At 42.4% G+C, this 72,089-nt stretch overlaps 1 protein-coding gene across 1 annotated transcript; it reads right to left on the minus strand.

Moving 5' to 3' along the window:
* Positions 1-5,584: 5,584 nt before the first annotated feature.
* On the minus strand, positions 5,585-37,877 carry LOC126260693 (structural maintenance of chromosomes protein 1A-like). Its single transcript, XM_049958029.1, has 2 exons — positions 37,145-37,877; positions 5,585-5,811 (listed from the first exon to the last, which is right to left on the minus strand). The coding sequence occupies exons 1-2, from the start codon at positions 37,875-37,877 to the stop codon at positions 5,585-5,587; spliced, it is 960 nt and encodes a 319-aa protein (XP_049813986.1).
* Positions 37,878-72,089: the final 34,212 nt, after the last annotated feature.

Below are 72,089 nucleotides of genomic sequence, written 5' to 3' on the forward strand. Positions count from 1 at the left end.
AAAGGTGCTGTGTATGATGTGCGTAAAAGACTTAAGTTGCGCGCCTACAAATTGCAACTGTTACATGAAATAAAACCTACTGATAAAATCGAAATGTATGAGTTTGCTTTTCAGTTTCTACACAGCATTGATGATGGCCTCAATTTCTTTTAAAAAGATTTTCTTATGAGGCTACATTACATGTCTGTGGAACAGTTCATCGTCATAACTGCAGATTGTGTGGCGCGGGGGAGGGGGAGGGGGAAGGAGGGGGGGCGCAGAGCATCCACATGGAGTTACTCAGCATCAACGTGCCTCTCTCAAAGTTAATGCCTGGTGCTGTTTGATGGAAGATCGTGTGATTGGTCCTTTAATTTTTGTAGAAAAAAAACAATAAATGGGGACGTTTACTGTGACATGTTGACAGAGTACGTCTTTCCCCAAATGGACGACATTGAGGTGAAAAAGGGGCTTGTGTTTTTCCAACAAGATGGCGCCCCAACTCTTTAAAGTAACCATGTGCTTCCGGCTTTTGGCACTCACTTTTCAGGAAGGTGGATAGGCAGGGCTGGCTCAATACCTTGGCCACCACCAAGCCCAGACTTAACACCATTGATTTTTTTCTTTTGGGACCACTTAAAAAATTTTGTGTGCAGTGAAAAGATCAGAGAATTCAATCATTTACGGGAAAGAATCGTCGTGGTGGTTGGGACAGTTATACCTGAAATGTTCGTGAATACATGGCGAGAAGTGGAATATCGTCTCGACGTGTGCAGGGCAACAAAAATTAAAGGAATTCTCTTTTATGATATGTACTCATTGATGTAATTTTTCATTTACTTCCCCATTAAAATTACTTAAAACTAGAGTTCTTCAAACACCCTGTATATCATGTAAGAAAACAGCGAGTTGGGTTTCACTCGAGCGATGATTTCTAAAACCATGCGGACTTGTTGACATAAACTGCTTAGCCTCGAGAAAGTTTATTGTATTTGAACTGAGAATGTGTTCAAGGATTCTGGAGCTAACAGAAGTTATGGATAATGGTAATTTTGCGGGTCCGTTCTTTTACCTTTCTTATATACCGGGGTCACCTGCGCTTTTTTGCAGTCGCTTGGGACTTTGTGCTGGGCGAGATATACACGATAAATGCAAGCTAAGGAAGGGGCCAATACCGTAGAGTACTCTTTGCAAAATAGAGTATCTTAACATACGTACTACCGTCTTGCCCATTCTTCTAGTCTGCCCACTCTACTCTTGTATACAACGAATGTTGATCTCCTTTATAAGCCAGCGAAGTAGCTGAGCAGTATTGCGAGTACTTGAATTTCGATGAAGCTGGGGTGGAACACCACGCGAGAATCTAGTTTGCTAAGTTTCCACAATAGCTCATTCGTTAAGCCCTTGATCGATCACCTCGGCCATCCATCAGAGTTAAAAACCCGGTAAGCGCCGTGCCTCTAATGACCTCGTTCCGGGTGAAAAATGTTCCTCTGCTGCATCATAGGAAAATAAACAGAGGAAGGGGGCAAAGAGGAACGGGTCAAGGCGAAAGAGGTGAGAAGCATAAGGACAAAAAGATTCATTTCCCTTTCAGTGTGCACATCACCGTGCATTCATCAAGTTTTCCTTAATCTTGCTGGTTCATATACCTTTCTACCTGCTCACTGGCTGGAAAAATAAAACGGATAGAAATCATGTTCCGTCGTCAGGACGTTTGAGAATGTGCGATGTTTCAGACTTTCGTGACGGAACTGATGAATTTCAAGTTTTTTGAATTTTCAGCTTAGTTATCATTTTCTCGCTATACATTAGCTCGCCAACTTCCCTAACGGTGTTCGTCAGATGTTGAGCGCAGGCTTCGTTGCTACCTATTTGAAATCCAAAGGGACATTATAATAAACCACAGTCTTATATAACACTTTCAGATTACGGAAACTTACGATACCATCATATTTTCAGCCATGGATGTACACATTTCCGGGTATGTAGCATCTGTTTCATGTTTCTGCCTATCTACATATAATGTTTTATATCCTGGTGAAGTTCTGTCAAGCATAAAAATATTGATGTAGTCGTATACATCAATATTTTTACACGACGTCGTGTTGTGCTGCGAAAATTAACCTTCCTATAAATATCTCAACAAAATATAAAATACAATCTTGTTTTCAGTTTCATTATGCAACAGAAATAACATTTCTTATGAGATATGTCACTCATATTTGTTTCATTTTTGCTTATTTTATGACATGGCTCAATACCTTTATTTTTGAAAAACAGTTAATTTATTTCGTCACTTTCGTAAATATCTTCCATTTACATAATATTTTCAAAAGTATTTTTATGTGTGGAACAGAACAACTAATTTTGACTGGTGTTAAATTGTAAAACCGGAAATGTTGATAATACTAACTTGAACCATAAAAAGTTGTTCGAGGGCGTTATTTGATTAATATATACTATAAATTGGCGTCAAAGCTACAACCAGGTAGTCACTACTTTGACCATGCTGCAGTACAGTTGACGGAAATCTTTGATATGTACAGTACAAACAGGAGCTAATACACGTCAAGTTTTGTTATGCAAACTAAGACTTTATTTGCTGTGGAAAATCTTTGTGATATGTCTATTGTTTTGGAAAAAGGACAAATAAAAAGTGGATGTGTGAAAATTAGTAACTAATACTTTAGTCATTTCTGTAGCAGGACCCAGGATCTAAATTCCAAATGTTTTAAGAGTAGAACAACGCCTAACTGCTAACGCCAACTGCAAGATAAGTACATTAATTTTGATATAAATTTCTCCTCATAAAGCTTTTCCATACATATTGCATTAAAGTGTTCTCACTAAGTTGCAATAAATTTGGATTCTTAATTTACGTCGGCGTATGGGGGAACCATAAAACATGCAACGAGCCGTCCTAGCAACTGCGTTGCTACACAATAAAATATTCTACAGTAATTCAGAACCAACAGAAAGAACATACCAAAGCGTAATGAAGTTAAATAAAATACATACTGTGAAACATAAGTCCACTTAAATCTTCTTAGCCTCATATTTACGAGTAGAGTGAGAGCACTGATATCTTTCCCAGCGGGGTGTAAATAAACTAGGCGGTGGATCCCATGCTTCACTTAAGATAAAGCATCAGTTCCTGTTAATTAACTTATCCTCAACTCTAATCCAGATTTCTTCCTTTAATATTCAGCGACACAAATTAGTCGTTTCTACCACCTTGTTCATCGTATTTCATTACGTACCTGCAGTGTTCGGCGAGAGCTTATTTAGTTGACTCCTTCGCTCCCAACACATTTGTGTTCCTTGTGTGTTTTGTGAATAAAACTATTTAAGTCGATTAATATGTTGTTGTTACGGTCTTCAGTCCAGAGACTGGTTTGACGCAGCTCTCCATGCTACTGTATCCTCTGCAAGCTTCTACATCTCCCAGTACCTACTGCAACCTACATTCTTCAGTATCTCTTTAGTATATTAATCTCTTGATCTCCCTCTACGATTTTTAGCCTCCACGCTGCCCTCCAATACTAAATTGGTCCCTTGATGCCTCAGAACATCTCCTACCAAGCGACCCCTTCTTCTAGTCAAGTTGTGCCACAAATTTCTCTTCTCCCCAATTCTACTCAGTACCTCCTCATTAGTTATGTGATCTACCCGTCTAATCTTCAACGCTATTTTGAGTAGTCCCCGTCCGGAGAACCCAATGAGGGACTATTTTACCTCCGGAATATTTTACCCAAGAGGACGCCATCATCATTTAAGCAAACAGTAAAGCTGCATGCCCTCGGGAAAAATTACGGCTGTAGTTTCCCCTTGCTTTCAGCCGTTCGCAGTGCCAGCACAGCAAGACCGTTTTGTTTAGTGTTACAAGGCCAGATCAGTCAACCATCCAGACTGTTGCCCCTGCAACTACTGAAAAGGCTGCTGCCCGTCTTCAGGAACCATACGTTTGTCTGGCCTCTCAACAGATATCCCTCTGTTGTGGTTTCACCTACAGTACGGCTATCTGTATCGCTGAGGCACGCAAGCCTCCTCACCAACGGCAAGATCCATGGTTCATGGGGGAGGAGGGGGGGGGGAGAATTAATATAAGTCTTTATTTATAACGTCGTTTTGGCTACTGTCATCACCAGATCAAATTTAGTTGTAAAACAAGGTGCAGCGTAGTAACGATAAAACCCTCTCCGTAATCGAGGCATAGGTGAAATATTAATTTCAAACATAAGTAAAGAAAGATATTAATTTGAAATTGGCGATGACTGATGGGAGAAGGGCAGTAATTAGGGGAAAATCTTAATTGAATTTAGGCCGTTCTTCGACGTCCGACTCGTCAGGCGGAAAGACTCAGCACAACTAGGAGCACCTCCGAAGATGTCCAACGTAGCTTTGGACGAAACGTCAGGGATACAAGAGTTCCGTGGACCACGGCCATACAACCCGGAAGAATTCTCGGCAGCTGAAACATACAGTTTTGTAACCAAACACGTGGGAAACAATACGGTGTACTGTAATCCTGAATATGCTTTCAGAAAAAAAGTGTTGGATTACTTATTGAATGCTACTCGTACAAATCGTTTCTGAAAAGCATTTACCTGGCACAAACACCATACACGTTACTACTACACGCAGCCAGGTTTTGGCACTTACGAGGGTTTACAAGCACACATCGTGGCGAAGTTGCCATTAGTGAGAACCTGATATTAAAGACAGAGCTGCCATTTCTCGCGTTATGGTAGAAGTAACGATGATATGAATAAAACACTTCAAGTACCACGTTTTACATGCAATAACTCTCACATCGAATGGCCCTTACACTGGTTGCTACCGAGGCCTTCAGTTAATTTTTTGTGGTCGTTAAACTTTAGGTGAATGAGGGGTGTTACTCCCAGGTATATGAATCTTTGATAATTAATTGAAACCCACAGCTGCCAACAGGTGTTGTTGATATACCTCGATGGAGACAGCTGAAAATGTGTGCCCCGACCGGGACCCGAACCCGGTATCTCCTGCTTACATGGCAGACACTCTGTCCATCTGAGCCACCGAGGACACAGATGAATAGCGCGATTGCAGGGATTTATCCCTTGCACACTTCCCGTGAGACCCACATTCCCAACTGTCCACAAACTACATACGTAATGTACCTAACAGATATTTGCCCATCCACTCATACTCGCGCACTCCCGGGTTCGGGTCCCGGTCGGGGCACACATTTTCAGCTGTCTCCATCGAGGTATATCAACAACACCTGTCGGTAGCTGAGGGTTTCATTTAATTATCATTTATTCTAGAGAAGCTGCACGATCACTAGTAGTGTCTGTTCTTTCGAGTACAATTACTGTCTAACAAAATCATAATGTTCATACTGTCAACATTGCCAAACATCACAAGTTTATATATAGGCGCTTCCGGATGTTAACAAACGCTTCCATAAGACTGGTTCGTCTGAAATGAAATCACAGCAAGACACTTGACTTGGAAAAGTAACCACAACAGGATATTATGAGGTTTCTTTTATTATTCTGGCTCGCTCGGTGGGCTAATTCAAGAGAATTCAATAAGCAGAGGGAGCGGGGCTGCTTCTCACTCAGCCCACGGAGGCAATAAGGCGACGGGGAGAGAGGTAGCGGCAGAATGACGACGTTTTGGGGCTGCGCCGGCGGCCTGGGAGACCGGAAAGCTGCAAACAATGACGCCCGGCGAGCGCCACCGCCGCCGCCGCCGCCGCCGCCGCCGCTGGCGCCGTATCGACCGCCGGCGCCTTCATAACGGCCCCCAGAGGTGCCGCGCCGGCGCCGGGGGCGGCGGGGGCGGCTAAAAGCCAGCCTCTGCCGCTTTGTAGGCTACAGCGGCCGCGGCGCGCTCACGGTCAGCTCCCGATGGCTTCCGGCGTGCCCCTCTCTTCCGATCTCACACGTGTTTACTGTTGTGCTTTCCGTTTCGAGTAAAAGAGAAGTACCGCTTTTGGAAGTCGTAGCCGCGTTCGCCAACGCAACTCACGTGTCGCCACAGCTCGTAGCATACTGCAGTGGCACCCCCGTTGTATGAGTGAACTTCCAGTTTTTGGTGGGTTCACTGCAGTGATGTTATTTTCTATTATATCACTAAAAGTGACGCAGATGTACTTACAAGGGGACCACATGGTAATTGAATTGTTACATTTTTTACAATATTTATGGTCCGTGAATTTCAGAACTCAAGTATCTATCTTCAAAAGCAGATCGATGCAGCGCTCAAAAATTATCTATAAAATCGACTGAAGCTTGCCGAACTTTTTTAATATGCTAGAGCAAGATCAATTTTTCTGGACAGGTCATGTGGTAGACTACTAGCCAACCATGTGTGTAACACAGGTTCAATCTCTAACTCTGCCAAAATTTTAAACCGAGGTGCGCGTCTCATGAGCATTTCCACGAAGCTTAAAATACCTAAGAATTAAAACGAATTCATTGGACCCTGCCGCTGTTATGGAAGAGACTGCCGTCATAACGTAGTTTATTAAACAAAATTTTTAAAGTAAAAAGCTTGTAATGTCTAGATTGTATTTTTCAAGTACGATAACTAGCTGCGACTACGATCTTCAACCATCTTCAGATTGTCCAAACAAAAATGGCTCTGAGCACTATGGGACTTAACTGCTGAGGTCATCAGTCCCCTAGAACTTAGAACTACTTAAACCTAACTAACCTAAGGACATCATACACATCTATGCCCAAGGGAGGATTCGAACCTGCGACCGGAGCGGTCGCTCGGTTCCAGACTGTGTTGCCTAGAACCGCTCGGCCACTTCAGCCTGCTCAGATTGTTCAAAATGTAAAAAGCGGTGAATATGCATGAGAAAGCATCGTTACCTGTAGTCATCCAATGACATAAATTCGTATATACCAGTACCATGACAGCATGTAGTTTAAAAACATCACCGTGAAGAAGTCAGGTTGTGGATCGCAATCTCTCTGCATGACGGTAATTATATAGGAGAATGGCCAGCTGCTCGAGTGTAAGTTGCATTGAAAGCTCATTAATCGCAGTTACATAGTTGATATTGTAATGAGACCAGTATATGCAATGCTTCCAAAAATTATCAGCTTTTCTGTATCCTGGCTTACAATTTTTGGAAGCTTTGCATATACTGTTCTCACTGTAATACCTGCTAATTTGCAAATAATGAGGTTTTGATGCAATTTTTACTCGTGCAACTGGCCATTTTCCTTCATTATGACAGTCATCCTACGAGATTACAGTCTACAACCTGCTTGCTCCCTGAGATATTTTTAAATTTCGATTTGTCATTATCTTGACATTTACGAATTCATGCCATTGTATGACTATAGTTAACAGATTTCTTGCATTTTGAACGACCTGAATTACGTTGAAGATAACAACCGAAACTAGTTACTGTATTTTAATTGCACTAGAAAATATGCAATCTACGCCCGAAAAATTTTTTACTTCAAAAATTTTGTTTAATGAAACTAATGTCATTTACAATGTTTCTCGTAATTTAAACAATCTTTCATAAAAGATCAGTACTTAACAATCTATATTTGCAGTGAAAACTGGATTTTTATGTGGAATATTTAATTATAAATAAGACGTGCATTTTTGTAAAAACGGCAGTTAGATATCTGTCAATTAGCACATATTTGGTAAATTTTATCTTTAAATGACCTAGGTATTCAAACTGAACAAAAAAAGATCGAAACGAGACTCGAACCTACGTTTACCTGTCTCGAGTGCTACTGACATTTTTTATCATTATGTATTTTAAACTTCACGGAATTGCTAGTAGAACATGCACCTCTGTATAAAAATTTGCAGCAGCTAGGAAACGAACCTAAACCCCTACGTGGCAGGCGAGCATCCTAACAGACAGCCCCACGCCCTGGCAACAGAAAGAAGGTCGATATTTCTTTACCACATTAAAGATGGTCGGAAAACTTCAAAGTCGAATTTATCGAGAATTTTTTGGGAGACTAATATCCGTGTTCACGTGCCATAAATATAAAAAATACCAAAACCTGATTGCTTGTAATACCGCTAGCGTTCCAAAAAAAAAAAGAAAAAAACGGTTCAAATGGCTCTCAGCACTATGGGACTTAAAATCTGAGGTCATCAGTCCCCTAGAACTTAGAACTAATTAAACCTAACTAGCCTAAGGACATCACACACATCCATGCCCAAGGGAGGATTCGAACCTGCGACCGTAGCGGTCGCGCGGTTCCAGACTGAAGCGTCTAGATCCGCTCGGACACACGGGCCGGCACCACTAGCGTTCCCCCAACACTGAAATGCACCATTCGAATGCTCCCAAGCACTTGTACTTAGAAATACTAACATTCTGTCTGAGTCTGTAGAAGTGTGTGTGTGTGTGTGTGTGTGTGTGTGTGTGTGTGTTCGCACTTAAACCGCATGGGCCTAACTAACAATGAAATATGCATTTGCAGAGAAACTGGGACACCGGAACATGTCACACTGCTATGCAACACTGCTACGCAACTCCAGATTATTGGAACACAATAAATATCGTGGCCGATATTGTATCGAACACACTGCGTAAAGAACACAAGCGCCAAAACCCATATGAAAGGAGGCGTAGACAAGCACAAACAACACAGGAAACCACATGTAAGGACAGAAGCAGACCACAGATCCCGAAACCGAGTAAGAAACCAACACTAAGCGAACACGACTCAGATGAAATCAACACGTAAGGGATCCAAACCGATAACACATGATACTGCGTGCCATAACACAGTCACAGACAACACAACAGGCAGTAACAATCATGAAACAAGCAAACACCGACACCACATTCTAAGATTCTAGTAATAAGGTAACGTCGCTTGGCAGGAGGCGGCTCAAAGCACTTTTATTCCGAGGCTCCTACTCCCCTGTGACACACTGCGTATTATTTAAAGTATAATCGGATCTGCAGGTACATATAAGAATATACAGCCTACAGTTGCAGGTTAAATTTATCGTTTACCTAGGTTTCAACGTTAGTAATCACGTCTTTTTCAGAATATAAAATATTATTTAAATGTTTGCCTAAAACGGGTCATGTCCTAAGTCAACTTTATAAAACTTTATGCATAACCATAAGGTTTTGTCACTTTTATTAAACAAGCTGTAGCAAATTGACTTTAAGCCCGTTGCATGGACCTCGTCGTGTGACTTGAGTCTCTAGTCACACGACGAGGCCCATACAACGGGCTGAAGCACATTGCAACAGATATTCTGCTAACTAATCTTCCTGTTCTTCAGTAAAGACCAATCTTACTTTTTTGTAACCAATCGCGGTATTTTCTACCCCTTATCTTAGCTTTTTGACAAATCTGTATAAAGTGATATGACAAATATCCAATTATTTGGCAACAGTTTTTATTTTCCTGCCATCGCTGAGATCTGCATTTGCTGCTTTTCGCATCAACTCCTGTGACACAGAACCTCTTGTTGTTTTTCGGGTATACATCCTCATACTACAAAAGAAAAAAATAACGGTATTTATATTCCATTGGTGGTACAAATGAGTTGGAGCAAGTTGTTCAGAGGTCACAACGTGCCCCCGTAGAACGGAACATATAGCCCCAATCACACATGCTGAAATAAAAGCAAGATAGTGGTTACGTTACGAAACATGGGTAATTTACGCATTGTGTGCCAAAACAGCAGATAAATCCTTACAATAATTCACTGTAACACTAAAGGCTACTCGTTGAAGTTCGTGAGATAGATCAAAAATATCAAATATGAAAATATTTACTTACGTGAACCAGCGACGCACGTGCTGTTGTTCCGATGGTCCGGGGACAACTATCCTGTTTACGATGGCTGCCGTCGGCGCGCTGTGGAGTTTCATATCACGGCGTGTTTATTTCACATTCTTAACTCTTTCCCTCGCGGAGTTATTTCAGTAGGAACAACTAACCTCGGTAACTTCTAGCCCAACTCGCCCCTATAAAATTAAAAATGTAATGTACTGAGTTATTTAAGGAGTACTGCACTGAAGTAACAATCAACTACATTCTGTTTCTACTAACAAATTTACAATCGTAAGTGCATTCTTCATGTAAAACTAAAATTCGTGTGTTCTAATGGTTCAAATGGCTCTGAGCACTAAGGGACTTAACTTCTGAGGTCATCAGTCCCCTAGAACTTAGAACTATTAAAACCTAACTAACCCAAGGACACGACACACATCCATGCCCGAGGCATGATTCGAACCTGCGACCGTAGCGGTCGCGCGGTTCCAGACTGTAGCGTCTAGAGCCGCTCGGCCACCCCGGCCGACCTCGTGTGTTCCATGTATCACATGCTCAATCAGTATTTAGTCTGTATAATACCAGATGTATATATCTAAGGTACCACACAAAATATGCCACAACTACCATCAATAAGATAAAAAGTCAACTACTCAGTATGATGTAGTGTCCTAACATACAATCCTCCAAGTAATACATGAAAACACACAAACACAATAAACATACATAAACACAACCCCCCCCCCCCATGAAACATGGACCTTGCCGTTGGTGGGGAGTCTTGTCTGCCTCAACGATACAGATAGCCGTACCGTAGGTGCAACCACTACGGAGGGCTATCTGTTGAGAGGCCAGACAAACGTGTGGTTCCTGAAGAGGGGCAGCAGCCTTTTCAGTAGTTGCAGGGGCAACAGTCTGGATAATTGACTGACTGGCCTTATAACACTAACCAAAACGGCCTTGCTGTGCTGGATCTGCGAACGGCTGAAAAAAATGGGAAACTACAGCCGTAATTTTTCCCGAGGGCATGCAACTTTACTGTATGATTACATGATGATGGCGTCCTCTTGGGTAAAATATTCCGGAGGTAAAATAGTCCCCCATTCGGATCTCCGGGCGGGGACTAATCAAGAGGACGTCGTTATCAGGAGAAAGAAAACTGGCGTTCTACGGATCGTAACGTGGAATGTCAGATCCCTTAAACGGGCAGGTAGATTAGAAAATTTATAGAATAGGTTAAAGTTAGATATAGTGGGAATTAGTGAAGTTCGGTGGCAGGAGGAACAAGACTTTTGGCCAGGGGAATACAGAGTTATAAATACAAAATAAAATAGGAGTAATGCAGAAGTAGGTTTAATAATGAATAACAAATAGGAGTGCGGGTAAGCTACTACAAACAGCAGAGTGAACGCATTTTTGTGGCCAAGATAGACACGAATCCCACGCCTACTACAGTAGTACAAGTTTATATGCCAACTAGCTCTGCAGATGATGAAGAAATTGATGAAATGTATGATGAGATAAAAGAAATTATTCAGGTAGTGAAGGGAGACGAAACTTTAATAGTCATGGGTGACTGGAATTCGAGAGTAGGAAAAGGGACAGAAGGAAACGTAGTAGGTGAATATGGATTGAGGCTAAGAAATGCAAGAGGAAGCCGACTGGTAGAATTTTGCACAGAGCATAGCTTAATCATAGCTAACATATGGTTCAAGAATCATAAAAGAAGGTTGTATACATGAAAGAACCCTGGAGATACTAGAAGGTTTCAGATAGATTATATAATGGTAAGACACAGATTTAGGAACCAGATTTTAAATTGTAAGACATTTCCAGGGGCAGATGTGGAGTCTGACCACAATCTATTGGTTATGAACTGTAGATTAAAACTGAAGAAATTGCAAAAAGGTGGAAATTTAAGGAGATGGGACCTGGATAAACTGAAAGAATCAGAGGTTGTACAGAGTTTCATGGAGATAATAAGTGAACAATTGACAGGAATGGGGGAAAGAAATACAGTAGAAGAAGAATGGGTAAGTTTGAGGGATGAAATAGTGAAGGCAGCAGAGGATCAAATAGGTAAAAAGAAGAGGGCTAGTAGAAATCCTTGGGTAACAGAAGAGATACTGAATTTAATTGATGAAAGGAGAAAATACAAAAATGCAGTAAGTGAAGCAGGCAAAAATGAATACAAACGTCTCAAAAATGAGATCGACAGGAACTGCAAAATGGCTAAGCAGGGATGGCTAGAAGACAAATGTAAGGATGTAGAGGCTTATCTCATGAGGGCTAAGATAGATACTGTCTACAGGAAAATTAAAGAGTCCTTTGGAGAAAAGAGAACCACTTCCATGAATATCAAGAGCTCAGATGGTAGCCCAATTCTAAGCAAAGAAGGGAAAGCAGAAAGGTGGAAGGAGTATATAGAGGGTCGCGTTCTTGAGGACAATATTATGGAAATGGAAGAGGAGGTAGATGAAAATGAAATGGGAGATTCGATACTGCATGAAGAGTTTGACAGAGCACTGAAAGACCTAAGTCGAAACAAGGCCCCGGGAGTAGACAACATTCCATTAGAACTACTGACGGCCTTGGGAGAGACAGTCCTGACAAAACTCTACCATCTGGTGAGCAAGATGTATGAGACAGGCGTAATACCCTCAGACTTCAAGAAGAATATAATAGTTCCAATCGCAAAGAAAGCAGGTGTTGACAGATGTGAAAATAACCGAACTATCAGTTTAATAAGTCACAGCTGCAAAATACTAACGCAAATTCTGTACAGGCGAATGGAAAAACTGGTAGAAGCCGACCTCGGGGAAGATCAGTTTGGATTCCGTAGAAATGTTGGAACACGTGAGGCAATACTGACCCTACGAATTATCTTAGAAGAAAGATTAAGGAACGGCAAACCTACGTTTCTAGCATTTGTAGACTTAGAGAAAGCTTTTGACAATGTTGACTGGGATACTCTCTTTCAAATTCTGAAGGTGGCAGGGGTAAAATACAGGGAGAGAAAGGCTATTTACAATTTGTACAGAAACCAGATAGCAGTTACAAGAGTCGAGGGGGATGAAAGGGAAGCAGTGGTTGGGAAGGGAGTGAGACAGGGTTGTAGCCTCTCCCCGATGTTATTCAATCTGTATATTGAGCAAGCAGTAAAGGAAACAAAAGAAAAATTTGGAATAGGTATTAAAATCCATGGAGAAGAAATAACAACTTTGAGGTTCCCCGATGTCATTGTAATTCTGTCAGAGACAGCAAAGGACTTCGAAGAGCAGTTGAACGGAATGGGCAGTGTCTTGAAGGATATAAGATGAACATCAACAAAAGCAAAACAAGGATAATGGAATGTAGTCGAATGAAATCGGTTGATGCTGAGGGAATTAGATTAGGAAATGAGACACTTAAAGTAGTAAAGGAGTTTTACTATTTGTGGAGCAAAATAACGGATGATGGTCGAAGTAGAGAGGATATAAAATGTAGACTGGCAATGGCAAGGAAAGCGTTTCTGAAGAAGAGAAATTTGTTAACATCGAGTATAGATTTAAGTGTCAGGAAGTCGTTTCTCAAAGTATTTGTATGGAGTGTAGCCGTGTATGGAAGTGAAACCTGGACGATAAATAGTTTGGACAAGAAGAGAATAGATGCTGAAGATTAGATGGGTAGATCACATAACTAATGAGGAGGTATTGAATAGAATTGGGGAGAAGAGGAGTTTGTGGCACAACTTGACCAAAAGAAGGGATCGGTTGGTAGGACATGTTCTGAGGCATCAAGGGATCACCAATTTAGTACTGGAGGGCCGCATGGAGGGTAAAAATCGTAGAGGGAGACCAGCTGATGAATACACTAGGCATATTCAGAAGGATGTAGGCTGCAGTGGGTACTGGGAGATGAAGAAGCTTGCACAAGATAGAGTAGCATGGAGAGCTGCATCAAACCAGTCTCAGGACAGGACCTCAAGAAAAACGTAACTGCCCGACTTAGGTGTGATAATACAAACGATTTGTCTCATATCTGTTCATCTACATCTACATGCATACTCTGCAAATCACAGTAAGTGCCTGGCAGAAGGTTCATATTGCTCGCTTTGTTGACACTTGTGGTGCAACTCACAGGTTAATGTGCACCTGGCGATGACTGTGATTCGATATCTACACATCCTTCTGGAAGGACATAGTTGGCCCCCAAATTATGTGTCAAAATGTTATTTCTACCTCTAAACAGTCGGCATTATTGCTCTATAACAGTATGAAGCATATGTGGCTCACCTGATTTTGACTTCTGGTGTAACTTACAAGTTGACTTACACCCGCCGCCTGAAACTATGTCCTCAGGTTGGCACAATATTATTTGTACGTCTGACATATATTCACACAGGAGCACACCGTCACTCACAATCTCCAAGAATGGAAAGATCTATAATCTGTGCATAATTTAATCTGAATACTTTCGTAATATGCAACTATGAGAACAGTAGTGCTTCACCTCACCAAGCACAATTTTTGGGGGAGGAAACGTTGACGTTTTGAAGCACGTGATATAGCGCTGTATTATTTTCGATCTTAGGGTAATTTGAAGGTGTGTTCCACTAGTAATTCAATAAACATTCACCTGACGTTTTTAGAACTTTTTAATTAATGCTTCACCTCACCTAGTGTCCGCCCCCGGTAGCTGAGTGGTCAGCGCGACAGACTGTCAATCCTAAGGGCCAGGGTTCGATTCCCGGCTGGGTCGGAGATTTTTCTCCGCTCAGGGACTAGGTGTTGTGTTGTCCTAATCATCATCATTTCATCCGCATCGACGCGCAAGTCGCCAAAGTGGCGTCAGATCGAAAGACTTGCACCAGGCGAGCGGTCTACCCGACGGGAGGCCCTCGTCACACGCCATTACATTTCACCTCACCTAGTACCATTTTAGTGAGGAAGAAGATTATGCATCATGTTCTACAATAGAAAAATATAAATCACGATACCAACTAGGTAATACAGCTTTTTATTATTTTCGATCATAGGCCGATTTGAGGGTATGTTACTGACCTTAAAGGTTTAGGAAAGCTGTGACATTTGTCTACTGGAACCATAAAGCCGGGGCTCTAAGTTCGAACTCATAAACACCATGGGCACTTCCCCAAATTGTAGTGGAATTTGCATGTAGAACCTGAAGTTTCTCACTTAAGCATGTGAATGTTCGTTAACGTTGTTATTCTATCAGTTTTCAATTCTGCAAACGTCTTTTCTATTGCTATATGCACAATGTTGAGTCCACCTCATTTAGATATAATATTACTATCCTTCATAAGGAGATTCAAACATGCCTTAAATACAAATGGTTCAAATGGCTCTGAGCACTATGGGACTTAACTTCTGAGGTCATCAGTCCCCTAGAACTTAGAACTACTTAAACCTAACTAACCTAAGGACATCACACACATCCATGCCCGAGGTAGGATTCGAACCTGCGACCGTAGCAGTCGCGTGGTTCCGGACTGAAGCACCTAGAAACGCTCGGCCGCCGCGGCTGGCCATTAAATACACTTGGAGTAACTTCTGTTACAGGGAATGGTATAAGTCTGTTCGATACATTGTTCCTTTTTCTTAAGACTTGTGTCTAAAACTATTTTTTGAGAACCAGTCCTAATTCGGTAATGTCTACATTTGATGGTTTTGTGGAAAACATTATCCTTGGTTGAGAAAAATATGTTTCTCCAGCTTTAATATAACACGTTGTAGTTGTTGAAACCAGTATTAATAGTTTTCGTACGTCTTACAAGTAAATAATTATAACTATAGGCAACAGAACATAGTTTGTAAACGTCTTTTTGTATTGATTGTTGGGAAGGTTTACTTGTACACGAATCAACTTCTGTGTATTCTCATTACTCCAAGATACACATTGCAGAACACTGCTAAACGCAATAGAGCAACTATTGTATAAGCTATCAGATTGTTTGACTACATAAAAGTGACTGGTAGATTACAGCGGAGCACATCGTAAATATTATTTGTTTGTGTTTAACATACTTAGTCAGGGTCAAACACACCATTCTTTCTGTAGTTCAAATGGTTCAAATGGCTCTGAGCACTATGGGACTCAACTGCTGAGGTCATTAGTCCCCTAGAACTTAGAACTAGTTAAACCTAACTAACCTAAGGACATCACAAACATCCATGCCCGAGGTTGGATTCGAACCTGCGACCGTAGCGGTCTTGCGGCTCCAGACTGCAGCGCCTTTAACCGCACGGCCACTTCGGCCGGCCTTTCTGTAGTGATAAGTCGTAGGAAGATATAAAAGTTTCACATAGACATGTATCAGAGCACTTTATAGAGTCGATAAGATGGTTACTGATATCACTGTTCACTTCTGTGCTTGATATTTGATATATCTTTATTTCGTGATTGGAACTTATCAAAATCTTATTGTTGTTCTCAATAATATTACTGTTACTTGGTAGTCATCTCGCATGCAGAAGTCATGGTTTGATGTTACATAATGATTAATATAGATTTAAGTGTCAGGAAGTCATTTCTGAAAGTATTTGTACGGAGTGTAGCCATGTATGGAAGTGAAACAAGGACGATAAATAGTTTGGAGAAGAAGAGAATAGAAGCTTTTCAAATGTTGTGTTACAGAAGAATGCTGAAGGTTAGATGGGTAGATCACATAACTAATGGGGAGGTATTGAAGAAGATTGGGGAGAAGAGAAGTTTGTGGCACAACGTGACTAGAAGAAGGGATCGGTTGGTAGGACATGTTCTAAGGCATCAAGGAATCACCAATTTAGTATTGGAGGGCAGCGTGGAGGGTAAAAATCGTAGAGGGAGACCAAGAGATGAACACACTAAACAGATTCAAAAGTATGTAGGTAGCAGTAGGTACTGGGAGATGAAGAAGCTTGCACAGGATGGAGTAGCATTGAGAGCTGCATCAAACCAGTCTCGGGACTGAAGACCACAACAACAACAATGACACATCTCCACTTTGTTAAAAATCCCAGCAAAAACTTGCGTTAGATCCAGGCCCATAAGATAATAGTCTGTAGTGCAGAGTTGCTGCAATACTCCTGCCAGCTCTTTCTGGAGAATTTACTGCGTTGTTAATACGTTTCACTCTTTAAGATTACAGACTGTTCATTTCTCTAGTTGTTCTTTACAGTCCACCAGTACACAGGTGCCCCCGCCAGCAGCAATCTGTTACTTCTGCAGCCCCATACTCTGTAATACGCAAAACAAGACACATTCAAGTTTGAAGACATTAACAAATCGTAAGTTATCAAATGAATTCGCAATTGCGAGTAAGAATTACCATCAGCTGGAATAACGACGATGAAAATTTGTGCCGAACCGGGACTCGAACCCAGATTCCCATTTATTATAGCGAGCGGCCGGCTTACCATTTGGCTATCGTGCACGATTCACGGCCAGACGAAAACCTCCGTAAGTCGTCAATCATGTGTCTACTACCTAAAGTCTTACATCCATTATGTATATTGCCGTACAGGTCAGACATTGTACCTGAAAGTCGCTTGCCTGCTATCGGCAGATAATTATGTAATTCCTAAGTATTTAGTTGGATTCACAGCCTTTAGATTTGTGTGTGCTTCATCGTGTAACCGAAATTTAGCGCACGTCTTTTAGTACCCATGTGGATGATTTCACACTTATTATTTAGATGCTGCCACTTTTCACACCATACAGATATCGTGGGAAAATCATCTGATGACGTCACTACATGGCAAATGGCAGCACCATCTGCAAACAATCTAAGAGGCCGGCTCCGATTAAGCCGTCTTTATAGATCAGGAATAGCAAAGGGCCTATAAAATTTCCTTGAGGAACGCCAGATAATATTTCTGTTTTACTGGTTTACTTTCCGTCAGTTACTACATGCTGCGACCTTTCTGACAGGAAATCACGAATCCTGTCGCACAACTGTGACGATACTGTGTGGGCAAGCAATTCGATTAGAAGTCGCACGTGAGGAATGGTATCGATAAGGAACTAGTGTGAGATCACCTGTCGATAGCAATCATTGTTAACGAGAACGATATATTCTGAATTCGTGTCAGATATTTGTCAATAAATCGGTTTCTTCGAGATAATTCATAATGAACAAACACAATATATGTTTCAATATCCTGATGCAAATAGACGTTAGTGATACGAGTCTGTAATTCAGCGGCTTACGCCCAATTTCCTTTCATGAGTATTGGTGTGACCTGTGCAACTTTGCTATCTTTAGGTATGGATCTTTCTAGAAGAGAGGGGTTGTATAGGATTGCTAAGTATGGAGGAACCGTATCAGTACACTCTGAGAGGAACCTGAGTGATATATAATGTGGACCGGAGGCTTTGCCTTCATTCAGTGATTACAGCTACTTCGCTACATCAAGGTTACCTATGTCGAAGTTACTCGTGTTGGCAAGTGTTCTTGACTCGAATGATGGAATATTTACTTTGTCTTCCTTCGTGAACGAATTTCGGAATCCCATGATTAGCAATTGCCTTTGTGGCGCAGTGAAGGTACCGATTTTGTCTTGCCACTTATGTCGCATTTCGTAGTAATAGACGGCAAATCATCGAGTAAAACTGAAGTGATATCAGGTGTTCCCCAGGAAAGCGTCCTGGAACCTCTGCTGTTGCTGATCTATATAAATGACCAGGGTGACAATCTGAGCAGTTCTCTTAGGTTGTTCGCAGATGATGCTGTAATTTACCGTCTATTAAGGTCATCCGAAGATCAGTATCAGTTGCAAAGCAATTAAAAAAAGATTGCTGTATGGTGTGGCAGGTGGCAGTTGACGCTAAATAACGAAAAGTGTGAGGTGATCCACATGAGTTCCAAAAGAAATCCGTTGGAATTCGATTACTCGATAAATAGCACAATTCTCAAGGCTGTCAATTCAACTAAGTACCTGGGTGTTAAAATTACGAACAACTTCAGTTGGAAAGACCACATAGACAATATTGTGGGGAACGCGAGCCAAAGGTTGCGTATCATTGGCAGGACACTTGGAAGATGCAACAAGTCCACTAAAGAGACAGCTTACACTACACTCGTTCGTCCTCTGTTAGAATATTGCTGCGCGGTGTGGGATCCTTACCAGGTGGGATTGACGGATGACATCGACAGGGTGCAAAAAAGGGCAGCTCGTTTTGTATTATCACGTAGTAGGGGAGAGAGTGTGGCAGATATGATACGCGAGTTGGGATGGAAGTCATTAAAGCAAAGACGTTTTTCGTCGCGGCGAGATCAATTTACGAAATTTCAGTCACCAACTTTCTCTTCCGAATGCGAAAATATTTTGTTGAGCCCAGCCTACGTAGGTAGGAATGATCATCAAAATAAAATAAGAGAAATCAGAGCTCGAACATAAAGGTTTAGGTGTTCGTTTTTGCCGCGCGCTGTTCTGGAGTGGAATGGTAGAGAGATAGTAAGATTCTGGTTCGATGAACCCCGTTGCCAAGCACTTAGGTGAATTGTAGATGTAGATGTAGATGTACTTTAAATACGACCAGAATCTCTTTTTGATTTTCGGCCAGATTTCGCGATAGAGTTTCGTTGTGGAGACTAAAAGCATCTCGCACTAAATTTCGATCTTCAGTAAAAATTGGCCAGTCTTAGAGAAGTTGAATTCTTTTAAATTTGGTCTGCTTTTTTCGTTGTGTCTGCAGCAGTCATCCGATTTGCATACCTTATCTGTTTTGTGTACAATGGGCGATCAGTACCGTCTCTTATTTATTTATTTATTTAATGTAAATCTCTCAATTGCTATTGACACTATTTCTATCAGTTTAAATCATATCTGGTCCACACTTACATACTCAAACTGGAAGAAGTGGAGACTGTCTCTTAAAAATGTGTCAAGCGAATTTTTATATGTTTTTAAGAGATATATTTTGCGTTTATTTTTGGTGGATTTGGATGCTACAGTTTCAGTCTTATAACTACGACCTAGTGGTCACCAATCTCTGTATTCGTTGCTAAGAGGTAAAGTATATTTCCTTAACTACTTCGAGTGGGCTTCTGAACTAACTGTACAAAATAATTTTCGGAAATGCTATTGCAATGCATTGCTGTCATGGTATGACTGACTAAGAGACTATTACAAGTACCCTACAATTGAAAGAAGAGAGTTTTACAGGTATACAGTTCGATATCTAGATCCCACAATTCTGTAAGGGATTTTTCCGGTAAACATCAGGAAAACAACGTACTGAAGAAGAGATAGTATTTTCAAGCATTACCTGAAAAGATAATAGAAGCTGTCACAACCAATGTGGTTAAGCGAAGACATATAAGCTGTGTTCTTCAGATGTACGAGGCAGTGTTCAGATGGTTACTTTAAAAAAAATACACGTATTTTGCCAACACTTTTATTAAAATGAGTATTTTCCTTAGCTAAAACAAATTGTGTCATTCGTTTTTGGTAATATTATTCTGAAGTGACGTAGAGGGAAACGAAAATCTGAAAAGGAAACTCCAACAACACTGCATACAATGCTTCAGAAAGAGGTCAAAAACTGGCTGTAGTAACAACGCGTAAGTGAAAATGGTATGCAAGAGAACGAGGCTATAACAAAGGGTACGATAAATATCGTCACCAGAATTAGTTTGCCAGAAAGAAAACAGGAGCATTGAGTGCGTTTGACTGGCGAACGTTATATAGAATGCAGCTTGAAGAGTGGGGGAGAGGATAAGGAATGCCATGGTGACCTTTGCAGTCCATCCCTCTGTCCTCCCTACCCCTACCCTTCTTTCCCCTGCCCCAAACCTCGGGACGAAGCGCAGGAGTCACTCGCGACGGAGCCCCACAAGGAATTCCGGAGATTCCTCCTACTGATTGCTATTACCGCCGAGTCCTGCGCCGCTCCCCTCGCTCTGTCGATGTTTTGCCGTTGGCCGTACGTCTTGATTAACAGAAATGAAAGCAGTAGTTCAACAGGCGTCGCAGCCCGCCCACCAAAGGCGTCTTCCACCTTCAGCGAGATGCGCCGGGCCGTGTCTGCGATCCACACACGACACTCGTTGCGTGGTTCCGGCATGGCTTCACGCCTAGGTAGATTCATCCCCAAACCTGACGTTACAGCTTTTATTGCTGCTGATATCGTGTATACAACAAAAGTAGTCATGGGGGAGTTTCTGCCAATTCAGTGAATCTTCCAGTAAACTCTACCCTGCCAAGTACAGATACTCCAGTACCATACGTTATTGTTGCGGACGAGTTGCATGCTCTTAAAATATACAAGATGGTACATTATCCAGGGTATAATGTCGGTGATCGGATTGGTGGTTTTAATTTTCGATCACTGTTGTTAATGACACAAAGAATTTTACTTTATAGTAGGTGAATTCGGGATTTTCCACAACACTTGAATTACTCTACATTATTTACATTTTGTCTGTGAACGTACATCATAGATACCGGTTTCCGTCCTAGTCGGATAATTCCTTCATGGTGCGTGGTTTTCTTTTTTCTCTCTATCCCTCTCTTTCCTTGGAGTGTGTTAAGCTTCACAAAAAGTAAGTTCACTTACTTTTGTCTACACATAACTTCCGTGATGCACATTAAGTCCGTTAAATATAAGATGCAAATATGTACGTCTACGTTTCTCAGTAAGTGAGGGCCACACATTACAAGGTTTACAGTTGCTTGGAGGGAACTCTACGACATAATTCAGGTACCAGAAATATTTACCGAATACTACAGTTCTGTCGCTGTGTCTCTACCTTTGTAATGAAACGCTTAGACGTAATATTTTTATGTTGTTTATCTGCTAATCCTGAGTTCCTATCAATATTTTATTGATTATTTTTAGGTTAGGACGATATGAATGTAACTGAGTAAAAGTAATATTCCTTCTGCCAGACGTCTTTCACCTCAATTAGTTAAACGATAATCAGTGACCTGGAATACATTTACATTTAGTTTGTATAAGTCACTGTCAACCTACATATTCTGCTAACGGACATGTAAGTTACAAACAGTCCAGATTTGCACCTGCTGCACTGATGGTGAACCTCTTGTCCTGCCTGTATCACTAAAAAGAATTTTGAGATTAGGACATAAATGGCACACACACTTTCTCACCACGCACGATGTAACGGGTATAAGCGAAGATATTTTTATATGTGGTACCTAAATATATACACACATCTGTGTGTTGGGTGTTTTTTATCTTTGTCGAACTACGAGTATAAACACTGAGCCGTGGCGGGACTGGCTCCAGTTATATCTCTGACATGAGTACGATAGATTTCCTAGTGCAGAGGTTTGTCTTTGGACTTGGGCCGGCTCGAGATGTAAAGAGGTGCCGACCGCAAGTAGGGGCGAGGACACAACGCTTGGAAACGTTACGAGGACGTGCGCAAGTTTGTTGGTTGGCTCGCGGACAGAAGCGAAGATGGCGTGCCTGAGGCCGGCCGGTTGTTGACACGTGGTTCGTGGTTGTACTAGAGTCGGCGGGAGTTGGCCGGCGCTGTGTATTCTCTGGCAACCTCATGAGCTGTGGATGTGCCCGCTTCCTTGGAGAAACACGCTGTTATGGACTTGCGAAGTGATGGTTTGACACCTTCGCAAAATCGCCCAGCATCAAGACACCAAGTTAAGTACACTATTTACCTATAGCGCTTAGTTAACTGTCATTGTGATCGCTCTTGGTACATTAAGATGTTGCAAGACGTGTGACATTGTCTGTTCGATATCATTCGAGGCTTCTTCCTAGGCGTGTGCTCTGCTTCCGCATACTATTGATGTATTTGCAGATATGTGTTATTAAGTTTTAGTGAGTGTTGGTTTTCCTGAGTCAGTTCATTTCTCACTCTTAGTGCTGTTATCAAGTACAGTTTCTCTTAAAGGAAGTACCTGAGTGAAATTATTTATTGTTTAGCCTTGACATTATAGGGTAATTTACTGGTCAGTCTTTTATGTTAAGGTTAAGAAAAGTTTTTCCGCTTTCTGTTGTCGGGTGTGCTTTGTGTTTCAGTGAGCTGAGATAGTGGGCAACCGAAGCACAGGGTTTCCCTTTAGATTAAAAGTTTGGCCTAAGGGGCGGTGGACTTTGCCTGAGCTCGTGGTCCTCTTCGATAGCGTCTGCTTGCTTTACATTTTGGTCTACTCGACGTGGGCCGGCCGCGGTGGTCTAGCGGTTCTGGCGCTGCAGTCCGGAACCGCGGGACTGCTACGGTCGCAGGTTCGAATCCTGCCTCGGGCATGGATGTGTGTGATGTCCTTAGGTTAGTTAGGTTTAAGTAGTTCTAAGTTCTAGGGGACTTATGACCACAGCACTTGAGTCCCATAGTGCTCAGAGCCATTTGAACCATTTTTTTTGTTAACCTGGTTAATATCTTATGTAATGAGTTTCTTAAATATTTCGCCTGACTTTCGGTCCTTAATGTTGATGGGAAATGTTTTATTAACTTATGATTTTATGTAATGAATGCCACTTAAAAAATCTTACCCGAGTGGCTCCTGTTAAATCGTTTTGGGGAGTTAATAAACGCAATGGAATCGAAATGTTGGGTCAGCCCTTCCACCCCCTTTGGATTTAAAGGTAAAACGAAACAGCTGTTAAGTAGAAGCGTTCCAAACACGTCAGTGTTTACGAAGTGTTCTTTTCTCCATAGTCGTAACTGCATCGCGAAGTGGACTACTCTTATCAGTATAGATAATACTTTTGCCTTCATGAATTCACATTTCAATATCTGAAATGCTGCCCGAGGGAAAATAGACATTAATGCCTTGCTTGTGTGTATGTGGACGTACTACCCAACCTAAAAACACGTAACTTTTAATAGCTGTAATTATTAACCTGCAAATGAAATAAATACTGATGCAATGTTGTTCGGTACACCGTCCTCAGGCACCAATAGGAACATCTGCACTAGTACCTGTTACACCCAGCATTCAGGGTGATTTTTTCCAGCGTTTACAAATTCTAAGGACAGATTGATGAGAGAATAAGGAACAAAAAAAGGTCTAATGAACTTATGTCCAGAAATGCTTGGTTTCCATGTTAGAGACCATCTATCTAATCATACTTTGTTACAGAGACTGTGGTCTGATACACGCTGTACCATGCAGCCCCAGTACAGTGGGCATTGTTTCCTCGTAAAAGGTGCTGCCGTTCGTCATACGTCATGTCTCAGCGCCCACTCGCATCGTAGTAACTGGTAATGTTGTGTCCGACTCACATCTTTTGCTGACTCACCTTGTATTGGATGTGATGCAGCGTTGTACACAACGGTTTCGTATTCGAATCGACAGCTTGCACACATGGCGTTTACTTACGGAAAGGCAAATGGAAACGGGCGACGGGCAGCAAGGTTGTATCAGGAGACCTATTCCGCCGACAACAACCACAGCATTCAATGTTTGCAACAGCGTTTCGCCGTTTGTCTGAGACAGAGTCGTTTCAGGAAGCAGGAAATCATGAAGGACGTACCCTAAATGTTCGGACACCAGGCTTGGAGGAAAATGTGATTAACACTGTGGAAGGCGTCCACCTTGTCAGTACTAGGCAAATTGGCCCGCCAGTACAGGGTAAGCCAAGCGACCGTGTGGAACATTCTCCATGACCAATGTTACTACCCTTACCACTTGCAGTGTGTGCAGGGAGTATCAGACTTTCCACGTCGAGAGCAGTTTTGTCACTGGTTTCTTCACCAGGTAACTACGATTCCGGGCTTTGTGTCATCCGTCCTACTCTCAGATGAGGCCACTTTTGCGCGAAACGGTATCTTCAACCTTCATAAGTCATCTATGCAGAAGGCCATGGTACAGTGACAGCGAATCGTCAGTATCGGCGCAGCCGGAATGTGTCGGCCGGGATAATTGCCGGCCGTATTTTGGGACCATTCTTTCTTCCACGTCGCCTAACATGCCGGAACTATGGACTTTTCCTGCGGGTGACTTTGGCTCCCCTGTTGGAAAAAGTGCCATTGATATTTCGAAGGATTATGTGGCTGCTACATGATGGTGCCCCATCCCACTCCGCCGTTAACGTCCGGACAATCTCAATCGTACGATATTGCGATATTGCAGTGCTGTTATTCTGATTACGAAGCGAAGTTCTCTCTGACAAGCATGCATGTACAAAGAAACAGACATTGCGGCGACCACAGCCGTTACGAAACACATCAAATGAATTCGCAATTGCAAATGACTACCATCAGTTGTAGAATGGAATGACGACAATGAAAATTTGTGCTGGGCCGGGACTCGAACCCTGATTTGCTGCTAATAGCGAGCGGTCGCCTTACCGTGATTGCCGACATATGGGAGTTTGTATCTGGCCGTGAATCGTGCACGGATAGCGAAATGGTGGTAGTAGTTTTATTCATCCGTAGATCTCTTTTTTACAAGGATATAGGACATGTCAAAGTATTTACAAGTTTAGATCAATTTAAAATAAGCTAATTCGTATACATATATATTTACAGAATTCTAGTTGGACATAATCATTAGATTTACTCCTGGTATACAATACTTCTTTTTTTTTACAAATAAGATATTAAAATAATGTAATGCCATACCGTTCACTCATATCTCAGTCACTGCACACACTACACACACATTGTTTCGTAACACTACACACACACACACACACACACACACACACACACACACACACACACGTGATGTCTGGGCCATTTTCTGCACCGCAACTTCCCATTTGCTATCCTGAAAAACTGAGTCAGAATCCCTTCATAATGAGCTAGATGTTGAGCTCAGAAAGAGGAAGAGGTGTTAGTATTGTGCTATGCATAGCTTGGGGATAAGCATTTCTAGAAAGGAAAAAAACATAAATTGAAGGTGTTATGTGGAAAGTTGGATGTTCAAAAAATGGTTCATATGGCTCTGAGCACTATGGGACTTCCCATAAGTCCCTAGAACTTAGAACTACTTAAACCTAACTAACCTAAGGACGTCACACATCCAATCCCGAGGTAGGATTCGAACCTGCGACAGTAGCGGCGCGCGTTTCCAGAATGAAGCGCCTAGAACCGCTCGGCAACACCAGCCGGCTGTTGGATGTTTTATAATCATTGTTATTATTATTATTATTTATTTGTACAACATTTTTTATCATACCCCTACTGTTTTATTTAAGTAATCCTTCAATGTATAAAACTATTGCATAACAGGTACTTTTTAGCTGCCTTTTTAAATAAGTGTATTTTTGCAATTTGTTTAATCTCTTTTCGTAATCTATTGTAGAATTTTATTCCTTGGTAGAAAATGCTGTTTTGAGTTTTATGTTTATTTTTTCTTGGTAAATCTAAGTTGAGTATCTCTTGTTGCATGGTCATGGACAGAGCTATTTCTGCAGTAATTACCAATGTTAGTTTTGATGTGTATAACTGACTGGTAAATGTGTTCACATGGAGCAGTTAAAATCCCCAGTGTTCTAAACAGATATCTACCATGAGCTCGACTAGTATTTTTGGTTATTATTCTTATGGCTCTTTTCTGGAGTTTCAAAATTGTGTTCATGTTTTGTGCATTTATTCCCCAAGAAAGAATTCCACAGCTAACAAGGGAACCTCCCCATCGCACCCCCCTCAGATTTAGTTATAAGTTGGCACAGTGGATAGGCCTCGAAAACCTGAACACAGATCAATCGAGAAAACAGGAAGAAGTTGTGTGGAACTATGAAAAAAATTAGTAAAATATACAAACTGAGTAGTCCATGCGAAGATAGGCAACATCAAGGAAAATGAGAGTCTAGGGGTGCCGTGGTCCTGTGGTTAGCGAGAGCAGCTACGACACGAGAGGTCTTAGGTTCATGTCTTCCCTCGAGTGAAAAGTTTAATTTTTTATTTTCAGTTTATGTGACAAACTCTTATGTTTTCATCACTTTTTTGCGAGTGATTATCACACCCACAACCTAAATCGGGCAAGGTAGAAGAATCTTTTTACCCATGTACAAGTTAGGTGGGTCGACAACATATTCCTGTCATGTGACGCACATGCCGTCACCAGTGTCGTATAGAATATATCAGACGTGTTTTCCTGTGGAGGAATCGGTTGACCTATGACCTTGCGATCAAATGTTTTCGCTTCCCATTGGAGAGGCACGTCCTTTCGTCTACTAATCGCACGGTTTTGCGGTGCGGTCGCAAAACACAGACACTGAACTTATTGCAGTGAACAGAGACGTCAATGAACGAACGGACAGATCATAACTTTGCGAAAATAAAGAAAGTAAAATTTTCAGTCGAGGGAAGACTTGAACCAAGGACCCCTCGTTCCGCAGCTCCTCACGCTAACCACGGGACCACGGCGCTCCTGAGCTCACATATTCCTTGATGTTGCATATCTTGCGCATGGATTACTCAGTTCGTATATTTTACTAATTTTTTTCATAGTTCCACACAACTTCTTCCTGTTTTCTCGATTGATCTGTGTTCAGTTTTTCAAGGCCTATCCACTGTGCCAACTTATAACTAAATCTGAGGGGGGTGCGATGGGGAGGTTCCCTTGTAAGAACTGAGCGTACATATGAATAATAAGTGGGATATCCGGGTTCGAGTCCCAGTCCGGCACAAATTTTCACTGTCGTCACTCCATTCTACAGCTGATGGTAGTCATTTTCGCAACTGCGAATTCATCTGATGCTTTGCAATCGTGTCTTCCCTGGGCGATGGATCGGACGAGGTGGTCCAGTTGCACGGCGTGCTCGTTCATCGGAACTAAATCCGTGGGGTTTCTGGATATGGGGCCATCTCAAAAGTATTGTGTATGCAGAGCACATTCCGGATATGGAGACACTGGAGCAGGCTATTCATGCTGCCTGTGGCACTGTCGGATGTAGACTGGCAGATGTGAACGTGTGAGACAGAACATACTACGGCGCGTACCGCATGCGTTGTGCCACATGGGAACCATTTTCAACACATACTGTAACAACACATACCGCAGTCTCTGGAACAATTTATGAGTGAATAAATGGTCTCTAGAATGGAAACCATACATTTCCGGACGTAAGTTCATTAGACCTTGTTCGTTCCGTACCTTCTCATCCATCATTCCCTCGAGTTTGTACACGGTGGAAAAAATCACCCTGTAAATGTGTTTGCTGTTATAGAGTTTTGCCAACTGTGGAATGTATTGTGTGAAACCCTAGACAAGTTACTGAATCTAGTGTTTGAGAGCCGGCCGCGGTGGCCGAGCGGTTCTAGGCGCTACAGTCTGGCACCGCGCGTCTGCTATGGTCGCAGGTTCGAATCCTGCCTCGGGCATGGATGTGTGTGATGTCCTTAGGTTAGTTAGGTTTAAGTAGTTCTAAGTTTTAGGGGAATGATGTCCTCAGATGTTAAGTCCCATAGTGCTCAGAGCCATTTGAACCATTTTGTTGTTTGAGAACCTTAATATTACTTTTTTTTTCCAGTTCACAATTTTTCAATATATACATCTATAAATATGAAAGATGCTTTGCTGTTCACTGACTGTGCTACGTTAAATACTTCAGTCACTCTGTTTCTTATACAGAAGTGAATACAGCGTTTTAATCGAGGAAGAACTCACTTTCAGAGAGAAACTTAACAATTATTTGATAGTCTATCCAATACAACCTCTGAATCTCGGTGTAACTACTTCAACCTACAACCACATGAACCTGCTTACTGTAGTCTAACTTTGGCCACCCTCTCCAATTTTACCCTCACACCCCCGTCTCCCACTTCCCGCAATTACCAGACTCAGATATTAGTTGTAGTAAACTGCCGTAGCTGTGTTGGGGAAGAAGCAGAGCTCTCCAGGCGCACATAGTAAGCACTAAAGTATAAATCCTTATATGTACTGAAAGTTGGCTGAAACCGGAGATAAGTTCAGCCGAAATTTTCTCAATGAACCAAAAGGTGTTCTGGAAGGATAGATAAAGTAAAGTTTGTGCTGGTGTGTTTTGTTGCTATAAGAATTAGTTTATCTTGCAGCGAAACTGAAGTGGATGGTTCCTGTGAGTTACTTGGGGTAGAAGTTAAACTTGGCAGCAGCAATAAATCAGTAATTGGTTCCTTTTATCGATATTCTGACTCATATGATAGAGTTCCTAAACAGTTCAAAGGAAACTTTAGTCTTGTTCCAAATACGGTAGGTACCCCACTCATAAAATTTCAATCCACCCTCAATATATTACCAAAAATACATGTTTAAAGTTGGTGGTATGCATAAAACATCGGCCGAAACTATACTAAATGTTTTCTCCGAGAATTATTTTCAACAATTACTTCAGTAGCCCACTCGAAATGTAAGTGGTTCCAAAACATACTTGACCTCTAGGCAAAAAATAATCCTGAGCATCATGACGGATACAGGAAGTAGGACTACAAGATCGTTATGGCGATACTGAATGCCGTAACGTCCAAATCCACAATATATATATATATATATATATATATATATATATATATATACATATATATATATATATATATATATATATATATATATATATATATATTACTTAAAGAGAAAACTACAAATCTGATTGACGCTTTCCCAAGAGACAGTATCCACTCGAACTAACTACGTAAGCGTAGACCAGATGTGACTTAAATTGAATGAAATAGTATCGACAGCAACGGAGAGATTCATAATAATAAATTAATGAGAGACAGAAGCGATCCTCCATGGTACACAAAACAGGCCAGAAGACTATTGGAGAAGCAACGAAAAAACCGTCTGAAATTTAAAGACTTCAAAATCCTCAAGATTGGCAAAGTTTTACGGATGCTTTTAATAGTCTCCGCAACTGAACTCTATCTCGAAATCGGGCAGACATTTTAAACAGATTCTGGTCCTGCGTAAATTACACCAGCGGTAAGACAAAATCAGTACCTTGTGTGAAATCTTATGGGACTTAACTGCTAAGGTCATCAGTCCCTAAGCTTACACACTACTTAACCTAAATTATCCTAAGGACAAACACACACACACACACACACACACACACACACACACACACACACACACACACACAAAACCATGCCCGATGGAGGACTCGAACATCCGCCGGGATCAGCCGCACAGTCCATGACTGCAGAGCCTGAGACCGCTCGGCTAATCCCGCGCGGCAAAATCAGTACCTTTATTATAAGGCAGCGATGGTAATGTTATTGACAGCAGTGCTACTAAAGTGGACTTACTAAATATTGTTTTCCCAGATTCCTTCACCAAAGAAGGTGAAGTCAATATTTCATAATTCGAATCAATAACTGCCTCGTTCTAATGAAGCAACTCAAATCAGTTGTATACGCGAGTCTTACGATCCAAATTGTGTACCACTTATATTCCTTGCAGAGGCTGCTGATACATAGCTCCGCACTTAACAACTACATACAGCCGCTTGCTGGACGAAAGATCTGTATCTAAAGACTGGAAAGTTAAACAGGTCACACCAATACTCAAGAAAGGAAATAGGTGTTATTGGATGAATTACAGACCCGTATGATTGACGTCGGTATGCGGCAGGATTTTGGAACATACGCTGTATTATGAATTACCTCGAAGAAAACCATCTATGGATACAGAGTCGGCACGAATTAAGAAAATTTCGTTTTTGTGCAGCACAACTAGCTCTTTATTGTCGCGAAGTAATGAATCCTGTCGACAGGGGATCTCATATTGATTCCGTATTTCCACATTTCCAAAAGGCTTTAGATACCGTTCCTTACAAGCCTATGGAGTACCGTCGCAGTTCTGCGACTGGATTTGTGATTTCTTGTCAGAATGGTTTCCGTTCGTAGTAATTGACGGAAAGTCATCGAGTAAAACAAAAGTTCCGCAGCGAAGTATAATGGAACAGCCATCTTAGAATTTTTACAGGTGATGCTGTCATGAGATGATCAAACCTAATTGTAAACGTGTCTTCCTCTGATGTAACATAATTTCAGTCTAACGATGGAGTCACTATAATCTTCTTTAGTGCTTTCTCTTATATAATTTTTTTTTTAATTTCACAGTTTAACTCCGTGTTTACAGTGGCCAAATGCTTATGTGCCTCATGTAGGGGCTTCATAATTGACGCATCCGATGATACGTAAAACTGACGTTTTTTTTTCTAAATTACGTATGATAAATAAAACCTTGTTACGATTTGTAACAGTTTCCGATCTGACGATGGCAATATAACTTCACTGAAACTAGTAATCAAGACATGTACCAACTGGGATCTGGGCAGCAAAACTCCTATTTTGGAAGCTTTTTCACAGCTGCACAGTGCTTTAGACAGGACAGCTGCATGGTGCTAAAAGTGACAACTGATCATAAATAATGAAGTCATTCACTTGGTTACTAAAAGAAATCCGTTAAATTTTGGTTACAGCCTAAATCACACAAATCTAACAGCTATCAGTTCAACAAAAAAAGAGAAAAAAAGAGAAAAAAACTTAAATTAGAAGTTCACATGGAAACTTAAATTGGAAGATCTCATAGTTAAAGTTGTGGCGAAGGCGAACCAAAGACTGTTTCATTTGTAGAACACATAAAAATTGCAACATATGCACTAAGACTAAAGACACTGCCTGCATTACACTTGTCTGCGCTACAGTATTGCTGTACGGTATGGGATCCATACTAGATATGACTGACAGAGGACATCCAAAAAAGTTCAAAGAAGCGCAGCTAGTTTTGTATTACCACGAAATAGGGAGTGAGACGTGGCTGGCTCGTGTTATGCGCGGTCGGAGTGTGTGGTGCTGTTCCCATTGCTACGAGGTCCGTGGCTCAGCGATTCTGGACACGAAAGTTGTGTTTTGACTTACTCTACCAGCAAGTCACGACTGTTCACATTGTGTCGTCTGGATTTCGTTGTCGGCTGTTGGGACATTCCCGCGATCAACAACGTGTTTTCAAGTTGGCAAATTTTAGCCACCTTCCGGTGGAGTTTAACTGTACTTGGTTTTTTAAATTGAAGTGCACCAGCGGAATCTTCTGCCTTGTGGCCTTTAACGTTCCGGTTACCTGCCCTGGTCGTTGACGTAAACTCAGGCAGTGTATTTTCCTCATCATGTTGTCGCTGTCCAGCACGGTGTGTGTTTTGACAGCTCGATGTATAATTGGTTGTGGGCGCCAATACTTTCTACGTTGTTCCATTGAACTCCCTGTTGTGTGCTGGTTGGGTGGAACGGAAGTTATCTTGTCGGTGGATCCGTTGACTGTCTGTCGGTTGGGTTGTCGTCGGATCGAGAATGGTTGGGCCGACCGCCTGTCTCACCTAAGCGAGTGTTACTGTTTGAATTCCAAGCCGACCCTCAGAAACTTCTGAGCGCCATTGGATATACTGCCTTTTCTTATTTTTTCTTGTTGTTTGTATTTGTATGCCTTCTAGCCGATTTTTAAATTAAGGTTGTTTTGCCCTTAAGGCGTAAGATTGTTTGGGCCTTCAGCCTAATTCAAAGAACTGTTCTAGGTAAGGCCTTTGGCCTTTTTAAAAAGTTAATTTTGTTGAGTCTTAAGTGATGGGGCCTCAGCCAATTTTGAATTAAAGTTGTTTCGCTGTTAAGGTGTCAGATTGTTTGGGCCTTCAGCCTAATTAAAGAACTGTTTTAAGATAAGGCCTTCTGCCTCTTAAATTTCTGATTTTAGCTTGAGTTTTAAGTTACTGGCTTTCAGCCGATTTTAAATTAAAGTGGTCTTGCCCTTTAAGGCATGAGGTTGTATGGCGTATTCAGCCGGTTAATAGGTACCAAAAATTAATGCTGTGTTTTTTCAAATTTTTTTGGCTCTTGTAATGTTTGTCAAATACAGTTGTATGTTCGAGTGTAACTGACAGCCGCTTATTCTGGCCCCTTTCCTGCGAGTTTAGCAGGGTGTCTCAGGGAGGGAGTGTCATGGTTATGACACGCGAATTGATGCGGCAATCATTACAACAGTAGTGTTTTCCGTTGCGGCAAGATCTTTAGATCTTTTCTCGAAATTTGAATCAACAACTTCCTCCTCCGAATACGAAAATATTCTTTGGTATCTATGTACATAGGGAAAACTAGAAATTAATGGAAAGTTCGAAAGGAACCAAACTGCCGAGCTCATCGGTCCCTAAATTCACACACTGTTTAATCTAACTTAAACTAACTTACGCTAAGGACAACACATACAGCCATGCCCGTGGCAGGACTCCAACCTCCGACAGGGGGAGCCGCGCGAACCGTGACAAGGCGCCTCAGACGGCACGGCTACCCACGCGGCGTACGTAGGGTGAAATGATCATTGTAACAAAATAAGAGAAATCAGATTTCAGTGTTCGATTTTCCAGTGAGATGTTTGACAGTGGAACAGTAGAGAAATAGTGTGAACGTGGTTCGGTGAACCGTCTGCGAGGGACGTAAATGTGAATTGCAGAGTAGTCACGTAGATGTAAATGTAGTATGTCAACTGACCACTTCTTTTGCTCTAGTTGTGCCATAACTTGTTCTCCCTCCGAATTAGTACAATACCCCTTCGTTAGTTATCAGGTTCAGCGTTTATTTCATAGTAAAATATAAGGCAAGGTACAAGAGTAGCCGGCCGGTGTGGCCGAGCGATTCTAGGCGCTTCTGTCTGGAACCGCGCGATATCTACGGTCGCAGGTTCGAATCCTGCCTCGGGCATGGATGTGTGTGATGTCCTTAGGTTAATCAGGTTTAAGTAGTTCTAAGTTCTACATCTACATCTACATTTATACTCCGCAAGCCACCCAACGGTGTGTGGCGGAGGGCACTTTACGTGCCACTGTCATTACCTCCCTTTCCTGTTCCAGTCGCGTATGGTTCGCGGGAAGAACGACTGTCTGAAAGCCTCCGTGCGCGCTCTAATCTCTCTAATTTTACATTCGTGATCTCCTCAGGAGGTATAAGTAGGGGGAAGCAATATATTCGATACCTCATCCAGAAACGAACCCTCTCTAAACCTGGCGAGCAAGCTACACCGCGATGCAGAGCGCCTCTCTTGCAGAGTCTGCCACTTGAGTTTATTAAACATCTCCGTAACGCTATCACGGTTACCAAATAACCCTGTGACGAAACGCGCCGCTCTTCTTTGGACTTCTAGGGGACTGATGACCTCAGATATTAAGTCCCATAGTGCTCAGAACCAACCAAGGTACAAGAGTAAGGTTTTATGAAATTGTGGCTTTTCCAGTTTTTATTCGTGGAAGAAAAAGTTAGATGCTTGGAAAAAGCTCTGCAAGAGAAACAATGAATGCAGAAATAAAATTACTTACACGGAACAGAGTTTACTACAAAGCAGACGAAACATGAGCTGGAACTGAATACAGAATAACCACGTCTGCGGGAGATACGTACGAGGATCCTCAATATTAAAATTTCGAAATTAGCTTTAAACTGCGAATGAGTAGATAGAATATTTTTAGAGTTAGATGAGAACTGCACTCAACAATTACTGATTCTTCCTTTTCAAGATGTGCGTTGCTGTTGAACCAGAAGAGAGGAAATACGGAACCTCACCGTTACCCGAGTAAACAGCAGCCGCACGTAGCGCAACTGATACGAATGGGACAGACTCACATTCTCTGTCTGGTTAATGGGTATTTATTCTCCACCTTCTGTACAGAAGGCAGCAGCGCAACAATGAATTCTCATTGAGTGAGACGGCGCAATCTGGAAGCTCAACAATTCTCTCTCGCCCTACAAGAGAACCTGGAGTCAAGGAATTCGGACAGCAAGCAAATTCTCCGCTCTTGTGACAGATTTCCTTTAAGTTGCGAAATGCTGTCCACAGATTACGGAGATTCGTTTCCAAAAAAAAAAAATTAAAATGATGAGACCTGAGTGTGGACACAGGGTTCACAGAAAATCTCGTAACTCCCATTCTTAGTACGCATCATAAAACAAATAATTTAATTACGGACGCAGTAGAAACATTGAAGAGAAATCGCTTATCATAGCGAAAATAAGCAATAGAAATTTTAAGGTTTTTAACATGGCTGTCAATCAGCGACTGTTGTATAATACAAAATTTTGAAAAACAAAGCCCTCAGTGCGCGACTGAGGGCTGTGTTTTTCAAAATTTTGCATTAGAAATTTCTTCTGCATGCATTTTTTAAAATATCTGTAATTAGCTGTAAGCACAGTTTTGGGCTAAGGAGACCAATCAATATGTAGTAGTTATTCATTGCGAATTCCGCCGCTACAGTCTGGAACCGCGTTACCGCGACGGTCGCAGGTTCGAATCCTGCCTCGGGCATGGATGTGTGTGATGTCCTTAGGTTAGTTAGATTTAAGTAGTTCTTGATTCTTGGGGACTGACGACCTCAGAAGTTAAGTCCCATAGTGCTGAGAGCCATTTGAACCATTGCGAATTCCACCCACCGATATCCTCCGAAGGCTTAGGGCGTCAGCCAGAAGTATGGAATAAAGGATTACTGGAATTCTCGACAAGTACGGAAAGAGCTTCGCTACCAGTGTTTCACTGGTATTACTACTTCCATTTTCAAGGAGCTTCAGGGCTGTCTCTCTCGCTAGAGCTTGTAACATGCCCTTTTATTTATCCGCTCGTTCGGGATCTGAATAGCAGCCCAAAATTAGATAATTAATTAATGTGACCGTGTACCTTATGGGCTGGCAATCGGATTGGACTGCTCAGGAGATGTTACATTCCGTATTGTCCTTCGCAAACTGTAATACGTACTGTTTGGTGGTAAGAAGGACCCAACACAGTTTCACAAACAAGATCTATATTCTTAGCAAAAGCACAAATTAAGGAGACAGCCACTGCCTTCGTCAATACACTGTTAATGACGGCTAATCTCAGCACAGGTTTCTTTAGTTATTCTTAATCGTCACACGCAACATCCAATCACTGTAATCCAAGTAATGCCGGCGCGGTAGACGCGGAAGTTCAATAACGGCACTTAATATCACTGGAATCACTCTGTAATTAAACTTTCTCACTTTCCCGTATAATACTAACACAAAGGGGTTAAACCGCGGCGATGGCCACTCCCTTTGTCGATACTTTGCATTAATTCAACTGCTGGCTTCTGCACAGCTCTGCCCGCCTCGCGGGAACCTACCACACCCTGACTCGGCACTCTCCACACTCTAACTCTCCGCCCAGTTCTTCCCGCCTCGCGGGAATCTACCCAAGCAGCACTCGGCACTCCGGTGAATCCCCTCTAGCTCTCGCGACCTGCACACATACTACTCGATAGTTGCCCTGTCGACCTGTGTGAGCGCAAACTTAGTAGTAAGGGCCTGCGGACCCCTTACATCCCCGCCCTCAAAAACTTCTTTTGAACCGCAGGCGAAAAAGAATCGGCAAGGGATTTAAAACATGGCTACATTAAACAGTACATACAATACAAATAATTAATGAATTTACAGTTTGTCAAAATAGTCCTGGACTCCGGTAGTGGGCTGCCTCCACAACAATTTCTACAAAAGGTTATTAAATTACGTAAATGGCATTGTCCAAAATTACAACCTTTCATCTCAGCCAGCAATAGTTCTCTCTAATCCAATATCAAATGAAAACACACAACATATATACTCAAAAATTATTATCTAAACATAGAACATATGAACACTACACTACCATTTAGCTATTACAGGTTTTATATCCATCCTTAGATAATCCTTGACATGAAATATGCAACTCTAATTGTAATATATCACAAAATCCAATGTAAATAAACACTTCCCTCTTTCAAAAGTCCATTTTACAGCTAAATGTCCTAACCATGTCTTAGCAGGTTTATTCGGGTCCTTATAGCCCTCACTTTTGACCGGACCTCACCTGGAGTGTCCTTCGGTTTTTCGGTTCCTCCGCCTCTTCCTCGGAAATCAGACGAGTGATTAATATGAATCCTTGGGTCATTGCTTCCCTCTTTGTTTCGATCATTACCTTGATTGTGCCCCTGTGATCGAACAGATTCCAACTGTTCCAGTATCTCCATCAAGGCCTCCCTATTTTTAATTAGGCTCCCAGATACAGTTTCTTGCATTCTCTGATTAAATCTTCTTTTTATCGCAGATATCATTACGTTATCACTCAGGGGTTGTTCCAAGGTCTCGTTCAATTCCCACAAGTGTTCGGCAAACTCTCTCAACGTTCCCCTCCATGTACTAAGTGATTTGCGATGGAGTAGGTCCTCAATTGCTGCACATTGATGACTTGTGGACCAGTATTTCTTCAAGAATTCCTCTTCAAACTGGTCATAACTAGTAGTCCCTTCCTTCTTCCTGACTCCCCAAGTGAAGGCCTCACCTTCCATTCTATCTATTGCAAACTGAATCTTGTCTGAGTCCTTAAGATGTGCTGGGAAAACTCCTTTTAGCCATTTCATAAATATCATTGGGTGTAATCCTCCTTTCGGTCTAAATTTCTGCCCTGTATTACTTTGGATACACCGATTATCACTGCTCATCAATGTAACGACCTTACCTCCCCCAACGGCTAAGGTGGCATCGCTAATTCGTCTATCAATTTCTTCTGTCTTGCTTTCCAATTGCTGTACTCCCTGTTGTAACTGCTTGACCTCCATTTCAACCCTCTTGTTATCCTCTTCTCGTTGTACGGCTATCGCATTTCTCAGATTGACAGCTAGTTGGTTTTGCCTATCTCCTATCCCCTTAACCGCCTCGTTGCATTGTTTCTGCATCTGCGTCACCTCGGCGATTCGATGATTGCAATTTGTTTCCACTTCGTTGATTCTTTTTCCCAACTCTGCCTTCGTTTCTTTAATATCGTCTTCTATCTTTTTTGTTAACTTTTCTTCCACCTTCTCCACGTCTCCCTGGACTTGGTCTATGCTCTCCTGCAGCTTATTCTCTCTCTCGTTGATATCCATTTTCCACTGTTCTTGTAGCTCCTGTATTTCCTTCTTTAGATTACATTCCATCTTCATCTGTGATGTTTTGATTTCTTGTGCTATAGTTTCTTGTAACTCTTCCTTTAATGATGTGTTATTTTCTTGTAAAACCTTTAGTGATTCTCTTGTTTCTCGTAAACCCTGCTCCAACAATGCGTTAGTTTCTTGTAAACGCTTCTCTAACGATTCTCTTGTTTCTTGTGAACTCTTCACTAACGATTCTTGGAATATTCTTCCTTCTTCTCTATTTTCTTGAAAATCTTCCTTTAGTGATGCGTTAGTCTTCTTTATCAGGTCTACCAACATCGACCACTTATCTGCCTCCTCTGAAACTGGCCTAGCTCTCATCGCTTGTCCCGGTGTTTCAGGGTAACTAGTTGAATGTGCTGATGGGCTTCCTAATGACAATCCACAATCACTAATTCCTGAATCATCTTTGTCTTCCTGACCTATCCCTTTTCTCTCAACTACTGCCCCACAGACCTGCTTATCTTCAGAAGACATTTTTGGTTTATATTTAATGCCCAGGCAAGTAATACAAAATAACCTCCAATAACCCAAAACACTCCTAATTACCATGAAACTAATCAAACAGTCCCTGCAATCCTTTCAGTTAATTCCCAAAATGATACAACATGCCTGAGTACTGAACATAACAGCTCTCACAAACCTAAATTTTCAATAACAATTTTCACATATACAAATTTATATAAAAGTATTTTAAACAAGATAATCACAACACTCATAAAATCAAAAAATGCGAATTCATCAAAACAATTACCATTTATACAGTGCAGTGTGCATCAATAAGCATGCTAGACTTCAGAGTATGTTTCGCAATTTTTCTGAAATTACTGCAATTGGGCACTTTTCCTAATGTAAATACCAGTTAAAAACTGTTTATTTATCGCGAATACTGCACACTGCAATTTACTGTTATGTTAACCCGTCGTCTTCACTCACCAACCGACGTTACCGCGAGCCGCGATGTTTTGACGTTTGAGATGGGCGTGGCTGTGCCGCCGCTGGAGCTCACGTGAAGTTGAAGATCAGCTGCAAGGCGACGTAGTTCCCCATCGGCCGCTCCGTGACGCTGCAGGCGGGCGTAGTTCGTAGTTCGGCCGCTAGATGCCGGAACTGCGCTCGTTGTCTCGAAGTTGCGTCGCTCGCCGTGGTGTCGTGTGAAATCACCTCGCGGGTCGAAGCTCTTTGGTGCAACTGCTACACTGGTCTGCGTGACGTCACTCACTAGTTGCGTCGCCACAATACATTATCGTCAGCATACCAGTTTATGGGTCCACACGAAACCGTCCGATTTTCACCGTTCAAAAGGCAATTTCGGTCAACATATTACCACAAAACACCTTTCTGACGACTTGTATGACGAAATCTTAGCTCGTTTTGCTATTTTACTGTTCACATGTGTCTTTCTTTAGCGTCCACTTTTCACAGGTTTTTTCGCGCGGATTTTCGCATTTGCACTTTATAATACAGTTTATTGACGCTATTGTTCTATTTAATATGGCAAGAAAAACAGTTTAGTCATAATCGTGAGATATTATCACTTCGTATTGTTCAAAAAAATGCACTGTTCCTTGTCGCGATTTTACCGTTCATGCACTGTCCCAATTCCCCATTGAAAAAATTAGTATGACTCGTCCGAAAATTGCACTTGTCCTTTCACGGTAAGCCAAGGGTGTAACATGCCCTTTTATTTATCCGCTCGTTTGGGATCTGAATAGCAGCCCAAAATTAGATAATTAATTAATGTGACCGTGTACCTAATGGGCTGGCAATCGGATTGGACTGCTCAGGAGATGTTACATTCCGTATTGTCCTTCGCAAACTGTAATACGTACTGTTTGGTGGTAAGAAGGACCCAACACAGTTTCACAAACAAGATCTATATTCTTAGCAAAAGCACAAATTAAGGAGACAGCCACTGCCTTCGTCAATACACTGTTAATGACGGCTAATCTCAGCACAGGTTTCTTTAGTTATTCTTAATCGTCACACGCAACATCCAATCACTGTAATCCAAGTAATGCCGGCGCGGTAGACGCGAAAGTTCAATAACGGCACTTAATATCACTGAAATCACTCTGTAATTAAACTTTCTCACTTTCCCGTATAATACTAACACAAAGGGGTTAAACCGCGGCGATGGCCACTCCCTTTGTCGATACTTTGCATTAATTCAACTGCTGGCTTCTGCACAGCTCTGCCCGCCTCGCGGGAACCTACCACACCCTGACTCGGCACTCTCCACACTCTAACTAACTCTCCGCCCAGTTCTTCCCGCCTCGCGGGAATCTACCAAAGCAGCACTCGGCACTCCGGTGAATCCCCTCTAGCTCTCGCGACCTGCACACATACTACTCGATAGTTGCCCTGTCGACCTGTGTGAGCGCAAACTTAGTAGTAAGGGCCTGAGGACCCCTTACAAGCTTCAGTCTGTCTGCATTATGAATCTGCATTATGAACTTACACGTAGCATCGGTCCTTTTTTCTTCTCAAATAACGTTACCTTCTAAGGCAAGAGAAGGTTATTTCATGTAGATTCTAAAGGTAAGGTAGGTAAGGGAATGATATGACCACATACTCGTCGTTCACCTGCAGATACGAACTATAAAAACAAACGTGTCGTATCGCATGGCAGCTATCTCCGGCAAAACACGCTGGGTGTCCAACGTCTGCATACACTCCAAGCGCACTGCAGATATATACGAGATGTTCCAAAACGATTCATCCAATCTCACAAGACTTGATCTCTGTCGGAATGAAGACAGGAACTGGGAATGAATTTTACATTCCTTATACGATAACCAAGTTGTTATTGTCATAACAACCATTTGATTTTACAACTATACACCGTTTACATGCGTACACAAACAACCTTGGGTTACTTTTGTATCTACTTTTCGGAGGAAAGTTTTCATTTACGTTTCACAGATGCTCAATATGCCTTCCATATTCTATGAATGCACGGTAAACAGCCAGATAATAGCGAAATCAGGCGACATTCAGAGTAAAGACACTTCGACTGTCAAAATTTTATATGTAAACCGTCGAAGTATTCTTAACAAAGTTCCCGAATTTGTTGCCCTCCAGGAAAATTCTCGTACTCAGATTATTCTTGGAATCAAGAGTTGATTGAAACTCGACGTAGAAAGCTCTGAGATATTTTGCGAGTCATGAACGTATACCAGAGAGAGAGACAGAGAGATTAAACGCCTTAGGAGGGGGAATGTTCATAGCAGTTGACAAAAATATTCTCTCTATTGAGATCGGAACTGAGTGTGACAAAAGCTATCTGGTCACGTGTAACAGGTCTAGGCGAAATCGTGTTAATCGTTGCCGTTTTTACAGGCCATCCGATTCCACTGTGACTGTTGTAGTGTCACTCGAAGAAAGTCTAGGGGAAGTAGTGCGTAAATACGGAACTACGCAATGCTAGTAGGAGGCAGTTTTAATCTACCGAGTATAGACTGGGACTGGATTCATTGCAGGGGGTACAGACAATCTTGCGAAGCTCTTTTGAACCCTGTTTCCGAAAACTCTCTTGAGCAGCTAGCTCAGCAGCCCACACGTAACGGAAATCTTGTAGCCGCAAAGAAGGGGGACCCCTTCGATGGCGTCAGTATAGAGGCAGGGATTAGTGATGATACCATATGGACTATGGTTACTAAAGTTAGTAAATCAGTCCGGAAAGCGAGGAAAGGGTTTCTGCTAGAAAGAGCAGATAAGCAATTTTCCACAAGATTTCGGGATTGCAGCCGGATATCATCGACTTCTTTCCACGATATTTCGGCTGACAACCTTACAGCCATCTTCAGGCGAGTGTTTGACACTGGAGATTGCTAGTTTTTTTTACTTTATTGTTATTTTAACACCTGAACAATCAGGTAGGCTGGCAGCGGCATGCGACGCCGCTCTTCAGCCATAGAGTTGACAATAAAAGTACAATAATGGAGAATTAAAATGAACATAGTGACGGGCAAAAACTAGTGGTCACAGACACACAAAAAAACACGGAGCCGTTCACACTCGACGAGAAAGACACTGAAAACACGTTGGCACGGCGCACATAACACTGATGAATCCGATAGCACAAGTGAACGTAGAAGCGTGACGGCGGACACTAAAAACACAAAACGACGTCACACACACGAGACACAGATGGCGATGATCTCCGGCGCGCGGAAGTCCACGTAGCGTGTGCGAGTCCGGGGACCTGCCAAGAGGGGAAGAAGGGTGCGGGCGGGTGGAGAGGGTGGAGAGGGGAGAACAGAGATGCCAATGGCTGAGGAGATGGGAGGAGGAGTAGGACAGGGGAGGGGAGGCCTGGGGGAGGAGTAGGGAGAAGTGGAGGAGGTATGGAGGGTGCCCAAAGGAACAGATACAGGAAGAGGGAGGGAGGATCAAAGTTGGTAGGAGGGGTAGATGGAGGGGAGGAGGACATCATCAGGGGGAGCCGGCGGAAGCCACCTTGGGAGAGGGTAAGGAGGGTGGAGAGATGGGAGATTGCTAGTTCAAGTCGCTCTATTTATACGTAAAAGTGCAGCAAGACGCGCATGCGCATGTTACCGTTGCATGCGCGCCACCTGTCGATTCCAAGGCCCTCTACAATATTACTGCATCTATGGAGCGCAAACGAATGCGTGAAAAAAGTAAAACATGCACGCAGACATGTCCAAAACAATAAAATGCAAAATTTCAATATTAAAATTAAAATTACTTGTCGCTCGACATGTCAGAAGCCATAAAGTTTTCTTTTGGTTGATATTAAAGAAATCAACGGGTCCCAGGCCTTATTCAATTGAAAGCCTCCATCACGATTAATGAGATTTTCCGCCAAACGTATTTCCACGGATTCCTTAACAACTGAATCCCAGAAGGATCTCGATGGGGCCAAGATTTTCGTGGCAGAATAATCCATAGTATGTCCTGTGGAAATACAATGTTCGGCTATGGCCGACTTACTGGGCGCCATATTCGCAACTCTGCGGACTTTATCAACAGACTGAGAACACTACAGCTGAAGGATTCGGATCGATGTCGTTTCACTCTTCACGAGGGTCCCTCTTTTGGATTCATTGTCACTTATCGGCAATAAGTTTACGGCCGATATAACGGCGCTGTTTCACCATGCCCTTTCCTCTACTTACTTTGTATTTAATAATGAATATTTTGAGCAGCTTGACGGTGTTGCCATGGGTAGTCCTCTGTCCCCTCTGGTAGCAAACTTTTATATGGAAGACTTTGAGGAGAGGGCTCTCGATTTGGCGATGTTTAAACCAACAGTTTTCTGGCGCTACGTGGACGATACTTTTGTAGTGTGGCCTCACGGTGAAGAAGAGCTTTCACGGTTTTTACAACATCTGAATTCCATCCACACAAACATTCAGTTTACGATGGAAGTTGAAAAGGATGGTTGCCTACCATTTCTGGACGTCATGGTTAATCGCAGGGTGGATGGGTCATTGGGGCATTCTGTCTATCGAAAACCCACGCATATGGACCTGTACCTGCAGGCGTCAAGCTGTCATCATCCGTCACAAACTATGGGCGTCCTTCGAACGTTGGTGCATAGGGCACATGTCGTGTCTGATAAAGACAGCCTTGCAGACGAATTACAGCACTTGAAATCTGTATTTCAACATAATGGATATTCTGCACATCAGGTCAGTACTGCTTTAAGGATGAAAAAACGTGACCACCCACAAGATCAAGAGGATAAGGAGGTGTTTAAGTCCAGAGCATTTCTCCCATATGTCGGGAACATTTCATCGAAAGTAGGCAGAATTTTAAAGAAACATCGTGTGAAAGCAATCTTCCGGCCACCTACAAAGACTCCTGCGCTTCTGGGCTCAGCCAAGGATGATCTGGGATTACGGAAGGCTGGAATTTATAAAATACCTTGCGAATGTGGGAAAGCCTACATTGGTCAGACCACACGCACAGTACACGACCGCTGCATTGAACATGAGCGCCACACTCGCCTTTTACAGCCCAGTAAGTCGGCCATAGCCGAACATTGTATTTCCACAGGACATACTATGGATTATTCTGCCACGAAAATCTTGGCCCCATCGAGATCCTTCTGGGATGCAGTTGTTAAGGAATCCGTGGAAATACGTTTGGCGGAAAACCTCATTAATCGTGATGGCGGCTTTCAATTAAATAAGGCCTGGGACCCGTTGATTTCTTTAATATCAACCAAAAGAAAACTTTTTATGGCTTCTGACATGTCGAGCGACACGTAATTTTAATATTGAAATTTTGCATTTTATTGTTTTGGACACGTCTGCGTGCAAGTTTTACTTTTTTCACGCATTCGTTTGCGCTCCATAGATGCAGTAATATTGTAGAGGGCCTTGGAATCGACAGGTGGCGCGCATGCAACGGTAACTTGCGCATGCGCGTCTTGCGGCACTTTTACGTATAAATAGAGCGACTTGCACTAGCAATCTCCAGTGTCAAACACTCGCCTGAAGATGACTGTAAGGTTGTCAGCCGAAATATCGTGGAAAGAAGTCGATGAGATCCGGCTGCAATCCCGAAATCTTGTGGAATATTCTATACGCCGGGAAAACTTCAAGAGTCACAGATAAGCAATTTTTAGCATTTCACTTAGACAATGAACTGACATCACTTAGTTCCACTATGATGGACGTAGAGGAAAAATGGACAAAGATTGTAAAAAGTGCTCTGGAGAAGTATGTGCCTAGTAATTGGATTAAGGACGGAAAAGAACCACAGTGATTTAACAACGAAATCGGTAAATGTTAAAGAAGCAAAGGATGTTGCACTCGCGTTTTAAAAGAGGACGCGGAAATGACCAGGCAAAGGTTAGTAAAGAGCTATGTGTGAAGTGTACAACAACTGTCACTGTCATACCTTTGCTAAGAATCTGACCGAGAACTCGAGAAAATTCTGGTCCTGCATAAAAGCGGGTCTAAGGTTTCCAACCCGCCCTTCACTGACCAGCATAATGTGACAGCAGAAAACAGCAAAACGAAAGCCGAAGTTTGTTTTACGTTTAAGAAATCCTTCACGCAGAAGAATCGTAGAAACATACAGTCGTCCGAGCTTCGCACAGATCTCGTATGGACGACATAATAAAAAACATCCCTGCGACAGAGAAACAACTGAAAGAGCTGAAAACAAATACTCGTAAATCGCCCGGTCCGGATGGAATCCCAATTCGCTTTTACAAAGAGTACTCTACAGCACTGGCTCATTCCTTCGGTTGCATTTATCGTGAATCTTTCACCCACCGCAAAGTCCCAAGCGACTGGAAAAAATGCAGGTGACTCTTGTATACAAGAATGGTAAAAGAACTGACCTACTAAATTACAGAATTTGCTGCAGAATCCTTGAATATATTCTGACTTCAAATGTTATAAATTTCCCTGGGATGGAAAATCTTATGTCCAAAAATCATCTCGGTTTTAGAAACGTCGCTTGTGCGAAACTCAGCTTGCCTTTTCTCACATGATATACTGCGAACTATGGAAGAAGGTCCAGACTTCCGAAAAGTATTTGACACGGTGCCTCACTGCAGACTGTTAATGAAGATACGAATGTGTGGAGTAGGTTCCCAGATATGTGAGTGGGTCGAAAACTTCGTAAGTAATAGAAGCCAGTACGTTTCTTCGGCGGCGAGTGTTCATCACAGACAGGGGTACCGCCAAGAGTGCCTCAGCGAAGTGTGTGAGGACCGCCATTATTTTCCATATATATAAATGATCTGGCGGACAGGACGGGTAGCAATCTGAGGCTGTTTGCTGATGATGCTGGTGTACGGGAAAATGTTGAAGTTGAGTGATTGTAGGAGGATACAAAATGACTTAGAAAAAAATTTCCAGTTGGTGTGATGAATGTTTGCTGGCTCTAAAAGTAGAAAAATACAGGGGCATGCGGATGAGCAGGATACAGTGTTAGCAGCGCCCTGTTCGACACAGTCAGGTCGTTTAAACACCTGGGCGTAAAGTTGCAAAACAATATGAAATGGGCCGAGCATGTAACGATTGTTGTAGGGAAGACAAATGAAGAACTTCGGTAAAGTGTGGTTCATCTGTAAAGGAGACTTCATGTAGGAAGCTAGTGCGACCTATTCTTGAGTACTGTTCCAGTGTTTGGGATCCGCATCGGGTCGGATTAAAGGACATTCAATTCAGAGGCGGAATATTAGACTAGTTACCGGAAGGTACTAACAACACGCAAGTATAACGGAGATGCTTCGGGAACTCAAATAGGAATCTCTCGAGGAAAAATATTGAGAAAATTCAGAGTATCGGCATTTGACGCTGACAGCAGAACAATTCTACTACCGCCAACATACATTTCGCGTAAGGATCGTGAAGATCAGGTACGAAAAATCAGGGCTCACACGGAGGCCGGTAGACAGTTGTTATTCCCTCACTGTATTTGCAACAACAAAAATGTCCAAATGTGTGTGAAATCTTATGGGACTTACCTGCTAAGGTCATCAGTCCCTAAGCTTACACACTACTTAACCTAAATTATCCTAAGGACAAAGACACACACACCCATGCCCGAGGGAGGACTCGAAACTCCTCCGGGACCAGCCGTACAGTCCATGACTGCAGCGCCTTGGACCGCTCGGCTAATCCCGCGCGGCTCAAGTTGACAGCTGCCAGATTTATTTCTGTTCAGCCCTATCCTGATATCGAGCAGTTGCAGGGTGGATGCAGAATGTGTTCGTAGCCAGGGAGGCACTCCAAGAATTTCATTTACTGAGCAGTACGGGGTCGCTGGAAAGCCGTTGCACCGTTGTGGCTCCTTCTTCGGAAGGACAGGACGTTCTATAAGGAAGTGGTCCCGCCGGCATTATGCCGGCCTTGCTTCCATCCAGAGCTGACCTGCTCCAGTGACAGGTCGGGGTAGGCTGCTCCTAATACGCCTCTCGCCACTGCGACTTTCCAATTTCCGCTCGCAGGCCTCCGTCTGTTGCCAGAGTGGTCCAAGCTCTTTGCCGATCACCTCAGCAAGGATCACGCACACGCACACAAACCATTTCACTCCATTAAGGAACAGTTACATCATGCACAGGCCGCATTAGCAGCATCCACTTTACTCTGTGTAGCGTGGCTCCTCTACGAACTGGGTTGTCCGTTCCTAGTTCTCTTACGTCTATCATTACTTGATGGAACGTTGTTTGTGGTTGTCTGACAGGGTCTGCTCCCATTGCTGCTGTTGATCTCTTTGACCCCCATTCTTGCTCTGTACTATAATCACCTCAATGTTGCATGAACCATTACATACTGTCCAGTCACATCAGTCACATTAATGTGACTATTTGTCAAAAGCCTGAATGACCACAGTTTGCAGCATGGACCACCTGTGCGAGAGGTGCAGGAAGGGAGTCTGAAAGGTACCGACAGGGATGTGGAGCCATGCTGACTACAGTGCCATGGCTAGTTGCGCTAGGTTTCTCTCTTGAGGACCCACGGTGCGGACAGAGCATCCTGGTGGCCCCACAAATTCCCGGTTGGGTTTGAATAAGGCGAGTATCGTGACAGGGGTGTACGATGAACTCAACCTCATGCTCATCGAACCACGCATGTAACTGTGAACTGTGTGACACGTTGCATTGACCTCCTGGTAGATGCCATCATGCCGAGGAAAACAAACTACACGTCGGGGAGAAAATGGTCCCCCAGCATTGACACTTGTGTTGATCCATTTTGCCTTCCAGAATGATGGGATCAGCCAGGGAATGCCATAAAACATTCTTCAGATCATAACACTGTCTTCTCCAGCCTGGACCCTTCCGGAGATAGTTGCAGGGTGTTTGCTTTCAGACGTCTCACGCCGTACACACCAACGATGGAACAAACATGTGATTCATCTGAAAAGTACCGCCTGTCGCCACTCTGTGGACGCCCAGTGGCGGAACTGGCATGCAAATTCCAGCCTTCGTTTCCGATAAGCAGCAGACAGCATGGGCACATAACCAGGTACCCACTGCTGAGGTCCATACACAGCAACGTTCGCTGCATCGTCATCGAATAGGCATTTGGTAACCCCTTGGTTCATCAGTGGTCAGTTTCTCTACACATGCACGTCTATTCGCCCTGACACGTTTCCGCAGCCGTTGTTCCGTCGTGTCATCTATGGCCCGTGGTGCACTACAGTTATCTCGTCACCGATGTTGGATAGCGCCGTTTTTCCGAGCGCAATGTATCTTAACCATGACGCCACGAGATAGTTTACTCTCTTAGCCGTTTCGGAAATACTTCCTTCCATGGTCCGAAAGCCAATGATGGTGTCCGTTTGGATGTCAGATATATTGCTCTGTTTTCGCATTACGACAAAGACAGTACTGTTCTGCTATGTTCCTCCGACACACTTTATATACCCTCCACTGCTAGTGCTGACACCTAACGTCTGTGAGTGTTTATTATATGTTGAAGACATACAGGGTGTTTCAAAAATGACCGGTATATTTGAAACGGCAATAAAAACTAAACGAGCAGCGATAGAAATACACCGTTTGTTGCAATATGCTTGGGACAACAGTACATTTTCAGGCGGACAAACTTTCGAAATTACAGTAGTTACAATTTTCAACAACAGATGGCGCTGCAAGTGATGTGAAAGATATAGAAGACAACGCAGTCTGTGAGTGCGCCATTCTGTACGTCGTCTTTCTGCTGTAAGCGTGTGCTGTTCACAACGTGCAAGTGTGCTGTAGACAACATGGTTTATTCCTTAGAACAGAGGATTTTTCTGGTGTTGGAATTCCACCGCCTAGAACACAGTGTTGTTGCAACAAGACGAAGTTTTCAACGGAGGTTTAATGTAACCAAAGGACCGAAAAGCGATACAATAAAGGATCTGTTTGAAAAATTTCAACGGACTGGGAACGTTACGGATGAACGTGCTGGAAAGGTAGGGCGAACGCGTACGGCAACCACAGAGGGCAACGCGCAGCTAGTGCAGCAGGTGATCCAACAGCGGCCTCGGGTTTCCGTTCGCCGTGTTGCAGCTGCGGTCCAAATGACGCCAACGTCCACGTATCGTCTCATGCGCCAGAGTTTACACCTCTATCCATACAAAATTCAAACGCGGCAACCCCTCAGCGCCGCTACCATTGCTGCACGAGAGACATTCGCTAACGATATAGTGCACAGGATTGATGACGGCGATATGCATGTGGGCAGCATTTGGTTTACTGACGAAGCTTATTTTTACCTGGACGGCTTCGTCAATAAACAGAACTGGCGCATATGGGGAACCGAAAAGCCCCATGTTGCAGTCCCATCGTCCCTGCATCCTCAAAAAGTACTGGTCTGGGCCGCCATTTCTTCCAAAGGAATCATTGGCCCATTTTTCAGATCCGAAACGATTACTGCATCACGCTATCTGGACATTCTTCGTGAATTTGTGGCGGTACAAACTGCCTTAGACGACACTGCGAACACCTCGTGGTTTATGCAAGATGGTGCCCAGCCACATGGCACGGCCGACGTCTTTAATTTCCTGAATGAATATTTCGATGATCGTGTGATTGCTTTGGGCTATCCGAAACATACAGGAGGCGGCGTGGATTGGCCTCCCTATTCGCCAGACATGAACCCCTGTGACTTCTTTCTGTGGGGACACTTGAAAGACCAGGTGTACCGCCAGAATCCGGAAACAATTGAACAGCTGAAGCAGTACATCTCATCTGCATGTGAAGCCATTCCGCCAGACACGTTATCAAAGGTTTCCGGTAATTTCAGTCAGAGACTACGCCATATTATTGCTACGCATGGTGGATATGTGTATTTCTATCGCTGCTCGTTTAGTTTTTATTACCGTTTCAAATATACCGGTCATTTCTGAAACACCCTGTATGTTTTCTCTGCATGGTTGGGTCCGAGACAGTGTGCCCGGGTCGTCGGTCTCAGAGTTCCGAACGGACATCAAGGAGTCGCGATGGAGCTGCAGTGAGCTCCGGACAGCTAAGACTCGACCGACCGTTGCCGACACAGTATTGCGCTTGACTGCCTGTCTCACCTAAACTTGTGTTGGAGTTTTCCCCCCAGGCCGACCCTTGGAGCACTTCTGAGCACCACTGCTCTGTTCTTTTGGATTGTGGGTTTCTTTTAGTCTCAAGTACTGTGCGAGGCCTTCAGCCGTGTATTAATTTAGTTTGTTTTAATGTTCAGTTTGTGGCCTTCTGCGTGAAATATTTTAAGATAAGCCTTCAGCCGTCTTAAGTTAAAATTTTAAAGGTCATTTGTTTAAAACCTTATAAAATTTTCTTATCAAAATTCTTGTTATCCAGTCCTTAAGTCCTCAGTTCTTCTATTTAGTAACTAACGCCTTCAGCTGTGTGTATTCCTTAAGGCAATTTTAATGACTTGTGTTCTGGCCTTCAGCCGTATCGTTTCTGACTTCTTTTGAGGACATGTGTGATTAAGTGTTTTAGTAAAATAAAGTTTGTATTTTTGTGCAACTGACACTAACTGATTTTGGCCTCTTTCCACAACCATGACCTGATCCGCTCTGTCCTGCGAACCCAGGTTTTAGTCATGTTACTCATATGTACTGTATTTAGATGGTTGTTTTCGTGTCGCTTCTAGAGACAAATTCTAATAGTTATGTTTGTCTTTTGTAACTGTTTGCATTGAACAAAGATAGACGAATGAGGAACTGCAGCAATTGTGATAGCATGAGCGCATTTGTTACATTCATTTATGGTTGTAAAGTTTTTCTTGGCCAAGGTACCACATTAAATTAAACGTTTAATTGTAAAGTTTTTTTACATATTGTTTTAAATCAGTTATTTCGTGTTGTTTTTAAAAGCTTGATTTTAAGTATCGGTGGATTTTACTGGATGGTTAGTTACAATAAAATTAAGCTTAGAACTCCTCACCCCCAGCGCTTCCATTTAATGCTCTGTCACAACCGCATATGTCTTGGCAGTTACTTCTTCTGTAGTGTTGGGGTATAGATGGAGCACCGTGACGCCAAGGTAAGCCGGTACATGATAATCCACTTACTGTCCCGAAGGTACGCGGCTGACAACACAGACGATCTGCAAAGCGCCCACAATCTGCTCCACGGTATGGCAAGACACTCGTAATGACTCATTGATGAAGCATTGCGCCAACCGACAGTGCACTGGATGTTCTAATGGAAGAACTGGCTGGATTTGGACATGATGCAAGGCCTTGCCAGAAATTTTCGAAATGGAGATATGTGACTACTTAACATAACAAACCACGACTTTGGCGTGGGAGGAGACCACAAGGGAAACAGCTGGGTCATTGTGAACAACGATCGAACGGCTGAAATAGAACGATTAACGTGAATGACCTCTAATTGTAGAGTACAGATATACGACATTATATGCCAAATCACAAACTCAGGCTGAACAAAGTCACCGGTAACCACCTTATGGATTTCATAAAGTGTCAAAACATGTGACTACGAGAAACCTTTATATCGTCTTTTGTTAAGGATCATGGTATCAAAAGACTGGGCTACAAATACAAAACTACAGAATAAATCGTGAGATCGTGTGTTTAACCCTATGCAAGACTGTTTGAGTATTTTAAACACTAACAAAAAGTATTTACAATGTGCTCCACGGTATTCCGTGCTAGTCACATCCGTGTGGTGCCAGCTAACTTGTAACTCACAGAGCAGCTGCTGTGTGGTGCTTAACAGCGTTCTTCGGTTTGTCTACTGTGGTAATAAGAATGCTCGAAAATTGACTGGTGTACAGATAAACCTACCAGACACTCTAAACCGAGAGAAGCTCATAAATTATATTCTGTCTGTATTGTTTTAATTATCTACCTGTCAAATATGTGGAGGTTCTTAACACTGACTCCAACGGAGACAAAATATGTATTGCACAGAAGTGCTACATTAAAGTAGGAGAAACATATTTCTCCCAATCCCAGGACAGTGTTGTCCACAATACCATTGGATATAGATATCACCGAATTAGGACTGTTACCCACAAACAATGTTGTTCCACAACTGCTGAGAAAAACAGTAATTGTATTACACGGACTTAAGCCATTCCCCATTAAATAACTTACGCCTTTAAGTGCAGTTAATGTGATGTGTGTACAAAAAGAAAACTGGAAATGGAAGAAATCGAAGCTACAAAGCGAAAGCTGGAATACATGGCGAAAACAGTTACCACAAAGGACGAATATAAACTGGTACTGTAAAAACAAAAAACTATTGCAGATGTGCAAGCAAGGTTTGCATATTGTGTCCATATATTGGAGTCCCGTGCGAAACTGATGGAATGGAGAACATATACCATAGTTTAAGGACAGATATAAAGCTACATTTCCACCTTGATCTGCTTAAAAAGGACTGTTATACTGTACGTAAATTTGCTAGTCCGGATGCTGTGCACCTGGAAACAGAACCACCACTTCCAGAGCTTGAAACCATCTAAATAACAACATTTAAAAGCTGCAAAAGTTGTAAAGCTAAAATTCTATACAGAAATTCCACAAGAATGTGCAGCACAAGAGATGGTGCTGTATACCCAGGGAAACATGGGGTGTTATAACGATAGATAAGAGATAGAGACAGAGATAAGACATAACCTTAAACTCCCCGAGTGCTCTCGGCTAGAAGGTTTGCAGGAAGGAACGGAGCTAATTGTTAAAGCCATAAAACAGATATTACAGGAAAAAAACAAGATACATATTGGGATTCGGGAACATACCCTCCATGTATCTATCAAATTACTGGATGTCGAAAGAATTGGAAGATTCCAATGTACATTTAAATTGTAAGTTAAAAATAAAGTTGGATGTTACTAAAACAACTAACTAAGGACATAGAAGCATATTGTTTTCCGAAATTACTTTTGAACAAAAAGAGATTCTGTTGGCCGGAGTCCGAGATTTTTCTCAATCACGTCTTTTTGGGTTCTTGTGGTGATATTTCCATACTAACATTCATGCCCTAACACATATTTCTTTATATCCAACCGAGATATGAAATATCAGCTGTCTTAGATTTGGCTTTAAAATTTTTTTAGTATAATGATGTATTTTTTAAAAGTTTGATCCTCTATTTAATCCCTTTAAGCCTGAATTTCCGAGAAAAGTGGAACACATATATTTTTATTTCTAACAGAGAAGACAAATACAAATTTTCATACACTCCTGGAAATTGAAATAAGAACACCGTGAATTCATTGTCCCTGGAAGGGGAAACTTTATTGACACATTCCTGGGGTCAGATACATCACATGATCACACTGACAGAACCACAGGCACATAGACACAGGCAACAGAGCATGCACAATGTCGGCACTAGTACAGTGTATATCCACCTTTCGCAGCAATGCAGGCTGCTATTCTCCCATGGAGACGATCGTAGAGATGCTGGATGTAGTCCTGTGGAACGGCTTGCCATGCCATTTCCACCTGGCGCCTCAGTTGGACCAGCGTTCGTGCTGGACGTGCAGACCGCGTGAGACGACGCTTCATCCAGTCGCAAACATGCTCAATGGGGGACAGATCCGGAGATCTTGCTGGCCAGGGTAGTTGACTTACACCTTCTAGAGCACGTTGGGTGGCACGGGATACATGCGGACGTGCATTGTCCTGTTGGAACAGCAAGTTCCCTTGCCGGTCTAGGAATGGTAGAACGATGGGTTCGATGACGGTTTGGATGTACCGTGCACTATTCAGTGTCCCCTCGACGATCACCAGTGGTGTACGGCCAGTGTAGGAGATCGCTCCCCACACCATGATGCCGGGTGTTGGCCCTGTGTGCCTCGGTCGTATGCAGTCCTGATTGTGGCGCTCACCTGCACGGCGCCAAACACGCATACGACCATCATTGGCACCAAGGCAGAAGCGACTCTCATCGCTGAAGACGACACGTCTCCATTCGTCCCTCCATTCACGCCTGTCGCGACACCACTGGAGGCGGGCTGCACGATGTTGGGGCGTGAGCGGAAGACGGCCTAACGGTGTGCGGGACCGTAGCCCAGCTTCATGGAGACGGTTGCGAATGGTCCTCGCCGATACCCCAGGAGCAACAGTGTCCCTAATTTGCTGGGAAGTGGCGGTGCGGTCCCCTACGGCACTGCGTAGGATCCTACGGTCTTGGCGTGCATCCGTGCGTCGCTGCGGTCCGGTCCCAGGTCGACGGGCACGTGCACCTTCCGCCGACCACTGGCGACAACATCGATGTACTGTGGAGACCTCACGCCCCACGTGTTGTGCAATTCGGCGGTACGTCCACCCGGCCTCCCGCATGCCCACTATACGCCCTCGCTCAAAGTCCGTCAACTGCACATACGGTTCACGTCCACGCTGTCGCGGCATGCTACCAGTGTTAAAGACTGCGATGGAGCTCCGTATGCCACGGCAAACTGGCTCACACTGACGGCGGCGGTGCACAAATGCTGCGCAGCTAGCGCCATTCGACGGCCAACACCGCGGTTCCTGGTGTGTCCGCTGTGCCGTGCGTGTGATCATTGCTTGTACAGCCCTCTCGCAGTGTCCGGAGCAAGTATGGTGGGTCTGACACACCGGTGTCAATGTGTTCTTTTTTTCGATTTCCAGGAGTGTAGATTTTGCTTTAATATGCTTTCATAAAGAAATATTTTCATAACACTTCATCCCATATTTTACATCCTTCTGGGTTGACTTTCCGAAACACTGGAACACGTATTTTTTGTTTGTAACCGAGAATTCAAATATCAATTTTCTTATAAGTAGCTTTAAAAAATAATTCCGTAGTTCTTTAATAATTACTTATAGCAGTTAAATTTCCGAAAATGCTGAAACACGTACTTCTTTAGTTATGCCCGAGAAACCAAATGAAAATTTTCGTAGTTCTAGCTTAAAAATTGCCTTAATTGCGACGAATTATCAAAGAACAGTGTAGGCTAAAAACCCTCTCCAAATTTCAAGTTTCTATCATTTGTGGCTTGAGTTGGGAAATTATATGTCACCTGGTCAGGACATATATACAGGGTGGTCCACTGACAGTGACCGGGCCAAATATCTCACGAAATAAACATCAAACGAAAAAACTACAAAGAACGAAACTCGTCTAGCTTGAAGGGGGAAACCACATGGCGCTACGGTTGGCCCGCTAGATGGCGCTGCCATAGGTCAAACGGATATCAACTGCATTTTTTAAAAATAGGAACCCCCATTTTTATTACATATTCGTGTAGTACGTAAAGAAATATGAATGTTTTAGTTGGACCACTTCTTTCGCTTTGTGATAGATGGCGCTGTAATGGTCACAAACGTGTAAGTACGTGGTATCACGTAACATTCCGCCAGTGCCGGCGGTATTTGCTTCGTGATACATTACCCGTGTTAAAATGGACTGTTTACCAATTGCGGAAAAGGTCAATATCGTGTTCATGTATGGCTGTTGTGATCAAAATGCCCAGCGGGCGTGTGCTATGTATGCTGCTCGGTATCCTGGACGACACCATCCAAGTGTCCGAACCGTTAGCCGGATGGATACGTTATTTAAGGAAACGGGAAGCGTTCAGCCACATGCGAAACGTCAACCATGACGTGCAACAAATGATAATGCCCAAGTAGGTGTTCTAGCTGCTATCGCGGCTAATCCGCACATCAGTAGCAGACAAATTGCGCAAGAATCGGGAACCTCAAGAACGTCGGTGTTGAGAATGCTACATCAACATCGATTGCACTCGCACTATATTTCTATGCACCAGGAATTGCATGGCGACGACTTGGAACTTCGTGTACAGTTCTGCAACTGGGCACAAGAGAAATTACGGGACGATGACAGATTTTTTTCACGCTTTCTATTTAGCGACGAAGCGTCAGTCACCAACAGCGGTAACGTAAACCGGCATAATATGCACTATTGGGCAACGGAAAATCCACCATGGCTGCGACAAGTGGAACATCAGCGACCTTGGCGGGTTAATGTGTGGTGCAGCGTTATGGGAGGAAGGATAATTGGCCCCCATTTTATCGATGGCAATCTAAATGGTGCAATGTATGCTGATTTCCTGCGTAATGTTCTACCGATGTTACATTAACAACACAGGCACCGCACTATCGTATCGTGCTACTTGTTTTATTTGCCCTTTTTGTTATGTTCATCACTGTTGCTACACCTGCCTCATTGTCATAGAGACCAGCTTCGACGTGGACATCCTGGAAGAAGTCAAATCTGTTGCCATTAGATCTACTATATTACCATTACTGGGAGAGATCTCGGCTACTTTTTAGCTACTTTTCAGAGAAGGCATTTAGTAGTGTTTCACGCCAACCACTAACAAAACTGCAATCATACCAATTTATTGTTGGATGATTAAAGTCTCGTCCGATGAATATAGTGTGATTGGTGAACGTACGTGCTAGAGAACTGAGGTTTTCTCTAAAGTTGTCGATGACATCAGGTGGTGAGTAAACTGCTCGATAGGGCGCAAATATGATTTTATGCTCATTCTTGCTACTGAGTCTTGCGCAAACACTAGCGCATGCAATTTCAGTTTCTATCTAGGTGGATTTGAGTTTCTTTTCAACTGCGACGAATACACCATCTCCATTTCCCATTAGACTATACTTTCGATCTGCTAAAATTTCCCCTAAAAGTCTCGCTGCAGCACTAAGATTTTAATACTGTCGCCTGTGGAGAACATTTCTTTGGATCTTATCTCTCGGTCTCCTTGAGATACCTGGAATGGAGAGTAGCCTAACCTAAAAAAACCTTTGGTACGCCCCAATGTAGTCAGCTATGTGGTTTTGATTCTCACATGTGTAGTGCACACTTGACCCATGTAGGAGGAAGCTACAGTTCTGAACCCTAGGATGCTGGTCTTGGAAATGACTACCCAGCTGGTCACAGAGTCTTCGCAGTCTCTGGTTAAACCCCTTCACGCCGACTCAGGATGAGGGGTTACGAGATGTTCTGGGTGCAATGCTGCAAATTGTGAGCTTCGTTGAAACTCTGTCAGCAAGGTGGTATCCTCAACCATCTCTGCCAGTCGCTGGAAAATGTAATACATTGGACACAGGGTCGTCAAAGCCAGTCTGAAGCGCATGTAAGGGTGTTTCAGGGTAGATGGTGTTAAGAAATAACTGCTAAGAAAAAAATTCGGTAAGTTGCGCAGTTTGAGTAAGCTAGAGTTGAAGTCTGCCAATTAGGCCGTTGCACGCGCAAATTCAAGCGGACTGCCAGAAAAGGTGTCGCCAAACGTGACTGCTAAAACGGAACAAGAGAGCGCTAGAAAACTTGGACATGGGACAATAGAAAACATCGGACCCGAGCCAAAGGCTGAGCAGTCTCGTGTGCTGTCAGAACATCTGACTCTATGAAAACAACTGACGAACTGTACCAGGCGGGCCGTTTGAATTTGCACGCGCAACGTCCTGATCGACTAACTTCAGTGCTAATTAACTCGGTAACGCGCATCGTATCGAATTTTATTCTGAGGAATTATTTCTGAGCACAACCTGCCCTGCAATCCTTAAAAGCTTTGCAGAGTGGTTCTTACCGGCCCGTATATACAGGGTGTTTCAAAGTCTTATCGGAAAAAGTGTAGGATTGATAGACCATGTCATGGCGAAGAAATATTGTTAGGGATAAATCTCTCTCTGAAGCGTCCCTGTGATTCTAGGCGTCTTTCACAATGAATTATGCTCGTGAGAAGCAGCAGGGCATAGGTACACTGCGGTGTTCATGTATACTGTGTGTCGTTTCCAAGCAAGTCATCTGCTCTGTGTGAAAGAAGGGTAAACCGAGCTTCTAAAATACCTTTCTCCATTAAGAAAGACTCATTCGTAGGGTTTCTGTGGTTGGAAGTATGCAGATACAGCATCCCCGGTTAGTTCAGTGATATCTGGTTGCTCTGGGGCTGGCGAACTCAATGGTTCAAATGGCTCTGAGCACTATGGGACTTAACATCTGCGGTCACCAGTCCCCTACAACTTAGAACTACTTAAACCTAACTAAACTAAGGACATCACACGCATTCATGCCCGAGGCAGGATTCAAACCTGCGACCGTAGCAGCAGCGCGGTTCCGGACTAAAGTGCCACAACAGCTGGCGTGAACTCAATAAAACGACGCCTATCATCACAGGAAAAGTGTCAGTGAACAGTTTGTCTCTAACAAAAGTTGTTCTCAGTGACGTAATCCGTCACCCCTAGACATTTATTGCAGTAGTCCGTACATGAAAGGAATGGGGAAACACACACACACACACACGCAGACACACACACACACACACACACACACACACACACACACACACGCGCGCAGACATACACACACACACACGCGCGCGCGCGCGCAGACATATACACACACACACACACACACACACACACACACACATACATACACACATACACACATACACACATACACACATACACACATACACACATACACACATACACACATACACACATACACACACACACACACACACACACACACACACACACGCCCACACACACGTCCGCGTGTGTGTGTGTGCGCGCCATGGGTTACATCATGGCTGTGTGCGCCGCCATCTAGGCGGGTTACCTTGAACGAGTTTCGCTCGGCCGCCGCCAGGGCGCTGGGATCGCGCTATAGTTCTAACTAAGTGCGATCCACTGGAAAAAGGTGCTTCCCGGCCGCCATTGCGCTGCTGAGCGGGCTTATTTCCTGCCTCGCCCAGACAGTCTTATCGCTATGACATCACTGCAGGCTTGTACTTGCTCGTGAGGCAACAGCATGGTCAATCGACTCGAGGCAGCCGCACACAGCACACAGCCATGCCTTACAGGAGGAGGATGTATAGGAGGAGGAGAACGATGCCTGTTTACAAGAGTGTAGATAGTTTTTCTATTACACCTAATGAGACAGGGCAGCAAGAACTTCTTCAGGGCCCAATAACTTTTGTTGGTTGTAAGATACAGTTATCTTGTACAACTTACGAGGTTGTTAGTGGCAATTCTTGGTTAACTTTGGCTATTTTAAGAGGAGGTGATTCACCCTTAGCAGGACTTGAGAGTTACAACGAGAGGGATATAATAGCCTGTCGTACATTTTCAGTTGGTGTTTTACCTAACAGGAACTATGGAACTTGTGTTGTGACAACAGATAAGCCCTTCTCATTATACACAAGGAACCGAACGAAGATAAATGCCAATGAGAGAATTAATGTTTGGTGCAAGATTAGTTGTGTTCTTACTAAATATATTGTTGTACGAGGAGATATTACATTGTATTACCATTCTTAATCAACTAACCATCCTTATCTATCCCATGTGCGCACGCACAGAATTTTCTATCTGGGACGAGAAATAAAATTGCGCAGTTCCAATCCCTCAGTTTTCACCAAGCTTTGGGGAAGGTTTCTCGTTGTAGTAACGCAAGTGCCGGACTAGGTAATCACATCCCATTCATTCCATCTGCCACACTAACAGCTCGCCTGGTATTGGCTGATATGAACAGAAGGACTTTAATCATCCTGATCTCAAACAGCGGTCTCAATACCTTGAACAGAGAAGTAAAAATAATTCTCTTGTGTCCTTGAATAGCTGCACTACGTATATCGAGAATTTCTTCAACCTTACGCTGTTACACACATAAACACTCAAACATGCAATGCGGCTTCATACAATTGTTGCGACCTACTGCTCCAGGAAAAAATTAAAAGCTTACTTCAAAGAGCAAAAAGCTTTTTAAAATTATGTACAAGCCGTCGCTCTGTGGAGAAATACTATAATCGATTCTGGGGTCAGTATAAAGGAAGCACCATCTGAGTTGTGGGGGGGGGGGGGGGGGGGAAGGGGGTAGTCGGAGAAAGAAAAGCTGTGATATATTGAAGACACATCCCACTACGCATGTTAATATACTTTGGACGGCCACGCAGTCTGGTTACCAAGTAGTATTTCATATCCTTCTCTTCTTAAGATACAAATTCTGGCGATGAAAATTTCTTGTAGCACTGGATTTCGAAATGGACATATATGTCCAAAGAAACTTCGCGTCGTAATGACTTCAAACGCTGGAATAACGCAGGCACTCCAGTACCGTATTTATCTGCTGACACTGGGCAACCGACTTTCAGGTAAAACGTCTCTCCTTAACTGGAACGCACATAATGGACATACGAACACAAATTGTGGATGACCGGTTGTCGACGTGTGGGAGTTTGGCTCTGGCCATGAGACGTGCACGGATAGCGAAATGGTAAGGCGAGCCTTCGCGAGTCCCGTCCGGCACAAATTTTCACTGACGTCATTCCAGTCTATTACCTGATGCCTGTCCATATTCGCGATACATTTAATGTACTTCAGATTAAAATCCATCGCACTAGAGCGTTACAGCAACTTCGTCTGCGTAACTGGGTTTGTCTTACTACATTATTTCGTTTCAAATGCGATTAATTCTTGCTCATTTCAGAATATTTTCACCAATCAAGTCCCCGGTACTATTGGTACAATTAATAAAAAGTTTTGCATGAGTTTAAGACGGATCAATTTCTCTGGCATGGTGAACTGCCGTACTAAAATGCAAGTTATGTGTTTCCTGTAAATTTCCTGCACGAAGCAGTGTTACAAAGCGAAGTCAAATTTTCAGCAGTCTATTCGAATTAACCGTTCGGTGAAATTCGCAGCTGTATCCCAAAGAACCACTTAATCTCCTTACGAAGACTACATTAACAACAGATACGGACAGACGGACAGAGGGACAGATTGCTTAACCGGTAACGAGTACATCATTTAACGTGATGGCTACATGTATCGACAGCACCAGTAAATTAGGCCAGCGTAATTGGTACACACAGCGGACGTGATGAGCTGACGTGGTCTGTGCAGAGGCCAATAAGTGAACGTCAGGGAACGTTGCTTGCATTTCCCACATATAGGGAATTGTCTGCAAACCGTTTATAGAAAATGAGAGAGGATGGTTAACTCACGGGCTCTCTTAAGCGGAGTGAAGTTCCTTGACAGAACTAAAAAGCCATTCGGTCAGAATTAATAAAGTTTGTAATAACATATCAGAATTGAGAAACCAGCAGCAGGCCCGAACTGCAAAATTTTGTACAGAAATTGATGAAGCAATCGGTAACATTCTGAGCTGTTGCAGAAAGACTGCACGCATTGATTACAAGCAGAGGCACACCGTTGTGGCATTAATGGTGCACTGAAATTGACGCCAGAAATGTCGTCTATCATTGGCAAGCAACTGACGGTATAAAAGGTCGAAAAAAAAAAGTTGAACTACTCTGTCACTCCTGATTTCAAACGATGGAATACAATACGCCGGGCCTCCCAATCGTCGAGAAAATGTGTGGGTCGTTGATATCATATTTCACTCGACAGCATAACGGTTAGAAACAATTTCAGGAAACAAAAAGATACGGGGACCTAAACAGAGAGTATCAGCTGCTCTGCCATTAACCAGTATAAGTACTCCCAGTGGTTCATGCCACACTGGGTGCAGAGCCAAAAGATCTTAGTGGGCACTTAAAAACCATTGGCAATATCCTTCTGCTAACTGTGAAAAGCTACTTGACTAGGATCTGCGTGCATCATTCGTTGACACATCGCGTTGCCCTAGCTGCTCGGGAATTTTCCGAATGCTGATAAAATTCAAAATCGAGCATAGTGATCTCGTTTCGTGTGCTTACTCGTCTTTCATGCCAGTAAATACATCACTCCCTTCTCATCACATAATAAAGATATTCTCGTTATCCACAGCTTTTCTAGCCTGCTGTAGAATAACGTGTGGATACGCATGAGCAATATGACAGCTAGCAACCACGTGGTGGTTTGCTTATCTACGAGGGGTGAATATATATATATATATATATATATATAGAGAGAGAGAGAGAGAGAGAGAGAGAGAGAGAGAGAGAGAGAGAGAGAGAGAGATATGGCTCACCGGCCAGTTGACCATCTTCTTCTGTGCTCAGCTTGTTCGGTCAGACAGGTGGTTGGCCTCTGTAATAAATCACGTCTGTAATGACGAAACACGACCATCAACAACGAACAAAATGGAAGAAAAAAAATGAATAGTGTTGTGTTGGCAGAAGAGCCAACACCGTGTTGCTAGAGGAGGCCGAAATGCACGCGTTTAAGCTCACGCAGACTGGCGTGAGGTCTGGAAAAAGGTAAAGTAATTATACTATCAAGGAAAGAACGTAGCTGCTGGAATACTTAACTTTAATCCATAATTGGTGAATATCGCTCTTCATGATACATGAATTACAAGATCAATAGCAAATGATGATGGCGTCTTGCTAGGTCGTAGCAAATGACGTAGCTGAAGGCTATGCTAACTATCGTCTCGGCAAATGAGAGCGTAATTTGTCAGTGAACCATTGCTAGCAAAGTCGGCTGTACAACCGGGGCGAGTGCTAGAAAGTCTCTCTAGACCTGCCGTGTGGTGGCGCTCGGTCTGCAATCACTGACAGTGGCGACACGCGGGTCCGACGTATACTAATGGACCGCGGCCGATTTAAAGGCTACCACCTAGCAAGTGTGGTGTCTGGCGGTGACACCACAGATAGAGCGTCTGCCATTCAAGCATAAGCAGGAGATCCCGAGTTCGAGTCCCGGTCGGGGCACACATTTTCAACTGTCCCCCTTGACTTACGTATATCAACGCCTGTATGCAGCTAGGGGTATTCATTTCAGGTACAAGTTGTTGAGGAGTTCCTTACGTCACCGCATGAGATGAACTGTAACTGACTGGAGGTGGAGAAAACCTGGCTTTTGTAAACGACGCGAGCTGTTTCAGGGTACAGAGGTGGCGGATTTTTGACACTGTAAAACTGGCGTAGTGGCGTTTTCTGCTGTTCACTTTGGTTGTGACATGTCACGCAGGAAGTAAGATATTCAGTAGGAAAGAACGTTAAATCAAAGTGGATATGGATTTTCTGGCTTTCTTCTTTCATCATTACCATACTGAAATGAAGTCCGTCAAGAAAGGTGATACCACACTGAAAAACTTTTCAAAATAGATAGATCCCGGTGAAAGCTATCTATAAAAGCAATCGCTTACATAATTCACGTTTGCGTAGCTGGTGGGAGGCCGTTACTTTTGAGAAGCTACTTAATTAACATAATGTTACACATAGGAGCTTGCACCATTTAATAAGACCTAGCTGTTAGAATAAATATAAATGTCTTTGCTTTTGTATAAATTAAGATCAAAATTAGACGACGCTAAATACGTATTATTAATATCACCAGTTATGTGAGGACCAGATGCTACGTCAACTCTTGAGTATCTAATTAGAAAGAGAAGGACTTTAGTTTAGAGAAGACATTTTAATTATTGTGTCTGCATAATGTTAAGGTGTACTTTGATTGTTCAAATGAAGCAAATCGCAGTAACTCGTGGAATATTTATGCAACACGTAGAGGGTGTAATGGGTGTAAGTGATGTATTTTTATATGTGGTACCTTATTATGTACACACATTAGTGTGTTGATGATTTTTCTTTGCATCTGACAGTCTTACTGCATACACGTCACATAATTTACTACCTAATGTCTTATGCAAAGTTATAACTGCTTTCTTTTTCTACACCAGTGTCTATAAAAGAAAATGTAACACAGTATGTGTACCCATACTCGAAAATGGACTTGACACTTATGAGTTACACTGTTAATAAATATGCTAAAATCAGTGTCACTAATACACCGTTCTCCCAATCGTTCGTCTGTACAAACAGAAAATTTTTATCTGGAGGGGTTGTCTTTTACATATAACTTTCTTAAAGCATTTGCTACACATATCCTTTCTTTTTGATAGTTGTCCAATTTGTTTCTCTGCAGCTACAGTACTATTACTAATAATAATAATAATAATAATAATAATAATAATAATAATAACCCCCGTGGAGGTCCGGGAAAAGAATAGGCCTCCGGTATGTTCTGCCAGTCGTAAAAGGCGACGAAAAGAACAAACCACTAATAGGGCTAACCCCCCTTTTAGTGTGATTAGTTGGTTCAGGACAGAACTAAAGAAGCCTCGGACAAGCACCGTCATGGTCGGGGATGACGCTTGAACCCTATGCCCGCCCACAATGGTAACGACACTGCTAGCCAACTGGTAAATGATTTAAATCCAAATAGAGGTGTTTTGCAGGATATGCTTCCTGCAACCACCCTAGAAGGAAAACAAAGACAGAGGATGAGATGGTCAGATGAAGTTAATCGACACCTCATGTTCTGTTATTACCAAGCAACAAGCCTAGGAACCAACACAACTGGATACAGATCACAAGTATACACAACATTTATTACCAGATACCCAGAATTAAAATTTTTAACAGAACAACGACTAGCTGATCAGATCCGTGTAATAATCAAAAATAACAGGATACCCCAGTCAGAATTAGAAAACATCAAACAAGAAGTACAACAAATACTGGAACAAAATAATGTGCAATCAGAAGAAGAAGAAAATACAGTAATGGACTCAAACATCCCAGAGCAAACAAACAAAGAACAACACGCACCAATTAAACAATCAGAGGAAAACGAAATCTTAAGACAGCCACCAGCACAAGCACAAATAGAACACGAAGTGACACAGATGCTAGATATAGAAGAAAAATTTCAGCTAACATATATAGAATACAAAGACACAAATACAGACATTAGACCATTCTTGCATAGACCACCAAATAACCCACAAGTCGAAACAACAATAAAAACTATCAACACAATCATACACAACAAAATAAATGAAAACACAACTATGGAAGAGTTACAACTACTGGTTTATATAGGAGCACTCACTACACTAAATATACACACTAGACAGAGATCAGAACCAACCAACACACAGAAGAAACCCACAAAACCAGCATGGCAACACAGGCTACAGATCAGAATAGAAAAACTGAGAAAAGACATCGGACAGCTAACACAATTTATAAGAAATGAAATCTCGGAAAAAAAACGAAAAAGGTTAGGTAAAATCTCACAACAAGAAGCGACAGAGCAATTAGACGAAAAGAAGCAGAAATTACAAGCATTAGCCAAACGACTCAGAAGATACAAAAAAAGTGAAAATAGAAGGAAACAAAACCAAACATTCAACACAAACCAAAAGAAATTTTACCAGACAATAGATAACACACACATTAAAATAAACAATCCACCAAACATAACAGACATGGAACACTTCTGGAGCAACATATGGTCAAACCCGGTACAACATAACAGGCATGCACGGTGGATACAAGCAGAAACAGACACATACAAGATGATACCACAAATGCCTGAAGTGATAATTTTGCAACATGAAGTCACCCAAGCAATTAATTCTACTCACAATTGGAAAGCCCCTGGAAATGATAAAATAGCAAATTTCTGGTTAAAGAAGTTCACCTCAACACATTCACATCTAACTAAATTATTTAACAGTTACATTGCAGACCCATACACATTCCCTGATACACTTACACATGGAATAACTTATCTGAAACCTAAAGATCAAGCAGACACAGCGAACCCAGCTAAATATCGCCCCATAACATGCCTACCAACAATATACAAAATATTAACTTCAATCATTAAACAGAAATTAATTACACATACAACACAGAACAAAATTATAAATGAAGAGCAAAAAGGCTGTTGCAAAGGAGCACGAGGATGTAAAGAGCAACTGATAATAGATGCAGAGGTGACATATCAAGCTAAAACTAAACAAAGGTCGCTACACTACGCATACATTGATTACCAAAAAGCTTTTGATAGTGTACCCCACTCATGGTTACTACAAATATTGGAAATATACAAAATAGATCCTAAATTGATACAGTTCCTAAACATAGTAATGAAAAATTGGAAAACCACACTTAATATCCAAACAAATTCAAATAATATCACATCACAGCCAATACAGATTAAGCGTGGAATATACCAAGGAGACTCATTAAGTCCTTTCTGGTTCTGCCTTGCTCTGAACCCACTATCCAACATGCTAAATAATACAAATTATGGATACAATATTACTGGAACATACCCACACAAAATCACACATTTGCTATACATGGATGATCTAAAACTACTGGCAGCAACAAATCAACAACTCAACCAATTACTAAAGATAACAGAAGTATTCAGCAATGATATAAGTATGGCTTTTGGAACAGACAAATGTAAGAAAAATAGCATAGTCAAGGGAAAACACACTAAACAAGAAGATTACATATTGGATAACCACAGCGACTGCATAGAAGCGATGGAAAAAATGGATGCCTATAAATATCTAGGATACAGACAAAAAATAGGAATAGATAATACAAATATTAAAGAAGAACTAAAAGAAAAATATAGACAAAGACTAACAAAAATACTGCAAACAGAATTGACAGCAAGAAACAAGACAAAAGCTATAAATACTTATGCCATACCAATATTGACCTACTCATTTGGAGTAGTGAAATGGAGTAACACAGACCTAGAAGCACTCAATACACTTACACGATCACAATGCCACAAATATAGAATACATCACATACATTCAGCAACAGAAAGATTCACATTAAGCAGAAAGGAAGGAGGAAGGGGATTTATCGATATAAAAAACCTACATTATGGACAGGTAGACAATTTAAGAAAATTCTTTATAGAACGAGCAGAAACTAGCAAAATACACAAAGCAATCACTCATATAAATACATCGGCTACACCACTACAATTTCATAACCACCTCTACAACCCTTTAGACCACATAACATCAACAGATACGAAGAAAGTAAATTGGAAAAAGAAAACACTTCATGGCAAGCACCCGTATCATCTAACACAGCCACACATCGATCAAGACGCATCCAACACATGGCTAAGAAAAGGCAATATATACAGTGAGACAGAAGGATTCATGATTGCAATACAGGATCAAACAATAAACACCAGGTATTACAGCAAGCATATTTTTAAAGATCCCAATACCACAACAGATAAATGCAGACTTTGTAAACAACAAATAGAAACAGTAGATCACATCACAAGCGGATGTACAATACTAGCAAATACAGAATACCCCAGAAGACATGACAATGTCGCAAAAATAATACATCAACAGCTTGCCTTACAACATAAACTTTTAAAACAACAAGTTCCTACATACAAGTATGCACCACAAAATGTACTGGAGAATGATGAATACAAATTATACTGGAACAGAACCATTATAACAGATAAAACAACGCCACATAACAAACCTGACATCATACTCACCAATAAAAAGAAGAAATTAACACAACTAATCGAAATATCCATACCCAATACAACAAATATACAAAAGAAAACAGGAGAAAAAATTGAAAAATACATCCAACTGGCTGAGGAAGTCAAAGACATGTGGCATCAGGATAAAGTTGACATCATACCAATTATACTATCAACTACAGGAGTCATACCACACAATATCCACCAGTACATCAATGCAATACAGCTACATCCAAACATATATATACAACTACAGAAATCCGTAATTATTGATACATGTTCAATTACCCGAAAGTTCCTAAATGCAATATAACACATACCGTACAGTTAATAGGAAGTGACGCTTGATCAAGGTCCGCGTCACTTTCCATTCTCAACCAGACTTAACGTCTGAGAAAGTAAAGAAAGAAATAATAATAATAATGTAAGTCAACAATATGAGTTTCAGACTTTGTCTCAGTGTCCTATAATTAAGCAGAATTAGTAAATAAGAAGCTGTTTCCAGATCAGGATGTCGGGACGATTACAGAATGAAATAAAGCTTGGTTCGAATCATTCTACGAGCTTTGGCGATGATTTTTCTGTGAAGAAATTTATCCACAGATTCACGACCCAATCTCGACGTTGATGACTTCCCACTAAACGCGTCCATTCCTGCATAGCCGCGACTGGACTCTTTCTGTTGAAGGTCAGACATACGGTCCACAGTTTGTAAGGAAACTGCAGTTCCACAGGCGTCTTGTAGACGTTTTCGTTGTTCAGTTAATATCTGTCCCCCTGTGTACTCCTTGCTATTGGTGAGTCTTAAGGTTCATTTTCTTTGTCTCTGAAGAGGCGTCAAGTCTTGGTCTGACAGTTTGTGACATTACAATGCGTTAGTCGCCTTCTATGGATTTCACGGAAGTGATCTCTGGGTAGTGGAAGGGAGACTGGAATTTAAATTTTATGGAAATTCAATACAATCAAATGATCTAACAGCCGGCCGCGGTGGTCTAGCGGTTCTAGGCGCTCAGTCTGGAACCACGCGACTGCTACGGTCGCAGGTTCGAATCCTGCCTCGGGCATGGATGTATGTGATGTCCTTAGGTTAGTTAGGTTTAACTAGTTCTAAGTTCTAGGGGACTAATGACCTCAGAAGTTGAGTCCCATAGTGCTCAGAGCCATTTGAGCCATTTTGAATGATCTAACATTACTATCGGAGGTCGCTAACGCACACATGAGCGATAGCGCTCGACTCCTCGTGGTGGAAAAAATACTCACCGCCAATACTTTCCCGGGAAGGGGAGGAGAGGTATTGGCGTTCCTGATCACCAGACTGTGCCAGAACTTAAATTCCAACCCTATGGCGAGTGCCTAATGAGGTGGCGGCGTGTGAATCTGGTGATGGAGATACGTCAGTCGACTGGGAACGTTAAGCCCGAGGGCTACTTGTCGCTTTTGAGAGAAATAGTGTGTGCCGGCACTGGTTTCACCCTGTCCCTTCTCACATCATCATACAGGTTGAGTCAGGAGGAAAGGTACATGCTTTGAGGCGTGACAGTGTCGGTGATTTTGAGAAAAAATTTCAACTGAACATATGTCCTTTTCGTAAGCGTATCCCACATACAGCTGTTTAAAAATCACGGATGTCACTTGCATGTCATTTTGCATGTCATTCTTCACCATCACTCACATGCGAATGCAAAGAAAGCGACATTAGGCTACGTAATTTTGTCTTTACTGGCCGTTTCAATGCACATATCACTTGCGAGGATGGTTGGATCGGTCGCCGTGGATTCATTTCTTGGTCAACGAGATCCCCCACTCTCACTCCATTAGATTACTCCATCAGATTACTCCATTATATTACTGTTTGTAGAATTGCCTTAAGAACAAAGTCCACAAGCGCAGAGTGGGCACAAAGGAGTAACTTGTCACTTGCCTTTTACGAGTACATGCATGTGCTCAACTAAAGGACCGTATGAGTGAGCTCAGATCAGCAACGCAGAGGCTCTCTACAAGAGCTCAAAGGGCATTGCAGTTAGCGGTGAACTTTCTGAACGTATTTTATGAGTAAATGTACGCAATTAAATAAAACGTTAGATCACAGTGTTTCATTTATCATTGCCTGCATTTCTACTGTTCCCCACTGTTTTTATTAGTTTGGCTGGCTCTGAGCTCTATGCGACTAAACTTCTGAGGTCATCAGTCGCCTAGAACTTAGAACTAATTAAACCTATCTAACCTAAGGACATCACACACATCCATGCCCAAGGCAGGATTCGAACCTGCGACCGTAGCGGTCGCTCGGCTCCAGACTGTAGCGCCTAGATCCGCACAGCCACTCCGGCCGGCTATTAGTTTCCTGTTAATAACGGGACATATTTTCATTAGAAGTTTTTTTTTTTTTTTTTTTTTTTGAGACACAAAACATGTTCCTTCGTCTTGACTCACCCTGTATAACACAAACATGACACCACACTACGTGCATCTGTTATAGGCACCTACACTCAACAGATATACCTGAAGCCCAACTCTCGCATTTGGCGAAAGGAACGGGCCACTGTGGCCGAAGAAAAGTAAAATCTTTCCAATAAAGCGAGCCGAACCTACAGAACGGGACCGTCCAGCCAACCATCTCATGCGTAATCAGTCACTGTATTGCACTGCTAATGTTAACAACAAAATAACGAAAAGTACTAATTTTCAAAAGTGTCTTTGACGATGCTCATCAGCTTAAAGAAACAGATACGCAAGGGAAAGCTCTTAGATTCAGCCTGCAACTTCACCACATTTCTGATAACACGTCACTTAATATTTAAGTTTCTGAGTATATCTGCACCAACGTAACTGAATCCCATCTGTACTTCTATTAAGCCTCTGAAACCTTCTTAGACGTTGTCATAATGTTATTTTGATGTTTTCATTGTTTTACTAGGAAAAAAATATTCTTAATGACAAAGGACATTAACAGAGACATTTATTCCGAAGCAGTTGTGAAAAATACAAACTTTTATACAAGATTTGGATTAACAGTGCGTTTCGCCTTCGTGGGGCATCATCGGATTATCTTAAAATTTTTCCTTTTACTAATATTTTAAAAACCATGAAACTGTCCTGTGCTAGACTGAAGCAGCGTCAACTCAGATGAATCCGCGGAGACCTTAATAAACTCGTACCAGCAGGCCAGAACGACTTGATTGAGGTCTCTGCGGTTTCGTCTGATTCAAAGCGTGCTTCAGTCTAGCATAGAACCGTTTATGGTTTATAAAATGTAAAAGGAAAATTTTAAGAAAGTCTGAAGATGCCCCAAGAAGGTGAAACTCGTTAATAAAAGAACAAGTTGATAACAAGGCTGTTTTTAGTTCAAATATTGTACATACGGTTGCTGTACCAGTTGGCCTAATTAAATGGAAGAAAGTTCACAGAAGAGATCTCTGAAGAATATTCTAGAACTAATACCAGATACAATTCTTGTTACTCTTTCATATCCTGAAAATACTGTCAAGTAACTTAATTTTTCCCAAAAACGGAAATACACAGTCTAAACTAGTATCTTAATCTGAAAATTTTCTACAGCAGAACGCAAGCGCAATGCAAATGCAGGTTCTGAGCCTGAAGTTTGTGTGTAACGTACTTCAAATGGTTCAAATGGCTCTGAACACTATGGGACTTAACACCTGAGGTCATCAGCCCCCTAGATCTTAGAACTACTTAAACCTAACTAACCGAAGGATATCACACACATCCATGCCCGAGGCACGATTCGAACCTGCGGCCGTAGCGGTCGCGAGGTTCCAGACTGAAGCGCCTAGAACCGCTCGGCCACAGCGGCCGCCGGACCTACTTCAGTATACTACCCTGCAAAACAGGATCCAAAATAAGCTTTTCTGGAACTGCCTTGAACATGTCACTAATAGACTACTCTCTGCGCAGAACGAAGATGAAATTAAGAGTGAGACATTATGGGTCTGATGCACTGCTAATCGCTATTTCTGCGTTATGTGTCAATTCGGAGCACTGAGTGCTTCTTTACGCTTACAACTCTTGAGAGTGTGTGCGCGTGAATCTCTTCGCTTTTCTCTTTTCCATAATGGTCTGCTAAGAAAAAAAAACCGTATTCGTTTCTTCTTTTTATTTTTCCTTTTATACAGTTACGCTTAATTGTGAACTCTACTTTATTATGTTACTTCTTGGCATCACTCGAACAACTGCTTGTGCAAGACCATTCCCAATTTTTGTTAGATTCTTGGTGAATTATAAATCGCGCAGAAGACTCATTAAACATTAACGACAAAATGTTTAACAATCTCAAATGTTTCGGACATATTCGTCCACGAAGCTCGACAACCTACCATGCTAGCAGCAGAAGTCATCAAGAAGCAGAAGTAAGTCTCTATTTGACTGACGTCACAGAAACCCCAGACAGACAGACAACTCTGATACTTTTAGACACGACTACCTACTGTGCAATAAGAGTAGACACTGACATGTGCACTGTAAGTACTTCATTCATTGACCTGTCCTCGAGAAATTTCGGTATTTTACAGTTGGCGGTAATGGCTGTGTCTTGCTGTTCTGCTTATCATGACACAGCTAGGAATTATGTGGAATCTATTGCCGTACGTTCTGCGATTTAGGTTACAGCGATTCACCCGTGTTACTTGTAATATGAACTTGCAGTTTCGCATTAGTGTTACCACTTTTTTATCCTCAGACTTGTTACTCCTACATCTACATCTACGTGGCTATTCTGTAAATCAAACTCAAGTGCCCGGTAGAGAGTGCATTGAACCACCCTCACACTAATAATGTATTAATCCTTTCTCGAATAGCGTGTGGAAAAAACAGACACCTCTATCTTCTTGCTTTATTTCATTATGACAGTTTCTCCCTACGTAAGTTGGCGTCAACAAAATATTTTCACCCTCAGAAGAGAAAATTAGTGATTGAAATTTCGTGAAAAGATCCCGCCGCAACGAAAAACGCATTTGTTTTAAAGATTTCTACCCCAAATCCAGCATCATGTCCGTGACACTCTCCCCCATATTTCTCGATAATACAACACGTACTGCCCTTCTTTGAGCTTTCTCGATGTACTCCGTTAACCCCATCCGGTAAGGGTCCCACACCGCGCAGCAGTTTTGCAAAAGAGGACGGACAAGCGTAGTGTAGACGATCTCTTTATTAAATTTGTTGCATCTTGTAAGTATTCTGTCAGTAAAACGCCGTCTTTGATTCCCCTTTCCCACAACACGGTATAATTTCAGTTCCTCTGAATGTCACTGCTATACACTATGTTTAACTGACAGTCGTATTCATTATT

This window comes from Schistocerca nitens, chromosome 5, assembly GCF_023898315.1.
Source record: "Schistocerca nitens isolate TAMUIC-IGC-003100 chromosome 5, iqSchNite1.1, whole genome shotgun sequence".
Taxonomy (NCBI): domain Eukaryota; kingdom Metazoa; phylum Arthropoda; class Insecta; order Orthoptera; family Acrididae; genus Schistocerca; species Schistocerca nitens.

Coding starts and splice junctions, on each gene's coding strand:
- LOC126260693 (XM_049958029.1), bottom strand. CDS start 37,877: ATGTTGGTAGACCTGATAAAGAAGACTAACGCATCACTAAAGGAAGAT. Junction 5,812..37,144: donor CACCTTAGCCGTTGGGGGAG/GTAAGGTCGTTA, acceptor GCTGGCTTTTAG/CCGCCCCCGCCGCCCCCGGC.